Below are 72,089 nucleotides of genomic sequence, written 5' to 3'. Positions count from 1 at the left end.
CGGTTGAGGTTGCGGTGGACGACGACGTCGGGGTATCGGCTCCGGCGTGATGGAGGAGGGCGGCGGTTGATGGGTGGGATGGGGTGGCGGACGGAGGACGCCGGGGTTTCGCGGCTGGTGGAGAGGTAGTTTTGGCGCCCACGGAGTACGAATGGGGAATCGGACGGGTGGGGGGAACCATGTTTCGGTCTGGGACGCGCTTGTTTTTGGCTTTTTTGAACAGAAGATGGGACGCGCTTGTTTGAAATTTGGGGAAAGTACAAACTTTGCCCCCTCTTAAATTTCGGACCTACTGCGGGTCGGGGGTAGGATGGTAATCCCAGGTGTCCCAAATAGTGGGCGGGAGCGATTTCGGCCGCGCGCATGTGTGCTTAGGCGGCCATTGTGTATGAATGTTTTTCGGATGCGGTTGCGTGGCGTCTAGATGAAGCTACAAACCTACCCCGGTTTAGACCTTTGGACGTCGGGCCGGTAGGTTTCACGGGTCGGAGTTATTAGAAAAGTAATTTCCTTGTACTACCAAACATTGGTCTCACGCGGTTTCGGGCGAGTAGAGGCTCTTTTGGCGCTTCGTTCGAAATTTTGAAACACAAGCATTCACGTTTAGAGTACTCTTGAACTATGAGGATTGACCTAAATAGACAACGTTATATTTGACCTTGTATGTTTGAAAACCTCATTAAATTATCCGCTTCTTTTTGAAATTTTGACACTTGAAAATCCTATAACTACGATTATTTTGGAATGGAGGAGCTAAATTTGAATCTATTTTGTACACGACTACATATGCTATTATGTACAAAATCAGAGCAAAGATTGGTGCCCCCATAATTTAGGTATGGTTTACAAATGCCATGATATCAAATTCAAATAATTGAATGGACTTCATGTTGAATTCGATTTTTTTAAACCACCTTAAGTTGAATTCAAATGTATGCTAGTTCATAGGTAGCTATTTATAATGTCCATTGTGTAACTTTCGTATGTATAATGTGCTTTACACACACAACATGAACTATACTCACGTTTATATTCGATTGCTAAAGCGATGCATTGTCTGGAGTTCAAAATACTAACTATGTGGATCAATTGTGTCGAATAATAACATAGACATGCTCAAATTCGATAGAATCTAGATGTCTGATGGATCAATGACCGCTCCTTACGCGAATTGCAAATATCATGATCCCATCCTAATATTTGGATACAATTTATATCTTTAATCAATGTGTAGAGCAGTCTTTTACGTGTAGTTTCACTCTCCATCGGTGGTCTCTCACACATGCTCACACACTCTCTCCCGAGGTGTCTTTCTCGCACACATGCTCTAGATATAACCCTCCCTCCCTCTCGTAACCATTTACAACTGTTTTCACTAACCTTTATCACAAGCACTCTTCCTCTCGCAAACATACACACGCACAATCCTCATCGACCCTTTCTATATACATGGACCTGCCTACGTGTCTCATGTACGCACATTATCTTTACGCCTGTCTCTCACGCATTGTCTCACACCTCTCTTCCTAATCGACGAGTATGATTCTAGCAGAGCATTCTGTAGGATGCCCCTTAAAGTTAGGTTGGATGAATAGTAATATCAGAGATAAAGGGGTTACCTTAGTCCGAGAACCTAGGGTTACAAATCCTAGCCGGCTTTGTCAGTGGACACAGAGTCCTTCACAATTCTGCTATCTTTGTCTTGTACGACTAGTCATCCATGGGTCTTCCTAAATGCGTCACGGGCCGACCAATGTGGCGCAGGACGGAACCGAACGAAGGGCCTCACCTCGACCCACCGGACCTCACGCGGTGACACACCCTCTGCCCCCACGTCTCATTATCTTCTCACACCCACACATACCAACACAAACACCACACACACAGAAAATTTCTCCTGGTGCCTCTATTCCCTCCCCCCTTGCATATACACACTCAAGGGAATGGAATCTCTTGTCGTGACGTCATATTCGTCTCTCTCTCTCTAGACCACTCTCATTTCTCGTGCTATCTCTCCCACGCCCCCCCCCCGTCGGCCCCTCTATCCATGCCTCTCTCGAATACGTAATACACACACATACCTCTCTAGGCCCCGCCAAATGCATCAACTACACATTCACACATGTTACATCACGTACCCCATTGATCTAAAAAGCCCTCTCTTCACGTTTATTTCGCATACAACATTCCTTTGAATAAAGTGTGGCCAAAAAATTATTTTAGAGTTTCTACATATATACAACATTACAAAGTTATATGGAGGAGTACGAACGCTAATTTGCATTGCATGGTGCCCACAATGATATTTATTCCGCACTGTGAATTTGTATATTTTTATACAAAATACATAGTTAGTCATAATAAAGAGAAACGAATAGCATTTCTCTCTCCATCGCATACCCCCCTGTACGCCCCTTTCACGTATGCACACAAAACTATCTCCAGGTCCTCTAAAAGTAAGCCCCCAGAAAATTCACGCATGTTTCATCTTTCTCTCGCGATATATGCAATGACGATCATTGTATTTGAAGCGAAAGCACGATACGTACATTGGACTTCAGAATCCACTCATTACGGTCACCATTTACGTTTAGTGGTTATTATACAATCACGGGCTCATCGTACAACTCTGTATTTGCTCATGACATGACTAGTTGACCAGTTAAACGATCCACGTGGCACCTCTAGTGTTGCATCACATTATCTCACTACCATCGTGCCCACCTGTCGACTTGTATCTACTCTACATCTACACTCTTATAAAATACATAAAATACACTCTTATAAAAAAACAGAGTTGGTGATGATGGTGTGCCTGCCATCCTGCAATATAGGCCGTCTGATTTATATCTGACAGATAGGAAAGAAACTATGGCAATTTTGCAAAAAGGTACCCCCACACCTCTCCACATTTGCAAATAAGGCCTTCCCTCGTTCATCCTTTTCTCTCACAAGCTAAACAAGTCATACAGATGCATCTTGATGTTACATGCAACATGCGGGCATCTTGCTAGTAAGAATGAAAACAAACGACAAAAAAATATTTGGACGGTGGTTCGAAGTCATGACCGCGGGCACAGCGGACAAGGTGGCCTTGTATTGGTGTGCTGAGCCGTCTGTTTTAACACACAGGAGCTGGTGTGGTGATTATACACACACGCACACATGCACACGAACTGCATCCACGCAACACTCACACAAACACATGCATCCACGCACGCACGCAACACTCACAGATACACACGCAGCCACGCACGCATGCAACACTCACACGCACGCACGCAACACTCACACGCACACACGCACGCATGCATGCACACACCAGTACACCACACGACCAACACACACTCTCACGCTCAAGTGCTCAACCTACACGTGCATGCGCACACATCAGACCCTGACAGACACATACACAACCAGGTGATTCCCGCACACGGGTTGGAGCCTTGTCGCACCTGCGTAAATTTATGTTTATCTGACCTTTTGCCTATGCGAACTGACAGGTGGGACCCACAAGGAATGTGGTCAATTTAACTAGTCAACATGGCGCCACACAGACTATTTGGCCGGTCAACAGAGTGCAATCCGATGCTGAACTGTGAGCAAGTGACCGTATAATCACGGCTAAACGTATATAGTGACCGTAATCAGCTTATTCTGAAGTTCGGTGACCGTATTACGCTTTTCTCTCTGTAGGCCCTCCAAAACTACATCTCTACACGTTCTCGCATGTTACATCTAACAACTATGCAATACAGCACTACTACTACACTCTAACATAATAAATCATATGTGTTTTTAGTTTTACTAGATATCATATTGTTACTTATAATTATTCAGTTTGCATACATTAAAATTGCCTTTGAAATGTATGGCCAGTATCATCTACCGCGCGGGAAAAATCCCGCCCTTTCCTGTTTAATCGGGTTTGTATCGATGGATCGTGCGAAACAGCAAAACTATAGTACTATACAGTACAAGTGACAGTTCACTGGGCCGTCGTGTCGTCTACTCCTCCGTCGTAAGAGTGGAGCGCTCACTTTCATAAATCTTCTAGTCCCTTTCGCCGACATGTGGGACATCAAGCTACCGGGTCCACGTGCCATACCGGAATACAGTGTAGAGCAGCCGGGGTGAAGCACCCCAGTCATGGCGCCGGCGTAGTAATGAGCAATGAGGCGTCAAATCACAAAGATGCACCTTTCCCGCAGTTAAGTTGGAGGGACGAAGCAACCATCATTTCACTCGTTGTTGAATCTATTTCTCCCTCATCTTCTTCAACTTAACCACGTGTTGCTTCTGCCATTGTTCTGCCTCATGTGGGACGCGGATCGGCTTGGTAAAGCATTGACACGTGGGACCGCATGTTAGCAAACCGCCAGGACAACGTCCTCCGAAAATAAGAAGCCTAATCCTAGACTTAGAGACAAGATACCAACTATCCTATGCGACCTTGAGAAGATATATCCTCCAGCCTTCTTTGATGTGATGGTGCATTTGGCTGTTCATCTACCTGATGAGGCACTACTTAGAGGTCCAGTACAGAATGGTTGGATGTACCCTATTGAAAGGCGGCTAGGCACTTTCAAGGGCTATGTTAGGAACAGAGCTAGACCCGAGGGTTCCATTGCAGAGGCCTACATTGCTACAGAAGCGTTGACATTCTGCTCAAAATACATTGAAACAGCTGATCAGCTTAGCAAAGAGGTGGGTGAAGACAATCCCGGGCTCAATGTTTTCGATTATTCTGTTCGAGTTATAGGGAAGAGTCGACAAGAGGACAAACCTAAAGATTTGGACAAAATGGTTTGGTATGTGTTGAATAATTGTCCTGAGATACTACCTTATATCAAGTAAGTGCAGTACTGCAGCTTATACATTGTAATCTACCAAACTTGCAGCACATTCTTATATATTTAGATGTTTGACGCGATCACTATGTTGTGCAGCATCTACAAAGAGGAGTTACGGCCGCAAAATCCAAGAAACATTGACAAACTGGTTATGGCAGGATTTGCGAAATGGTTCAAGAACCATGTAAGCTTTTGAAGTGCACTGTCAGTTTTTTTAATATATTGAGTACATAAGATGATCAGCTTGTCTATTTTCTAACCATAGGTTAAGAAGATGCGGGAGGATGGGCAGGCAGTTGATGATGCCCTTTACTCACTAGCAATGGGTCCTGATACTCGGGTAAGACATTATGAATCTTGCGTTGTTGGAGATGTGCGCTACAACACCCTTGCACGAGACGAAGGCACGAAGACACAAAACAATGCCATCATGAGCACGGATACGTATGAAAAAGAGATAACTGAAATGTATGCTAACATAACAGACATTGTTCAGTTGCAGTATATCTCCAGTTTCGAGGATCATCGGTGTGTGGTTCTGTTGTGCTGTCGTTGGTATAACCTGTTTTCCAGGATCGCAAAACCCAGAGCTGATGATTATTTCAAATCCATCAATGTCAAGGCGGCGTACCAGACCAACGAGCCTTTTATTTTGGCAAATCAAGCAACACAGATATTTTTCTTGGAAGACACATTTGCACGTAGCGATGACTGGAGAGTATTGCAAAGGTTTGAGCAGAGGAATTCGTTTAATGAAGCTGCACAACAAGATGATGCTTACACTACTCCTGATGTACAAGATAACACAGATGTTCCTAATATCTTTGAGAAACATCACGTCAATGACGCCGGCGAAAAGATTGCCTGTCGTGCTGTGGACATACAAGAGTTGATCAAGAAGAAGCCAACGTTTGAGGATGTTGAGGACGAAGAAGATGATGACACCGTGAGGAATTACGATTCAGATTGATACACATGGCGAAGATGTTGACGCTGCTGCTGCGGATGATGATTACATTGCTTTTGTCGTATTTGCCTGTCAGAAGACGTTTTTTTATCTACTATGTGAAATTGTGTTTGCTATGACAACTGAAACCTGATGAACAGGTTGTTTAGTATTTTGCTGTGAGAACATCACTTGTTATGTATGCTGATTTGTGTTTGGTGATTGTATGACAACTAAAACATGATGACATTGTTTTTTAGTTGTACTCATATTTGGCTGTGAAACTTGAATTTGATAACATAGTTTGCTGTTGGACTGCAATTTGCTCGACGTCTTCGAATGAGAACAAAGCTGACCCGATAGGGCCTCTGCTATTTATTTATTTATATGAGCAAAAGGGGATACCCCTTGATTTCCGTTAATAGAAATCATTAGATGTTCACAACACTACACCCAGCCTGCTACATAGGTTTCATTCATTACTAGTTTCAGCAAAGTGCTCATGTCGTAGCCACTGAATACATCACGAGTGCTACATACACTGCAAATAAAGAGACAATCATCCTACAGAGCACATCGATTTTGCCCATTATCTTCACAAGCTCTTTCATCTCCTCATTGTTGTCAAGGTCATTGAGCAGCTGTTGCTTGGCCATGATCAGAGGAACTGCATCTTTAACCTTCTGCTCTGCATCTTCCTCTTCTCCCGTTCCTTCAGTTACTTGTCCAACACCCCAACCTGCTGGTATTGGGATTCCTCGGCTAACCAAATAATCAATGTAGTTGCATTCCCCCACATCAGCAACTTCCCAAAAATACAAATCATACGAATCTTCCCTTTTCTGCACGAATCAAATTGGAAGATCATCAACCAAACTATTAAAAAATCAGCAACTGAAAGCAGCAGAACAACACTTAAACATATTATTACCCCATGATTCGGTCATTTGTAGAAGACTCGGCCAGGGTTGTGGATTGTGGTTGAGACGCGACGGATGACTCTGCATGATTTGCAGCAGTGGCACCACACCAACGGCAGCGGGTTGCGATGAGTAATTGGCTGTGGTGCGCGTGCCGGCGGGGGTGTGATGAGACCCACAGGCGATGGTACGGGTGGCGACTTGGCGCATATCTGGTTGTTGCCTGCTGAAGAGCAGGTGGACGAGTAGCCAGCGGACATGGTTGCTTCGGCCAGAGCTTCTGATGCTAGGCAGAGTAAGTAGAGAATAGGAGAAGCGAACGTTGGATATGTCAGTTTCATTACTTGCAGAGTAGCATAGCACCATATATAGTCATAGTCTAGGTTTGGATTCGAACCAGCTACAGGAGCACGTCTTTATTTTTTCTAAAACTCGTCAACGTCTCTTTACTGGTACACTAGCTTGTTCTGTACGCCTTCCCAAGTCTTTGATTTTCTTTCCCTTTTTTGCGAGGAAGGAAGGAGGACAAAATTGAGAGTTCCTGGGACTCGAACCCAAGACCTCTCGGTTCAAAACCAAGGGTGCTAGTCAATTATGTGGCGAACGTTCCCTGTGAGGAGGACGGCAGACGAATGCATTTTCCTCGCAGTTTTCTTCCTATATATAAAAAAGTATGCTACTTGGTGTCCGCTTAGTCAAAAAACGATTGTGCCAACCTTGACCGTTGGATTGACATTCAACGTCTGTCGCGTTTCTTCAGTCTCTTCTTCCTCGAGCCGCCAAAGCCGAACCAGCGCCGGCGGGACCGCCTGCTCCCGCCTCCCACGGCTGGTTGTGATCTTCCCCGGCTCCTATTCGTTCCCATTCGAGGCCTCACCATCGTCCTCCACCTTGGTTCGCTCGCCGCGGCGCCGCCCTCCGGTGTTGTCAACATGGTCAACAACTGAGAGGAATAAGGAGATGACTGTACATGGTGAGGATGGCAGTAGGGACCCAGCAGCGCGCGCAGTAATTTTGTTTTTTCGGGACGGGGAAGGGTATCAACTGGGTTGTGCGGGACCCGTGGCCCGTCTAGCCCAGGCTTTTATTTCATATGTTTAGCACATGACTAGCCCAGTTTGTTTTTTTCCTTTCTGAAAATGGCTAGTCGGCTATTTTGTTTTTTGCAGAATAACCAACGTAGGCCTACTGGCTTTTCTACGCCCTGCTGGGCCGGAAATCTTTCAAGACGAGGAGGGATGCATTTTGCCCAGAAAATGGCTATAAGTAATAAGAAATGGGCTATAAGTAATAATAAATGGGCTGTAAAATGAAAAAATACAACAAACAGGCAATTAGTTCCAAAATACTATTTTCTTTCGGATTTTGATATTTCAAATTTCATTGTTTTTGTGCTGGTAAAATTTCATTGAATTTAAATTAAGGTATATTTAGATTTAAAATTAATTTGAATCTGGCTAGAAATTTCGGGTTGTATGCTGTTTGGGACAGATTTGGAGGCTGACTTGTGGGTCTACTAGGTTGACGTGTACTTTGGCTTTGTCAACTTAGTCCACAAACGATTCTAGCAGCAGTGACCGTTGGATGTTAATCCAACGGCCGTGCTACTTCTTCAATATCCGATCTTCTTGCTCTAGCCGCCCAAACCAGCTCCGGTGGGACTGCCTGCTCCCGCCTCCCGTGGCCGGCTGTGCTGCCGCATAGGCCGCACCGCCCCACCCTACTTCATTGCTGGCCAGGCCATTCCTCTACTCACCCACACCTCCTGTTATTTTCCGGCGACGGCAGCCGGACCAGTAAACCCTCGTACTCCCCATCGCGTGGGCAACCATTGCCGAGTCTTCCCCGGCTCCGTGTCGTTCCCTTCCTAGGCCTCGCCGTCGTCCACCGCCATGGTGCTCTCGGCGCGGCCTGGTCAACGTGGTCGACGAACGACATCCATCGGCCGTGGACTGTACGCGCCAAATAATGATTCCTCCACCTGACAGCTGGGACCCACCGGAAGGGCCTCTGTATTTCACGAAAAAAACGTTCCCCCCGCTGACATGTCGGACCCACTAGCTATATCTTTGCACGTAAGGAAGTGCCTCCTTATTACGCACAAAAAAATGAATACCCCCCTGCTAGCTGGGACCCACCATAGTGGGAGGATGACTTGTGGGCCAACTAAGTTGACGGGGACGGAGGGCTTTGTCAACTTAGTCAATATGAACGATTCTAGCTCCAGTGACCGTACGATGTCCATCCAACGGCCGTAGTGCTTCTTCAACCTCTGGTCTTCTAGCTCCCGCCGCCCAAAGCAGCGCCGGTCGTGCCGCATGCTCCTGCCTCCCGTGGCCGGTTGTGCTGCCGTGGAGGCCTCACCGCCCCCTACTATTCCTACCGCTGGCCAGGCCCTGCGGCGACGGCAGCCTCACACTGCAGCCGAACCAGTGAACCCTCGTACTCCTCTCCGCGCGGGCTTCCACTGCCGCGTCTTCCCCGGCTCCGCGTCGTCCCCTTCCTAGGCCTCGCCGTCATCCACCGCCGTGGTGCTCTCGGCGCGGCCTGGTCAACGTGGTCAAGGAACGACTTCCATCGGACACGGACTGTACGTGGAGAGGCTGACAGCTGGGTCCACGGCCGCAGCAAGGAAGTGCCTCCTTATTACGCGGAAAATAATGATTCCTCCACCTGACAGCTGGGACCCACCAGACGGGCCACTGTATTTCACGGAAAAAATGTTTCCCCCTGACTGCTGGGACCCACCAGCTTCATCTTCGCACGCAAGGAAGTGTGTCCGGGCAAAAAAAATGATTCGCCCCCCTGACTGCTGGGACCCACCAGCTACACCTTCGCACGCAAGGAAGTGCGTCCGGGCAAAAAAACGATTCGCCCCCCTGACTGATGGGACCCACCGGCTACATCTTCGCACGCAAGGAAGTGCGTCCGGGCAAAAAAAACGATTCGCCCCCTGGCTGCTGGGACCCACCAGCTACATCTTCGCAGGCAAGGAAGTGCGGGACAGTCGGGACCCACCTGGTCGAAGCGTACGTAGCGTTGTCATTCTGGTCGCGAACGTGTATGTACATACCGGTCGATGTAGAGGCGCGCACGTGTCGTAGTAGAGGCGCGCACGTAGCATGTACATGTACGTACAGCGGCCAGGGTGCAAGAAAGAAAATACGGCCACGTATGTGTACATACGGGCGGGGTCTCGAACGCCTACTCGCGCATACGTACGGCCAGGGCTCGTGTACATGGCTAGGTCAGAACGGAGAAATAGCGTCGTCGTCGTGTTCATGGGGAGGCAACGGAATGCGTCGTGTTCATGGGGAGGCAACGGAATGCGTCGTGTTCATGGGGAGGCAACGGAATGCGTCGTGTTCATCGGGAGGCAACGGAACGCGTGGGAGCCAACCGGCTGGGTCGGAACGGAATGCGTGGTCGTGTTCATCGGGAGGGCTTGGATGGAACAGGCGATGGAAAGGAGGCCTGGCGTACCGCAAAATGGAGGAAACGGACCTCCTACGTTCAGAACGGGGTCCTGTTGATCGGGAGGGGTGTGGCGTACCGCAAAACAGAGGAAACGGACCTCCTACGGTCGAAACGGGGGTCCTGTTCATCGGGAGGGGTGTGGCTTACCGCAAAACGGACGAAACGAACCTCCTACGGTCGAAACGGGGGTCCTGTTGATCGGGAGGGGTGTGGCGTACCGCAAAACGGACGAAACGGACCTCCTACGGTCGAAACGGGGGTCCTGTTGATCAGGAGGGGTGTGGCATACCGGGACGAAACGGACCTCCTACGGTCGAAACGGGGGTCCTGTTCATCGGGAGGGGTGTGGCGTACCGCAAAGAGGGACTCCACGGGATATTGTTCATCTCCACCGTCGACCTCCTCTAGCCTCCACGGGCTACTGTCGACCTCCTCCAGCCTCCACGGGCCCCTGTTCATCCAGCCTCCACCGCACGCTACTCCACCGGCTACTGTTCAACCACCCCTCCACGGGCACCCCTCCACCGTCTACTGTTCATCCAGCCCTCCACACCACGGGGTCCTGTTCAACCACCCCTCCACGGGCACCCCTCCACCATCTACTGTTCATCCAGCCCTCCACACCACGGAGTCATGTTCATCCAGAGGCAACGCCACCGCTCACTGTTCATCCACCCCCCCCCCCCCCCCGCAACGTTCACTGTTCATCCAATCGATCGGCTTCAGTTAGCAGCAGCAGCGAAGGAATCGCTCGATCGGGTTCAGTTAACAGCCATCGATCGATCGCTCAGGTTTAGTAACGCGTAGCCTGCAGTGCAATCGCTCGGGTTCAGTTAGAGCCCAACGCCTCGCTCGGGTTCAGTTAGAGCCAACGCGCGTACGTGTACGAGAGAAACGCGCATCGCTCGGCCCCCGACCTCCCACCGTAACCGGGAACTCCCCGAATTTTCCTCCCCCTCGCTTCTACCACGGTTTTTTCCATCATGGACGGCCCAAAGAATGTCATGCAGCTGCGTCTCCGGCCCGCCCAGGACGAAAGGCCCATTTTCTGTCATGATTTTTTGTCATAGAAGTAGGAGCCCACCACATCTATGATGATACTGGGTTTTGTCACAATTATCGTCATAGAAGTGTCATATGTATGACAGAAAAAAAATTCGTTCGGCCCAAAATGTCACGGATGTGTCTTTTTTTTGTAGTGTGAGGATTTTGAATGCTTTGCTAAAATGATTAGACCTATCTTTTTGCGTATGCGTTTGACTGATATGCTTAAAATGAATCCTTATGCTAAATATATGAAAGATATTGTTACAAATAAAAGAAAGATACCGGAAGCTGAAATTTGCACCATGCTTGCTAATTATACTTTTAAAGGTGGAATACCTAAGAAACATGGAGATCCAGGGGTACCAATACCATGCTCCATTAAAAGAAACTATGTTAAAATTGCTTTACGTGATCTTGGAGCCGGTGTTAGTGTTATGCCTCTCTCTTTATATCGTAGACTTGATTTGATTAACTTGACACCTACTGAAATATCTTTGCAAATGGCCGATAAATCAACAGCTATACCTGTCGGTATTTGTGAGGATGTGCCTGTTGTGGTTGCAAACGTTACTATTTTAATGGACTTTGTTATTCTTGATATTCCCGAGGACGATAGTATGTCGATTATCCTTGGTAGACCCTTTTTGAATACTGCAGGGGCTGTTATTGATTGCAACAAAGGCAATATCACTTTTCATGTTAATGGTAATGAGCATACGGTACACTTTCCGAGGAAACAACCTCAAGTCCACAGTATTAACTCTATTGGAAAAATTCCATCGATTATTATTGGAGGTTTTGAATTTCCTCTTCCTACGGTCAAGAAGAAATATGATATTCTTATTATTGGGGATGTGCATATCCCCGTTGAGGTAACTTCGTGTTATTCGAAATTTCTCCGGTTTCATGCGATTCGGAATGTGTTTGTTAACAAGACCTGATCAACCTTGTTAGTAGATTCCTTTTGATGAGCATGAGATGGATGAAGTTAGAAAGCACAACTCTCTGTACCCTCCTTCTAATTTCTGTTATTTAGATTAAATAAAGCAAAAATAGTATTTTCTGTTAGTTTTCTGAATTATCTGTGCATAAAAGTACCCCGAAAATAAAAGTTCTCTAAATGCCCCGAAATTGAAATATGATTTTTTCTGGAATATTAGAGAATATTTGGCACTGAGAACACAGTAGGGGGAGCAAGCACCTGGCCATGAGGGTCCAGGGCGCGCCCACACCCCCTGGGCGCTCCCCCCGCCTCGTGGGCCCACGGTGGCCCCCCTCCACTTATTCCAGCCACCACACGCTCCTTCTTCCTCCCCAAAAAATCACCAACCAGCTCAACCACGAGTTCTAGCTCATTTTGCTGTGATTTTCGATCTCCTAGCCCAAAGCTCCACTCACAAAACTGCTTTGCGGGATTGTTCTTCGGTATATGAATCCTCCAATGGTCTAATTAGTTTTTGCTGCCTAGGTGACCCTGTTCTTGAGCTTGCATGTCATAATTTATATGGTCCCAAGTAGTTCTAATGCATGATATAGTCTCTAGGCACTTGTGGGAGTAGTTGCTATCAATTTTGTTGAGTTTGGCTCACCTTTATTTGAAGTTACTAAAAATTTCATAAATTTTCAGAAAATGATGAAGAGATTTTTGAGGGGCTCTTCGAGCCGAAGCTCGAAGGATAAGCAAAGTGAAGAAGATAAGAGGACTAAATATAATCTCCCTCGCACCGCGGATGTTCGTCCGTGTGAATGGCCTTGTGATGAGGTCTTGAGAGCAGCTGGGATTCATGATGATTTTTATGATTTGGCTGAGAATGCAGGCCTCACCGACTTCCTCCGCAACCAACGTGAACAGTATCTCCTACTCACTAACACCATTGTGCAAAATTTTCATTTCCATGCTAGGAGGTCACCACCTTTGGTGGATTTTTATTTATATGATGAGTATAAGGAGATGCCCCTTCATGAATTTTGTAAGGTTTGCAAGTTTCCCTTTTCGGGCAGCGTAGAGGAACCATATCGTAATGATGTGGAAGGGTTTATTGATACAATTGTTGTAGGGGAAACGAGGAAGGTTTCCGATGCAAGAATTATTAGCATACACTTTCCTGTTCTACGTTATTTTTGCAATATTTGCTAGTATGCTTAATTGGTCGCGGAAACTGTGGCAACCTTAGTGCCCCTAATATTACCATTTTGTGCCATGCCTTATTCCGTGATAACACTTTTAGTACGGGCGCTATTGTTGCCAAACGGTTAAATCTGAACCGTACTAAAGGTCCTATCCTGGGAGGTATCTTCGCCTCACGCCTCGCTGCACACTTTAACATACCAATTAGGCATTATGAGGAAGAAGAAAAGTTGTTGCCTTCTATTTTCTAGACTATAAGAGTATGGTAGCACATGATTTTATTGTTAAGAACAAGAAAAAGGAGCTTAAATACAGACTATTATTTGATAAAAATCACCCTGAGACTATTACTTTGCCTGCTCCTTCTTTGTTTAACTTATCTTCAGGCAAGTATCTTGTTCAGCCAGAAGCATTACATGCCTACTAGAACCCCACATCAGTTACAGAGCCAGAGCCGGAACCACAACTTGATCCTCCACGACAGTCTGTTTACCAGTGGGATCCGGAGGAGGTTGCCAACCAGTGAAACCCCAAGGCTCCTTCTCAGTACAACCCCAACTACAACTTTGGATATCCGCCAGGCCATAGACCAACTTAGGCAAAAAGCCTAAGCTTGGGGGAGTACGTATTTCTCACCGACATTACATTTATGTTCACACACTCATGCTAGTTGTCGGTGTTCATACTTTTTCATTGTATTATCCATGCTAGTTTATTTTCCTTTTTTCTAGCTTTCTTCTTGTGTGTTTGAAAAACCTTAAGAAAAACCAAAAAAATTAGTTGTAGCTTTTAGCTAGTTTACTTTTCATGTTGTAGTGGTAGTAATTAAAACAAAACCCAAAAAAAGTTCTTGTTCTTCTTTTGCTTGTTGGGAGCTTTCCCGTGTAAATAGTTTTATTTCTTTTCTTTTCCTTGGGGGTCGAGACGGGGAGACCATAATGAAAATGTTGAAGTGGCTCTTATATGCATTATTGTTGATTTAACCAAGAGCTCATATTGCCTTGTCTTCTCCTATTTATTGAATGCTTGCAGATTTTAGCTTAGTCCAAAGCACGTGCACTATTATTATTATACACACCATTCGGTCGTGCAAGTGAAAGGCAATTATGACGATATATGATGGACTGATTGAGATGAGAGAAGCTGGTATGAACTCGACCTCTCTTGTTTTTGTAAATATGATTAGTTCATCGTTCCTGATTCAACCTATTATGAATAAACATATTTGCAATGACAATTAGAGATTATAGTTGCTTATGCCTTGCTTAATTAGCTAGGAGTTTATAATGGTTTACCTTGCATGCCAACATGCTATTAAAATGGTTGTGATGTGGTATGATAGGATGGTATCCTCCTTTGAATGATTCAAGTGGCTTGACTTGGCACAAGTTCACGCATGTAGTTGAAACAAAATCAACATAGCCTCCACGATATTTATGTTCATGGTGGATTATATCCTAGTCATGCTTGCACTCACTGTTTATTAACTTTAATGCATGTTCATGACTGTTGTCGCTCTCTAGTTGGTCGCTCCCCAGTCTTTTGCTAGCCTTCACTTATACTAAGCGGGAATACTGCTTGTACATCCACTTCCATAAACCCCAAAGTTATTCCATATGAGTCCACCATAACTTCCTATATGCGGTATCTACCCGCCGTTCCAAGTAAATTTGTATGTGCCAAACTCTAAACCTTCAAATGAAATTCTATTTTGTATGCTCGAATAGCTCATGTATCAACTAGGGTTGTTTGTATCTTCCATGCTAGGCGGGTTATTCTCAAGAGGAGTGGACTCCGCTCCTCACTCACGAGAAAATGGCTGGTCACCGGGATGCCCAGTCCCATGCTTTAAGAAAATCAAATCAAAATAACTGCAAACAAAACTCCCCCAGGGCTGTTGCTAGTTGGAGGCACTCGTTGTTTCGAGCAAGCCATGGATTGATGCTTGTTGGTGGAGGGGGAGTGTAAACATTCTGCTTGGGCACCGCCTATAATGTGTGTAGCATGGAAGATATCGAGATCTCTCGGTTGTTATGTTGACAATGAAAGTATACCTCTCAAAATATTATTTATCTCTATTTTAAAATCGAGCTCTGGCACCTCTACAAATCCCTACTTCCCTCTGTGAAGGGCCTATCTATTTACTTTTATGTTGAGTCATCATCCTCTTATTAAAAAGCACCAGTTGGAGAGCACTGCTGTCATTTGCATCCATTACTATTAATTTATATTGAGTATGACTATGACTGGATCTCTTTTACCATGAATTACAATGTTTAGTCAGTCCTTGATCATCAGAGGTGTTCTGCATTTATGTTTTGCGGTCTCAGAAAGGGCTAGCGAGATACCATCTTGTTATATCATATTATGATTGTTTTGAGAAAGTGTTGTCATCCGAGATTTATTATTATTGCTCGCTAGTTGATTATGCCATTGATATGAGTAAACATGAGACCTAAATGTTATTGTGAATATGGTTAGTTCATAATCATTGCTGAAAACTTGAATGTTGGCTTTACATATTTATGACAACAAGAGCAAACAGAGTTTGTAAAAGTTTTTCTTTATCACTTTTAGTTTATCAACTGAATTGCTTGAGGACAAGCAAAGGTTTAAGCTTGGGGGAGTTGATACGTCTCCATCGTATCTACTTTTCCAAACACTTTTGCCCTTGTTTTGGACTCTAACTTGCATGATTTGAATGGAACTAACCCGGACTGACGCTGTTTTTGGAATGACCTGAAACTTCACGGAGATTATTTTTGGAAATAATAAGAATTACTGACGAAAGAATCAAGGCCAGGGGGCCCACACCCTGTCCACGAGGGTGGGGGCGCGCCTACCCCCCTGGGCGCACCCCCTGCCTCATGGGCCCCCTGGTGCTCCACCGAACTCAACTCCAACTCTATATATTCACGTTCGGGGAGAAAAAATGTGGCACCCCGGCTCAGAGAAACCGGTACGCCCCGTATTCCAGCCCAGAGATCGAGGTGAAGTCTTCTGGAATACGGCACTGCTTAGCATAGAACAAACCAGCTCTCTATTACAACACGAATATGAATACAAGGTCTCCGATATTACAATGAATAACATCGGCACGGCGACACTACGCCAACCACGGTTGCTCTATACAAGCAGTGTAACAACTCGAAGCAGCGGAACAACTACTGGCAGCGGAATAACGAACGGCGATGATGGACTCCAATCCGCAGGGACTCTGGCTGAACGCTTATCCTAGATCGCGCACACAGGAATAACACCAAACAAGCAAGCAATCTAGGCACGACCTGCAAACTGGCATGACACGCCAGGTCGGTACATTGAATGTACTTGCAAGCTCACAATAACCAGAAGCATTTAAGACAAACAACACCATGGCAATTACAGGTTAAGCAGGAATTATCATGAGATCATCAGGATAACATAACATGAACAACATGAACATAATACTGCTAGAACAATATGATCATGGCAAGAACATATAAATCTGATGATACTAGCATGCAACATGATGACACTACATGCACCATTTATTCTGTTTTGGGTTACCTCGTAACCATCACATGCATCACTTACCAACCTCGGACATTACACGATCATCTCAGGATCAAATCAAGCTTGGTATAAACAATACCGTAGTAATCATCAAATGAACACAAGGAGCTTGATCTTTACCCACGATTATCGCACAATATCATGAATATTCAACAACTCGATATCCTCGATACCACGGTGATCATTCCGGCGATCACAACCATGACCAACACTTGGTCTCAAACGGTGATCTTTCCGGCGATCACAACCAACTTATCTCATCATCGAACCGGGGTTGTTATTAAGCACATTATTATTATTACTACTGTTGACTCATAGTGTGACCAACTACGAACTGGGCCCTTATCCGCGGGCGCATCTATCGATAGATTTAATATACACTCTGCAGAGGTTAGTACACTGTACCCACACTACGGAACCCATGGCCTCGCACTCCCATTCGGGTGGACCAACGGCGTTCCGACAAAACCGATCTACTGACATGACACTCTCCTGGCCACTCCGACCCACTCCCAACTGGGCTAGTCCTGGGTGGCCCCGTGTCTACCAAAGACACAACGACCACCGTCATGGCCAAAACGTCCCTCACGGGGACCGGATCCATAACAACAACAACGGGCACACAAGGTTATGTCTGCTTACCGGGCCAGGGTACGCACGCCCATAACCTTCCCTCGTTGGAGGCACCGGCGAGAGGCACGACAATAGACCCAGTTAGGAACTTCCCATAAAGGTAAGCGTGGTTGCACTGGTTAGTTCGATTTGGTGGCACCATGACTCAGCCAACAGTTGTTCAAGTTCAATTTAATCCGGTTAAACTTGAATGCAAATATGCTGAGCCATGATAAAATACATGATGCAATTACAATGCATGAGCATGAATATTAACATAATCATGAGAGAACCACATAACTATCCACCATATCAACAATGAATCATATCCAACTAAGCATGGCATACTGACTAGCATGAACATCAGAAGTACATACTTCTCCGAAACATAACATGACCACTATCATCAACAATAAATATCATGCAAGAACATGTCAACAATGCCATCATGCAAGCATTTAACCAACTGGAAGCAAAGAAACATGCATAACAATGGTACTCGGGATAGATGGCAGTCATGCACCGAAGACCATCACCAACATCAACATGTACTACTAGCTAGCATAAGCATATGAAAGGAATACTAGCAACTAGCAGGGCATGATAACCAGGTGCATAGCAAGAAAGTAAGCACTAACCAAGAATCATTACCGAACAACCATAACCATATTTTAAACAAGCAAACAGTTAATAAATATTCAAGTTGAAAACCATGGCTACTGCATGACTATCATGCAAGTGGGTATTGTGGCTTGCCTGGGGTGACGGAGACTTCAGGAAAAAGTGTGGTGAAGCCGCGGAACGAAACGCCGGACGGTTTTCGCTCGGAGGGGGCTGATTAGAGGCAAGGGCAAAATGGTCATTTTCACTTTGTGAACACTTAATGAAAATGGTACCAACTGAAAGAGTTCGACGAGACGAAGAAGTGATTGCTGGTTTCACCTCAATCGGAGTTACGATTGCGGACTTATGAGGTGTGGAAGAGGAAGGACCAATGTGTGAATATTTTCATCACCAACGGGTCCCTGAGTGGATAAGACAGAAGCGGATTTGAGAAAATACGCTTTCTGACCTGGAAAGCGTACTTCAGGCCGAAGTAGAAACAGAATACGCTTTCGAGAAAACGTAAGCGTACTAGAAGCAATACACCTTCAGAGAAAGGAAAGCGCACTCACCAGAAGAAGCTTCCACTTATCCACGTGGACCTGGGCCTTGGGCCACTTACAGGCGGATCCCATGCGGTCAGGGGAGGGGCTAGGCGTTGCTCGTCTTCTACCTCGCTCGGTCCCGACCGAGACAGAGGCGAGGCAGAGGCGAAGCAGAGGCGGGCTCCAGCGAAGGGGCCGGCCGGCTCCGGTGGCCTTTGGCCACGGCGCGGCCACCGGCTGGACCGCAGCGACCAACCGCACCCATCCAGAGGGAGTATGGCCACCGGGGAGGCACGTGGAGGAGGGGAGGGGCGGCGCCATAGGGAGCACAGGAAGCTTCCGGAGGCGGGGTTCTCCGGTGATGCAGGCACTCTGGCGACGAACGGAGGAGATAGGGAGGCTGGCGGAGGTGTGGGGAGTGCCATGGTGGAGACGGGAGAGGGGGAGGAGCTCCGGATGGCCGAGCTGGAGTGGTGTCCGAGAGGAGGGGGCGGCGGCCGAACGTGGAGGCCATGGCCACGGTGCACTCCGGCGAGGGTCGAGGTGGTGGGGCGGCTCAGTGGGACGAGGGGGAGTCGGTGGAACTGGTAGGAGGAGGGGAGGAGGCTCGGGTTGGTCGGAACCAAGCCGAGGCCGAGGCGGCTATGGAGGAAAACGGCGGACTCCGGAGAGATGGGGCGATCCTGGTGACCAAATAAGGCGAGGGAGAGATGGGTGAGCTGAGGGAGACTCGGGGCACGCTTATATAGCCGAGGGGAAGGCTCTGGAGCACGCTAGCGAGCTCGAGCAGTGCTCTAATGGAGGTCAGTGGCTGGGCATCACAAGGGCATGGAGCTAGAGGCTCATTTATGGCGAACCACGACGAGGCACCAATGCAGGGCGATGCAGTCGAGCACGGGCGAGCTCCAGGACATGAATGGAGGTCGAGACTAGGAGGGAGGAGACGAGAACAGTGGCCGGAACAAGCCAGAGCACGCGTTCAGCCATGACGCAAGCGTGACCACCACGCGCACTGGCGCAAGCGGCGGTCTTTGGCGTGGCCAACCATGTCCAGTAGATTGACCTTCGTGCCCTTATTCAAAATGAGGAAATAAATCTGTCCCGGGGCAAAGAAGAGATATGCACTTAGCTCCAAAAGTAAATCAGTAAGAAGGTGTTTGTAACTCTCTGTGGTTAAAGCAGCTTGGTAACGTGGTACAGGGTTTGTCTGCTGATGATCACGCACTAAGGTGATGCTGATCACCAAAAAACAGACCAATAGGAGGAGTTTAGATGAGGGTTGTTGTAGAAAGTGCAAAGCTGGCCAGAATTAGGGATTTGGATGATACACTCACATACTTGATCTCTGTGAGCTGAAGTTTGGCAGAGAGGGGTTATATGAGGGTATGAAGCTGCTGTAAAGATTTCATGCCATCTGTAAATACCAAAGTGGCACTTGCTTCACAAAGCTTCATTCTGGACAGAAACTTGGAAAACATCTAGAGGAATAATGTCTTGATGAACCATGCCCAAAATGAGTGTAGGTACATTATATGGATAATATAAGGCCTAGAAAAATTGGCAGCCAATATGGAGCAAGAAACAATATACTTGCTTCACAAACTGAAATTTTGGACAGAATCAAAGAATTGAAGATGAGCTCACATGGAGGCATGACATGAGCTATACTTTGGTGGAGGGATATGATATGATGATATGAGGGATCATGCACAATGGCAACTCATTTGGATATGCCTAGCTTGCACCTCCTTCACAAAGCTTCTTTCTGGATAGAAACTTTGGAAAATCTTAATTAAATAATTACTAGGCAAATGAGGTTGCATTTTGGCATGTGGCAATGATATGGACAGGAAAAGGTGTCCAAGGAGTTTGAGGTCAATTGGGAATATGAAAATAGCACTTGCTTCACAATGTGCCATTTAGGGCAGAATAGGAAATGAATTATTTGAGCATGATGATAAACATCAAAAATAAAATATTTTGCCATATTTGAGAAATATATGACCCAAAAAATTTATGAGAATTATTTGGGAATTTTAGGAGTGATGGAAATAAAGGTTGCTTCACAACCTAGGACAATTTGAGTTATTCCTTTAATAGAAAAGGAATATTCCCAATAAAAAGAATATTGGAATTTGGGTTAGGATGAAAAATGATAGGGTCTAGGGAAGGATTTGGGAATGACAACCCACTCTGGAAACAAAGAAGAGGGCATCTTCTTCAGTTTCCAGACCACAAAGCCACGGAAAAAAGAAAACTCAAGCAAAAACCTCAGAAAAACAAAAGAAAAAGAAAGGGCCAAAAATCAGGCTGTCACAAAAAAATAAGAGAGAAGGATTCATCGTGTTTTACGATACGGAGCCACCGCCAGCCCTAACACTACTAGGAAAAGGGCTATAGATGGAATGGCCACTAATGGCGCACTGTGCATGTGGTGCACCATTACTAAATAGTAATGGCGCACCATGTGTTGGTGCGCCATTAGTGTGCAAATACTAATGCCGCACCACATCCATGGTGCGCCATTAGTAAAAAAATTTATTTTTTCAAAACTAGTAATGGCGCACCAGGGAATAGTGCGCCATTACTAGTTAAACTAATAATGGCGCACCACTCCCACGGTGCGCCATTAGTAATTATGTTTCAAAAAAAATCAATTTTATTTTATTTTATTTTTTAAACTACTAATGGCGCACCACTCCCACGGTGCGCCATTAGTAATTTGGCCCAAACATTCCCCCGAATGCACCCCCCCGGTGGACCGCCTTTTCAGTTTCAAAAAAATAAAATAAAATGATAGAAATGTCAAAAATAAAAGAAAATAAGATTCCCATGTGATATGTGGTCTAGTTGTTAGCAAAATTTACAAACATGAATTTTCGACTTTTTTGCAAAATCTCTCGAGAATTTGTAAAAATGGGCATAACTATTGCATACGAACTCGGATGAAAAAGTTTTTTATATGAAAAATCATCTACTCGAAATGTTACATCCGGAGAGGCAAAAAGATACGGGGCTTTTAAGATCTGGAGAGGCAAAAAAATTCAAAAAAATTCAAACTTACTAATGGCGCACCTGCCCATGGTGCGCCATTACTATCTTCCCGCCTTCAAAATTCAAAATAAATCAAAAAAAGTTAGTAATGGCGCACCTGCCCACGGTGCGCCATTAGTATGCCGTATATATGGCTGGGCGTGGTCCTCTCCTCCTTACCTCTTCATTCTTCTCCTCCACTCCACCTCTCCTCCACTCCATCTCCTCCTCTCCTCCACTCCATCTCCCCTTCTCTCCTCCACCATACTACCCTCCTCCTCTCCGGCGACCTCCTCCTCCTCCTCTCCGGCAACCTCCTGCTCCTCCTCTCCGGCGACCTCCTCCTCCCCTCCCCTCACGGTTTCTCCTCCCTCCTCTCCGGTGATCTCCTCCTCCCTCCTCTCCGGTGATCTCCTCCTTCCTCCTCTCCGGTGATCTCCTCCTCCCTCCTCTCCTCCCCTCCCCTCACAGTTTCTCCTTCCTCCTCTCCGGTGCTCCGGTGAACTCCTCTCCGGCGACCTCCTCCTCCTCTCCGGCGATGTAGGCGAGCGCCTCTCCGGTGACCTCCTCCTCATCCTCTCCGGTGACCTCGGCCCTCCTCTCCGGCGAACTCCTCTCCGGCAAAAGAACACGACAAAAGAACGTACAAGATAAAAAAACGAGAACAAAATTTGAAAAAATATCATGCAAAAAAAGAGCAAAAAAACGAGGAAAAAATGGGCAAAAAAATCGCGATCCAGATCCAAATTCAAAATTCAAAAATAGCAATGGCGCACGGTAGGGGTTAGACGGTGCGCCACTACTATTTTCCCGCCTTCTAAATTCAAATATACTAATGGCGCACCGTGGCCTATACTACTGGCGCACTGCCTGGTGCGCCATTAGTATACCAGATACTAATGGCGCACCAGTTGTGCGCCATTAGTAAAAAATACTAGTGGCATGGTACTAGTGGCGCACCAGTAGTGCGCCATTAGTAGGCAAAACTGGTGGGCCACTAGTAGGCCTTTTCCTAGTAGTGTAATCTCTCTCGGGAGGGCTGATCTGGAGTCCGTTCGGGGCTCCGGAGAGGGGAATCCGTCACCATCGTCATCATCAACCATCCTCCGTCACCAATTTCATCATGCTCACCGCCGTGCGTGAGTAATTCCATCGTAGCCTTGCTGGACGGTGATGGGTTGGATGAGATTTATCATGTAATCGAGTTAGCTTTGTTAGGGTTTGATCCCTAGTATCCACTATGTTCTGAGATTGATGTTGCTGTGACTTTGCTATGCTTAATGCTTGTCACTAGGGCCCGAGTGCCATGATTTTAGATCTGAACCTATTATGTTTTCATGAATATACGTGAGTTCTTTATCCTATCTTGCAAGTCTATAGTCACCTACTATGTGTTATGATCCGGCAACCCCGAAGTGACAATAATCGGGACCACTCCTGGTGATGACCGTAGTTTGAGGAGTTCATTTATTCACTATGTGTTAATGCTTTGGTCCGGTACTCTATTAAAATGAGGCCTTAATATCCCTTAGTTTCCAATAGGACCCCGCTGCCACGGGTGGGTAGGACAAAAGATGTCATTCAAGTTCTTTTCCATAAGCACGTATGACTATATTCGGAATACGTGCCTACATTATCTTGATGAACTGGAGCTAGATCTGTGTCACCCTATGTTGTAACTGTTGCATGAATAATCGCATCCGACATAATTATCCATCACTGATCCAATGCCTACGAGCTTTTCACATATTGCTCTTTGCTTAGTTACTTTACCGTTGCCACTGTTACAATTACTACAAAACTGCTATCGTTACTTTTGCCACCGTTACCGTTACTTCCATACTTCTTTGCTACTAAACACTTTGCTGCAAATATTAAGTTATCCAGGTGTGGTTGAATTGACAACTCAGTAGGTAATACTTGAGAATATTCTTTGGCTCCCCTTGTGTCGAATCAATACATTTGGGTTGAATACTCCACCCTCGAAAACTGTTGCGACCCCCTATACTTGTGGGTTATCAAGCTCTTCCGTCCACGGAATTCGGCAAGCAAGCACTGGCAATTATCGATCTGTACTTTTGTGTGACACATCTGCAAGCTGACAACGAAAGACAAACATGAGCGGCACGTACCTGGAGTAGTGAACGTCGCTGCTGCAAAACCGCATGAGCGGGAGCGCCGCCATCACCGACATGATCTTCAGAACCACATTCTGAACGTGGCTGCCTTGATCAGTGCCGGCAGCAAGGGCTTCGAGCACGGTCGCCAATCTTTAGGCACCGCCAGAGGCATCTTGTACCAACCGAACATATGCACGGTGTACCGTCAAGCCGTCATCATATCAGACGGTGAAGTCACCGTATGAAACTAGTGGACGCAACGTACCTTTTCTCCCTCTCTTCGATCACATTCAATCCACGCATCAATGTGTCCTTGTCCCACTGTACGCGTAGCGTGAGCAGACGAGCCCGTCCGCTCTATCAGCAAACCCGAAGATTGCCAAACTTTTTTCTAGAGTTGGAGTTGATTCGATCAAAGAATCATGCTTCTTCCAAGCACAGCCTTTGTCATAAACAAATTACCCTATGCTCCAAATGGCTCTACCAAGGATCCCACAATTTTCCCGAAACCATGTTTCTCAGAAAAGGCTGGATTCCCTATTCCCATTTTTCATCCAAATTCCATTGATGTGCAAAAGCACGAGGTGATGCATACAAGTTGGCAGATGCATTGCCTTGCCTAAGAGCTTATCAGTGTCAATATCACTAGCTATCTAGATGTCTCCTCTCTTAAACCAAGGCATACTCTACCAACGAATGGAGTGAGAATGAACACCCAAATTTGGTCGGCACAGTCGTAGTGTCCCTGTCAGTTTGTGGTGCTATCCCAGAGGGCGTCAAATAAGTAGTGCATGTTGACACTGCCGTCAAGAACCATGAGCCACAGCTGGACGTGTCAAGGGCCGGAGGCGAATGATTTTGGCATGATCTATGTCTCGCGTATTGCAAGATGGTAGTTCGTCATACCTCTGGCGCGAGTGCTAGCACACTAGTAGAAAAAGGGCCATTTGTCCCGATTCGTAAGGCCCATTTGTCCCGGTTGGGGAACCGGGACTAAAGGGTCGGTACTAAAGCCCTAAACCTTTAGTCCCGGTTCTTACACCAACCGGGACAGATGGGCCTCCACGTGGCCGATGCGGCGAGCCCAGGCAGGAGGGCCTTTGGTCCTGGTTGGTAGCACCAACCGGGACCAAAAGGCATCCACGCTTTAGCAGGTGGCAAAAGCTGAGGTTTTTTTTGAAAGGGGGTGGGTTTTGTAGGGTTAATTTAGGTGTTTCATATATTGTGTTAGCTAGCTAATTAATAGAGAGAAGTGTCCTCTCTTATCTCCGTGCTTGGTCGACGCTACGTACTAGACGTATAGAGAGGACTCGACACGCTAGCTAGTAAGCAAATGAAGGAAACCATTAAGTACAGAAGATCGTCATGAGCATATGCATACAGAGAGAAGTGATATCGACCTCTCCTTCTCCGAGATTGGTCGAACAACAAGTTTTCGTATATCTATCCGACGCTACTGGCTACATATATACAATATAAGTTCTCTTACAATATAATCCCCTAATTATATATGAACTCAGGGTCCATATGGTATTCTCCATCTTTATTGATCACGTGGTCAAGAAAGAATGCCGCCAATTCCTCTTGAATTGCTCGCATGCGATCTGGTGCTAGGAGTTCATCCCGCATCTGAAACATCTAATTTGAAGAAGGGGGTCAATACATATATATGAATGAATGAAACTCAACACAAATGATGGTAATAAAATAAAATTGTGAATATTTTTGCTTACGCACTTCATATTGTTTTCTAGAGTAGCCCCGCTCACAGGTGGTGTGGCAGATGGACTCGCAAACGTAATATCCATAGTAAATATTCCCGGCTTCCTACCACAACCACTTTACAAGAAATAGAGGTCAATCAAACTGATAAGCAAGCATGCTAAATGGTATTGATGAAACTAGCGCTTGAATCACTAGGAGATGCGCAGAACTAGCTAGTAGTACTTACTTTCGGGTGTGTAAATCGCAGCTTCCCCGGCAGTCCCAGAGCTTTTGCGGTGAATTTTTTCCAAACCGTGCCAGACAAAGAAAACAATTACTTGATATCAGGAAGTGAACAAAGTTGCTGATATGCTGCGATAATGATCGATTTAACTTACTTCTCGAGCATTTCAGTCATGTCCGCGTACTCCTGGGGATCTTTTTGTCTCGAGTCTATGACGGTTACTAGTCCCTGCTCAAGCTTAATCTCTAGGAGAATATTGTGGAACCTGCGCACGCATGCATAACTCATCAATTACATTACTATAACCTCGACTAATAAGGGAAACAAAATATGCACAAGACAGTAACACTCACTTGAAGTTGTAAGGAAAGAGTATTATATCTTTGTTTTGATTTATTACCAACGATCGTAGCAAGTTGGCCTCGATATCTTTGGCATGAAATTCAACTGTAAATGCATCTATGAGATTTGTGTTAATGAACCCAATATCATCAATTTGTCTTTTCTTCAATTCGGTGATCTTCAATCTGCATAATATAGTGAGGATAATTATATATACATGCAATGAAAGAGCTGAGCTATATATAGAGACTTAATGACAGAAGTAGTACTTGCAGACTGTAGCAAGTGACCGTTAATTTATCGAGGGCCTTTTGATTGAAAAACTGGAAGAACTCCTCAAATGGAACATACAACGGATCAATTCCAACGAGTCATGCTCCTCTTTAACTTTCAGCGTCAAAGTATCCTTCCCCCCAGACTCTCTGCAGGTTTTCATGTACCAATCATGGAATCTTCGCATCATCGTTGTTAGAGATCTTTTATCTTTGACGAGAGGCTTCCCGTAATGGTATTTGTGTTCGTCCACCTCCAGTGCATCATAATGTACATCGTCGGGCAGGTAATCTCCAAGATTGGTACCGGGCAAAATCTCTGGATGATTAGCGACGATATCGCTAGACACCTTGAGCGGGGGGCACGATTGGTTAGCTTGTTAGCCGAGCTGGGCAATTTTTTTCCTAGCTCCTCATTCTGCTAAGCTTTGATCACTGATAGTACTTCCCGACTGCTCTGCTTCGATATATGACCTTTGAATAATGCGATCATAGTTGGATTGCGGCGGAGAAGGTGGTGGTCGCTTCAGGGCATCGATAGTGCGCTTCGCTTTCATCGGATCTATCTTCTCCTCCGGAGGTGGATGATTTTTGCTTTCACCGCTTCAAAGAAGTCCCTCACTTTGGCTTACACGATCTTCTTGTTTTCCTCCACGGTCCTCTCGTATGGTAACTTCTCTAGAGGCTTGAGAGATGGGCCGAATCTGTATTGCCTCCCGCCTCTGGTTGTACTGCTAGACGCCGGAGCAGACGGAGCGGCTGCGGCTGTCTTCTTTCCTTGCTTAAGAGGCGGAGGAGAAGGACTACGATGCGCCGGAGCGGCGGGTCTCTTCCGCCCTTGCTGACGAGGCGGAGAAGGAGGAGGCTGGCTACTCGGGCGCGCCGGCGCAGGCGGAGAAGGAGGCGGAGTGCCGCCATGCGCCGGAGAAGGAGGCGGAGTGCCCTAATCACTCGCCGGTGGAGGAGGCAGAGGAGGAGGCGGAGTGCCCTGACTCGCCGGAGGAGGAGGAGGCGGAGGCGTCTAGTTCATAAGGTTGATGAGCTCCTTCCACCATAGCATGGAGTCTTCAGAGCAGAACCCAGCCGAGTCTCCCCTTCACCGGTAGGGTGGTCAAGCTCGAGGTCCTCAAATCCCTTCGTTATTTTGTCCACCGTCACCCTAGCATATCCTTCTGGAATCAGACGGCAGTGAAAAGTTGCGCCGGGTTCAGGAGGTCGACCAGAGCCGACAGCCGCCTTGACTTTGAATTGCTGCCATTGCGTCATAAGGTGGCAATGTTGAGACTCCGTGATAGCATCCACGGGGTAGCTAGCAGGAGCCGTCAAGACAGGCTCCTGAAGCAGCTCGGTGGAAGCCACGCTGCTTCTCCGCTGAGATGGCGGGGTAGCTTCGGGGGTAACTTCGGCAGGTCGCTTGCTGCGAACTGCTTCTCGTTCCTCTAGCGCTTGTGCCCTTGCGTGCAGCTTGTGCAGTTGGGTCTGATCCACTATCTTCCTCCTCTCCTGGCATTTGTAACCACCTACGTCCGGAAACCCAGCCTTCCACGGAACGGAGCCGGGCGTGCCTCATGTCCATCCAGGGTGCTCAGGATTTTTGAGGGCCATTGTGAGCTCGTCGTTCTCTCTATCGGTCCTGCGCTGCGGCGATATAGTCCTGAAGCTTCGTGACGGGTATTCGCGGTTGCTCATTCGTCCAAACGCACTTCCCTGTTACAGGGTCCAAGGTTCCGCCAACCCCGAAGAACCAAGTCCGGCAACGGTCTGGCCAGTTCAATGTCTTTGGTTCGACCCCTGCGGGGCTTTGAGGTAGCCACCTGACCCCGTGCGATGGTGATGCTCCTTCTTCGTAGCATTTTTCTTGTTTGTCGCTGACATCTTCTTACTCTTGTCCGATGTCTTGTGGTCCACAAATGCGTCCCAGTGATCTCTGATCTTCTCAAACCGGCCGGTGAATTCGGGAGTCTTGTCTTTATCGACAAACTTTGTTTTCAGCTCAGTCTTCCACCTCCTGAATAGATCCGCCATCTTCTTAAGATCATGAGCCTTGACCAATGGCTCTATAAGTGGCTTCTCCGGATCCTCCTCTGGCGGTAGGGTGAAATTTGCCTTCAGCTCGTCCCAAAGATCATCTTTTTGCCTATCATTGTCATAAGACACCTCAGGGTCTTCCTCCTTAGGCTTATACCATTGGTGGATGCTGATCGGGATGATGTCCCTAAAAAGAACCCCGCACTGAGCAGAAAATGCTTCCTTGGTCCGGATGGGTGCAATCGGTTGGCCATCGGGCGCGATTTCTGTGATCGTGAACCTTTCATCCTGGCGCAACCTTTTCTTCGGGCCTCGTCACGTTAACGAAGTTTGGCTCGATCCGGAGGGCTAGAAAAGACGAAAGAAGAGTTAATATATGTACATGATATGTCTCCAACGTATCTATAATTTTTTATTGTTCCATGCTATTATATTATCTGTTTTGGATGTTTAATGGGCTTTATTATACACTTTTATATTATTTTTGGGACTAACCTATTAACCGAAGGCCCAGTGCAAATTGTTGTTTGTTTGCCTATTTCAGTGTTTCGCAGAAAAGGAATATCAAACGGAGTCCAAACGGAATGAAACCTTCGGGAGAGTTATTTTTGGAACAAACGTGATCCAGGAGACTTGGAGTGGACATCAAGAAAGAAGCGAGGAGGCCACGAGGCAGGGAGGCGCGCCTGCCCCCCTGGGCGCGCCCCCCACCCTCGTGGGCCCCTCGCAGCTCCATCGACCTACTTCTTCCTCCTATATATATCCATATACCCCGAAAACATCCAGGAGCACCACGAAACCCTATTTCCATCACCGCAACCTTTTGCACCCGTGAGATCCCATCTTGGGGCCTTCTCCGGCACTCCGCCGGAGGGGGAATCGATCACGGAGGGCTTCTACATCAACGCCATAGCCTCTTCGACGATGTGTGAGTAGTTTACCACAGACCTTCGGGTCCATAGTTATTAGCTAGATGGCTTCTTCTCTCTCTTTGGATCTCTATACAAAGTTCTCCTCGATCTTCACTCTTTTTACGGTGTGTTTGTCGAGATCCGATGAATTGTGGGTTTATCATCAAGATTATCTATGAACAATATTTGAATCTCCTCTTAATTCTTTTATGTATGATTTGTTATCTTTGCAAGTTTCTTCAAATTATCAGTTTGGTTTGGCCTACTAGATTGATCTTTCTTGCAATGGGAGAAGTGCTTAGCTTTGGGTTCAATCTTGCGTTGCTCGATCCCGGTGACAGTAGGGAAACGACACGTATTGTATTGTTGCCATCGAGGATAAAAAGATGGGGTTTATATCATATTGCTTGAGTTTATCCCTCTACATCATGTCATCTCGCCTAATGCGTTACTCTGTTCTTATGAACTTAATACTGTAGATGCTTGCTGGATAGCGGTCAATGTGTGGAGTAATAGCAGTAGATGCAGAATTGTTTCGGTCTACTTGTCGCGGATGTGATGCCTATGTACATGATCATGCCTAGATATTCTCATAATATGCACTTTTCTATCAATTGCTCGATAGTAATTTGTTCACCCACCGTAATAGTTATGCTATCTTGAGAGAAGCCACTAGTGAAACCTATGGGCCCCGGGTCTATTTTCCATCATATAAGTTTCCAATCTATTTTACTTTGCAATCTTTACTTCCAATCTTTATCATAAAAAATACCAAAAATATTTATCTTATTATCTCTATCAGATCTCACTTTTGAAAGTGGCCGTGAAGGGATTGAAAACCCCTTTATCTCATTGGTTGCAAGGTTCTTATTTGTTTGTGTAGGTACGAGGCGACTTGTGTGTAGTCTCCTACTGGATTGATACCTTGGTTCTCAAAAACTGAGGGAAATACTTACGCTACTTTGCTGCATCACCCTTTCCTCTTCAAGGGAAAAACCAACGCAGTGCTCAAGAGGTAGCAGTACATACCAAAACAACTAATGCATCAATTAGCTAGTTAGCACAGGCTTAATTAATATATATACCTCGCCGGACTTTGCAACAGCTCCCTCCACCATTCGGTCACCGGAGCTGTCGTCACGGTTTCCTTCTTCCACAGGCATTCGGTCACCGGAGCCATCATAATCATGTCCCTCCTCCTCCATTGTTCAATCACCGTAGCCTGCTTCTTCACCATATCCTTCCAGACCATCGCTATCGTTAAGATACGACATGACATCAGCTCCGGCTGCGATTATGTCCCCCAACACCTCTTCTGTTGCCTCGTCTCGTCCGTGCTCCATTGTTTCTGCAAATATTACAACATGGCAATTATTATAAAAATATGACAGCAGGTGGATATATTAGTGGCAAACGTAAACCTAGCTACCTAATCACAACAAATCATATTAGTGGCCTCGACGCTTCTCTAGGGTTTGGGGTGGCTTCGGCAACGCTTATATGGTTCGGGGTGGCCTCGACGACAACGCTCTTTTAACTTGGTAACTTTGGGTGGCCTCGGCAGCGCTTCTAGGGTTTGAGCCGGACCGCCTCTCTCATGATTGTCCGACGTCCGGACCGACAAGGGATTTAACAAAATGGCGCCATTCTGGATGTGCAGAAAATTGTCTAGTGTCAAAAGATTCAATAAAACCATGTCTTCATCATTAGGCGAAAGTAACAGGCGCATGGTGGTACGAAGTTCTCCAAAGTTGTTCTGGAACGGAGTCCCGGATAGGATAATTCATACAAAAAGACGAATTATCCTATCCAGGACTTCGTTCCAGAATAAATTTGGAGAGCTTCGTACCATCATGCCCCGGTTACTTCCGGCTAATGATGAAACCATGGATTTCTTCAATACTTTCACACTAGGCAACCTGTCGACCCCTCGGCGATCCTCGACCCTTGACCCTCGACCGCTCGGCGATCCACGACCCTCTACCCTAGTTCCCGACCCTCGACCCCCTCATGTCACGTTTGTCTAGTGTCAAAGGATTCAACAAGACCATGTCTTCATCATTAGGCGAAAGTAACAGGCGCATGATGGTACGTAGCTCTTCAAAGTTGTTCTAGAACGGAGTCCCAGATAGGATAATTCGCTTTTTGGTACAAAGTTCAGCAAGAGCCTTCCGAATATCGCTATTTGGAAGGCCTTTGCTGAAATTCGTACCAAAAGGCGGATCATCCTATCCGGGACTCCGTTCCAAAACAACTTTGCAGAACTTCGTACCAGCATGCCCCGGTTACTTCCGGCTAATGATCAAGGCATGGATTTTTTTTAATACTTTGACACTAGGCAACCTCTCGACCCCTCGGCGATCCTCGGCCCCTCGACGACCCTCGACCCTCGAACCCTTGACGACCCTCGACCCTCGAACCCTCGGCCCTCTACCCTAGCTAGTTCCCGACCCTCGCCCCCTCAAACCCTCGTCGACCCCCTCCCCTCCCCCCTCATGTCGAAGTTATCGAGGAGGGGGTATATCGACCCCCCCCCCTCATGTCGAAGTTATCAGGGAGGGGGTATATCGACAACGACATACCCGATAAAAAATAAAAAGACGAAGAAGAAGAAAAAAAGAGGAGAAGAAGAAAGGAATAGAGGAGAAGATCGAAGAAAAAAAGAAGAAAAAAAGAGGAGAAGAAGAAAGGAATAGAGGAGAAGATCGAAGAAAAAAAGAAGAAAAAAAGAGGAGAATAAGAGAGGAATAGAGCAGAAGAAGAAAAAATAGAAAACTTCTCCTCTATTCCTTTCTTCTTCTCCTCTTTTTTTCTTCTTTTTTCCTCTTCTATTTATTTCTCCTCTTCTTCCTCTCCTCTTCTTCTCCTTCTTCTTCTTCTCCTTCTTCCTATAATTATTTTCCTTTTTCCTCTCCTTCTTTTTCTTCTTCTTCCTTCTTCTTTCTTCCTCTTTTCTTCCTTTTACTTATTTTACTTTTTCCTCTCCACTAACCTAAAATCGATATCTACTAATTAACAACCTAAATAAAAAATCTTATACATATATGAAAAAAAACATCATATGCACAAAAAAAATCATATGGACATCATATGAAAAAAACAACATATCAGCATCATCACATATATAAAAAAACATCGGAAGGCCGCCGGACCGTGGGGCGGCGCGGCGACGGCGTCGGGGCAGCGGTGGCGCGGGGCGGTGATGGCGTCAGGGTGACGCGGGGCGGCGCGGGGCGGCGACGGCGTCGGGACGGCGCGGGGAGGCGACGGGGCAGGGCAAGGCGACGGGGGCGGCGACGGTGACGGTGCGGGGCGCGGGCGGCGACGATGATGGTGCGGGGCACGGTCGGCGACAGGGCAGGGTGCGGCGACGGGGGCAGCGACGGCGACGGCGTCAGGCAGCCTGGCGGCGTCGATGACTTCGGCGTCGTCGGTGGGGCAAATGGTCGATGAAACTGAAAAATTTCACAACTCCTGCTTATATACACAAAGTATTGGTCCCCGTTCGTTCCACGAACCGGTACCAATGCCCCCCTTTAGTCCCGGTTGGTGCCACCAACCGGGACCAAAGGTCTCTTTTCAGCAGCCGAAAGGGCAGGAAGCAGAGACCTTTGGTCCCGGTTGGTGGCACCAACCGGGATTAAAGGGGGGCGTTGGTACCGGTTTGCGGAACCAACCGGGACCAATGTCGTCCTTTAGTCCCGGTTGGTGCCACCAACCGGGACCAAAGGCCTTATGCTGCCCGCGTCAAAAGTTTAGACCCACCTCGCTTGCTGAGGGAGCTCGAGAGTGGTTTATAAGCGCTGCTGCGCCCACCCTCTCGAGCTCCTCTGAATTGCAGGCTTTCGGGCCTAACCTGTTACTGTGTGCATGTGGGCCTACTGGGCCTGTTGCGGGCCTGAATCCTTGCCCATGATTGGGTTTCTAGTCGTATTCAGGCCGTGTTGGCCTAGTAGGTGGCACTTTTTTTTTGCTTTATTTACTTTATTTTGTTTCTACTTACAACAAAATATTTAATGTTGCTATTTTATTTTATTTTGTTTCGTTTCTACTTATTTATTAAAGTTTATTTTGTTTCTACCTATTTATTTTATTTTGTTTCTACTTATTTATTTTATTTTGTCTACTTATTTATTTTATTTTGTTTCTACTTATTTATTTTATTTTCTTTTTGCTTATAATGTTTTGAACACAAAATACTTTGATAATTTTAGTTGCATAAATTTTATATAATTTTAGTTTAAAAAATACTAGAGGTTTATAAAAGCTTTTTAGTTGATTCCTTTTGCTATTAGAGTTTTATAAAAGTTTTTTAGTTGATTTTCTTTTTGCCATTGAAGAATATTATAGTTTTGTTTTAGTTGATCATAACAGAATATTTTAATTGATTATTTTTAGTTCATTCTTTTAGCTATTAGTTCATTTATTTTTCGCTATTAGTTCATTTCTTTTTTATATTAGTTCATTCTTTGAGCTAAATGACCCTGAAATTGAAAAGCACTACAAATGAACTCTGAAAAGGTTGAAAGTTGGTATGGTATCATCATTTCACCCACATAGCATGTGCTAGAAAGTTGAGAAGGTTACGGGAAAAACTGGATGCACTTCGTGTACAAAATGGACAATCTCTTTCGAAGTATCAAGGTTTCGGACGAAAACTCATCTGTTACAAAGGGATTTCATTTATTTGAACTCCAGACTTTTTGTGTGTTCAAAATGCACCATTCAAAGCAACATCATCAATTTTCAACCGTTTCTGACTTCATTTGTTATTTTTCATGCATTTACTGATTTTTTTGAGCTAAATGACCCTGAAATTGAAAAGCACTACAAATGAACTCTGAAAAGGTTGAAAGTTGGCATGGTATCATCATTTCACCCAAATAGCATTTGCTAAAAAGTTGAGAGGGTTACAGCAAAAACTGGATGCACTTCGTGTACAAAACGGACAATCTCTTTCGAAGTATCAGGGTTTCATACGGAAACTCGTCTGTTACATGGATATTCTAGATCAAAGGCATCATCATAATAGTCGTGGAGAGAAATTTTTCATTTTTTCTTCGCTTCTGTCCTTTGCTTATTGTGCCGTAACCATGGATAATCTTCATCGTTTAATAGGGTGCTTGGGTCAGCCTTGACTTTGAAGGGAGGAATTTCATGAAACTTTTCATAATCTTCGGACATGTCTGTCTTGCCCTCCACTCCCGCTATGTCTCTTTTTCCTGAAAGAACTATGTGGCGCTTTGGCTCATCGTATGATGTGTTCGCTTCCTTATCTTTTCTTTTTCTCGGTTTGGTAGACATGTCCTTCACATAGAAAACCTGCGCCACATCATTGGCTAGGACGAACGGTTCGTCTGTGTACCCAACATTGTTCAGATCCACTGTTGTCAATCCGTACTGTCGGGGATATACCCCGCGGTATGACCCAGCCGGAGATATGACCCGGGTGGGCTTGGTGTTTCATTGGTAAACCGGCAGACAGTTAAGACAGATGATAACCCGGCAGACAGTTAAGAAAGATGATAACCCGGCAGACAGTTAAGACGGATGATAACCCGGCAGATGTTAAGTCAGATCATAACCCGGCAGCTGTTAAGTCAGATCATAACCCGGCAGATGTTAAGTCAGATCATAACCCGGCAGATGTTAAGTCAGATGGTAAACCGGCAGACAGTCATAACCCAGCAGACAGAGTCGCCTGGGGTTAATAAGCCCGAGATGTTAAAAAGCCCAAGATGGTTAAGAAGCCCATGAAGAGAAGTCAGAATAGTTTAAGTCTTAGTCCAAGATGGACACTACATGTAACCCGCCCCTTCAACTTATATAAGGAGGGGCGGGGCACCCCAAGAGGGACAAGTAAGGAGGAATAATCTTAAGGCTAGACATAACTAGGAGAGCCGGTTTACGGCGACTCCCTCGTGATGATAATGAGACCTAGCCACAAATAGCATGTAGGGTTGTTACCGGATGATGTTTCCCGGGGCCCGAAGCTGCCTAAACCCTTGTCTTGCGTTGCGTCTCTCGATTCCCATCAACCCCTCTCAAGCTACCACATAGATGCGTTGGCCTCACGACTAAGTCCTCACACTAGGACATTTGCCGTGACAATTCCACGACACGTACTGTGGGTCTACCTGTACCCCGCCTCCTGACAGATTGACCCATTTGCACTTAAACAAAGGGACCTTAAAATCATATCCGTAGTCAAGTTCCGATATGTCCACTATGTTATGTGTCCTTTCCCCTCTTGGTTACTACATCAAAGCGGACACCGCTGTTTTGGTTGGTGCTCTTTTGATCTTGGGCGATCGTGTAAAATGTATTCCCATTTATCTCGTATCCTTTGTAAGTCAATACAGTCGAAGATGGTCTCCTGGACAACGAGTACAGCTCATCACAGACAGTGTTGTCACCTCTGAGACATGTTTCCAACCAACTACCGAAAGTCCTGATGTGTTCACAAGTAATCCAGTCGTCACACTGCTCCGGGTGTTTGGAGCGCAGATTGTTCTTGTGGTCATCGACATACGGGGTCACCAAGGTAGAGTTCTGTAGAACTGTGTAGTGTCCTTGAGACCAAGAATGCATGTCCCTGCATATTATTGAGTCCCCTCCAAGCGTGCCTTTTCCAATCACTCTCCCCTCATACCGCGATTTAGGGAGACCAATCTTATTAAGGCCAGGAATGAAGTCCACACAAAATCCAATGACATCCTCTGTTTGATGGCCCATGGCGACGCTTCCTTCTGGCCTAGCGCGGTTACGGACATATTTCTTTAGGACTCCCATGAACCTCTCAAAGGGGAACATATTGTGTGGAAATACGGGGCCCAGAATGACAATCTCGTCGACTAGATGAACTAGGACATGCATCATGATATTGAAGAAGGATGGTGGGAACACCAGCTCGAAACTGACAAGACATTGCGCCACATCACTCCTTAGCCTTGGTATGATTTCTGGATCGATCACCTTCTGAGAGATTGCATTGAGGAATGCACATAGCTTCATAATGGCTAATCGGACGTTTTCCGATAGAAGCCCCCTCAATGCAACCAGAAGCAGTTGCGTCATAATCATGTGGCAGTCATGAGACTTTAGGTTCTGGAACTTTTTCTCTGGCATATTTATTATTCCCTTTATATTCGACGAGAAGCCGGACGGGACCTTCATACTAAGCAGGCATTCAAAGAAGATTTCCTTCTCTTCTTTGGTAAGAGCGTAGCTGGCAGGACCTTCATACTGCTTTGGAGGCATGCCGTATTTTTCGTGCAAACGTTGCAGGTCCTCCCGTGCCTCTGGTGTATCTTTTGACTTCCCATACACGCCCAAGAAGCCTAGCAGGTTCACGCAAAGGTTCTTCGTCACGTGCATCACGTCGATTGAAGAGCGGACCTCTAGGTCTTTCCAGTAGGGTAGGTCCCAAAATATAGATTTCTTCTTCCACATGGGTGCACGTCCCTCAGCGTCATTCGGAACAGATAGTCTGCCGGGACCCTTTCCAAAGGTTATTTGTAAATCATTGACCATAGCAAGTACGTGATCACCGGTACGCATGGAGGGCTTCTTCCGGTGATCTACCCCGCCTTTGAAATGCTTGCCTTTCTTTCGACATTGATGGTTGGTCGGAAGAAATCGACGATGGCCCAGGTACACATTCTTCCTGCATTTGTCCAGGTATATACTTTCGGTGTCAGCTAAACAGTGCGTGCATGCGTGGTATCCCATGTTTGTCTGTCCTGAAAGGTTACTGAGAGCAGGCCAATCGTTGATGGTTACAAACAGCAATGCATGCAGGTCAAATTCCTCATGTTTGTGCCCATCCCACACACATACACCTTTTCCAATCCACAGCTGTAAAAGTTCTTCAACTAATGGCCTTAGGTACACATCAATGTCGTTGCCGGGTTGCTTAGGGCCTTGGATGAGAACTGGCATCATAATGAACTTCCGCTTCATGCACATCCAAGGAGGAAGGTTGTACATACATAGAGTCACGGGCCAGGTGCTGTGATTGCTGCTCTACTCCCCGAAAGGATTAATGCCATCCGCGCTTAAACCAAACCATACGTCCCTTGGGTCACCTGCAAACTCAACCCGGTACTTTCTCTCGATTTTTCTCCACTGCGACCCGTCAGCGGGTCCTCTCAACTTCCCGTCTTTCTTACGGTCCTCACTGTGCCATCGCATCAACTTGGCATGCTCTTTGTTTCTGAACAGTCGTTTCAACCGTGGTATTATAGGAGCATACCACATCACCTTTGCAGGAACCCTCTTCCTGGGGGGCTCGCCGTCAACATCACCAGGGTCATCTCCTCTGATCTTATACCGCAATGCACCGCATACAGGGCATGCGTTCAAATCCTCGTACGGACCGCGGTAGAGGATGCAGTCATTAGGGCATGCATGTATCTTCTGCACCTTCATTCCTAGAGGGCATACGACCTTCTTTGTTGCGTACGTACTGTCGGGCAATTCGTTATCCTTTGGAAGCTACTTCTTCAATATTTTCAGTAGCTTCTCAAATCCTTTGTCAGGCACAACATTCTCTGTCTTCCACTGCAGCAATTCTAGTACGGTATCGAGCTTTGTGTTGCCATCTTCGCAATTGGGGTACAACCCTTTTTTGTAATCATCTAACATGCGATCGAACTTCAGCTTCTCCTTTTCACTTTCCCACTGTGTCCTTGCATCAACAATGACCCGGTGGAGATCATCATCGGGCACAATATCGTCTGGTTACTCTTGATCTTCAGCAGCTTCCCCCGTTGCAGCATCACCGTATTCCGGGGGAGCATAGTTTTCATCATCCTCTTCTTCTTCGCTGTCTTCCATCATAACCCCTATTTCTCCGTGCCTGGTCCAAACATTATAGTGTGGCATGAAACCCTTATAAAGCAGGATGGTGTGAAGGATTTTCCGGTCAGAGTAAGACTTCGTATTCCCACATATAGGGCATGGATAGCACATAAAACCATTCTGCTTGTTTGCCTCAGCCACTTCAAGAAATTATGCACGCTCTTAACGTACTCGGAGGTGTGTCTGTCACCGTACATCCATTGCCGGTTCATCTGCGTGCATTACATATAATTATGTGTGTCAAAAACCATTACAGATTCACATGGATAGATAAGTGACCAAATTAATAGAAGTTCATCATCACATTAAAGCCAAAGTACATCCATAGTTCTCATTGAACAACATATAGCTCTCCAGAGCATCTAATTAAACCATACATTGAAACTATGTAAAACCTTTCAATGCAACAACAAATGCGATCATAATCACAACCAAGATAACAATTGATCCAACGGCATAATGATACCAAGCCTCGGTATGAATGGCATATTTTCTAATCTTTCTAATCTTCAACCGCATTGCGTCCATCTTGATCTTGTGATCATCGACGACATCCGCAACATGCAACTCCAATATCATCTTCTCCTCCTCAATTTTTTTTATTTTTTCCTTCAAATAATTGTTTTCTTCTTCAACTAAATTTAACCTCTCTATAATAGGGTCGGTTGGAATTTCCAGTTCAACTACCTCCTAGATAAATAAAATCTATGTCAACTTGATGGGCATAATTGTCATAAACAATAAATGAACCAAATAGTTATGAAAGATAAAGATAATATATACCACATCCGAATCATGGCCAGGACGAGGGCCGACGGGGGCGGATACCAAAACCATCGCACTATATAATAACAATCAATAATAAAAGTAAGAAAATTAGACAAGTATCTATTTAAAGTAAGAATTTTTTTCTTTCAGAAGAAGATAAGAACAAGAGGCTCACCACGGTGGTGCCGGCGACGAGATCGGCGCGGGTGATCGACGGCGGTGAAGACGGGGACGGGACGTGACGGACCGCTAAACCTAGACAAATATCGGGGAAAATGGAGCTTGGAGGTCGAGCTTCGAGAGGAGAAGGCTTAACTAGTGTGGCTCGCGCATTTCATCGAACACCTCATGTGCATAGGAGGTGAGCTAGAGCACCACAAAGCTCTCCCCTCGCCGGCCAGAAAAAACAGAGCACTGTGTAGTGCTCTGCTTGCGGGCGAGGGTATATATAGGCAACTCATTGGTCCCGGTTCGTGGCTGGAACCGGGACTAAAGGCCCCCCTTCTGTCCCGGTTCTAGGCACGAATCGGGACCAATGACTGTGGGCCAGGAGCGAGGTCCATTGGTCCCGGTTCGTGCCTAGAACCAGGACAAATGGGTCCACACGAACCGGGACAAATGCCTCCCGAGGCCCGGGCGGCCCCATGGGCGCACGAACCGGGACGTATGCCCCCATGGGTCCCGGTTCGTGACAGAACCGGGACTAATGGGCTGGCCAGGCCCCAACCAAAGCCCTATTTTCTACTGGTGGCAGATCAACCGATAACATTTGTTCCTTTAATTAGCTTCTCAGAGCAGTTTCGGGAAGCTCTATGGACCTGTTTTAGAAGCTTCCACGCGCCTTTTTAATTGTTTCGTAAAACCACGGGAACAAAATTTAACACACCTCAAACATTTTCATAATACGCCGGTGAAAAGTTTTTAAAATTAAACAAAGTAATTTTCCATATATATCTATATATATTATAGCATTATCAAAATTTAAATATAAGTAATGAAGAGATTTAAAAAATCCTCACACTGGAAAAAGAAAACAAAAAGCATGTAGAGTGGGTTGACCTACTAAAGGCTGCCATTGACGCGAGCGGCACGCCCGTCTCGCAAGAGTAGTGACATACATCCATAGGCTCGTCAACACGTACGTCCGGTCATCCCATTGAACTATCCTATTGTCTATCTTGAAATTGTTGGCTAACCTCAGAAGACATTTTGACATACTTGGGTGGAAACTACGATCGAAAGGATAATGAGGATAATGGGACATCTTGACGAGACTACAATGCACTGCTTACCAACCTTTCTGTATGGGAGGGGGGTTTTATAAGTCAAGAAGAGAAATATGGCTAGAAAGAAGATGGCGGGAACATGAGGGTTGGCGGGAAAGAAGATGGCGGGAACAGAAGGGTGGCAGGAAAGAAGTTGGCGGGAACATAAGGGTTGGCGGGAAAGACGATGGCAGGAAAGAAGATGACGGGAAAGGCAGGTTTGGCGGGAAAGGGTTCCCCAGAACATGGTTATGTTCCAATCATTTTCAGAGAGGATGACTGGAGCTAATCATCTTCAGGGAGGGCGACTGGAAGCCCTTGTTCAGCCAACAGCCCAGTCATCTTCAGGGAGGACGACTCGACACTAATCATCTATCAGTAAGACGATTAGTTCCAGTCGTCTTGCCCAAAGATGACGCCGTATTATTTGTGGAATATATCTAAACCGTGTATTATTTTTGTAAATTAATAAAAAAATGTAGTATTTTAGAAAAATTAGCTAATATACTATGTTCCCTAATCTTAGACCTCTCCCATTCAAATGGGGTATTCAATTTGGAATTTGTTTCACCATTTTGACAGGATCAATGAATTATTAAATCAATCGACAACAACCAGCCTATAAAAACATACAGTCCGTGCATCCTCTCACCACCTAGAAAAAAACACCAATATGCGATATTGTAACACCAATATAATACATGCAACCACCAACCTAAAAAATGTCCCCACATAAATATGGATTGATTAGCACATAACACTGAATCACCTCGCGGAAGGGAAAGAAATACAACAATATAAATAAAAAGAAAACACACTTCATCATATCCCCCACTCACCAAACCAAATACTCCTCATTTTCAAAATATAAGGCGTGTTAGTTTCTTAAAATAGTCAAATTTATTTAACACTAACCAAGTTCAGAGCCGAAAACATCAACATCCGCAATATTAAATAAATAACATACGAAAAATAATTTCACGACGAATCTAACAATCCCGATTGGTATTATGAATATTGATACATTTATCTACAAAATTGGTCAAACTAAAACAGGTTTGACTTTTCAAAGACTAATACACCTTATATTCTGAAACACATGGAGTAGAAAATTTATGAAACTCCAACAACATCAATGACGCAGCAAAGCTTGCCCAATCCTTCTAGATGAAGATGATGCCCAAGTGCATGCCAAATTTGGCGGCCCTGTCTCTTGGAGGTCCTCACAGGTATAGGGTGTGCATGTGCATGTCCATGTGGATGAGTGTACGTGTGTGTATGTAAGCGCCTGCATTTATACTGTATTTCTAAAAAAATTATGAAGGTTTTCTCACACAAACACATGGTGCAACTGCAAGTGCGAACAAGTGTCTAGCAACACAACAAACTAACTAGAAAAATGTTGCTTTGAAAATACTAAATCGATGCAATCATGAAATTTGGACCTTTTTCGCAACATCACAACTCGAGGACTAACCTAAGTCGACAAATTTCTCTCGTTTGACAACCAAATGACGTAAGAAACATACGATAACTATTTCATAAGTAATAGTCCATGAAACGTTGATAGCACAAGTTAAATATGATGGAATTTGGTCTAGAATATGACGCCCAACAAAAATTCCAATCTGGTGAGCTTTATACAAAGAAAGCATTACTCCCTTCATTCAATTTTGTAAGAGTATATGGTAGTAAAACTAGATACAAAGCCTCGTATATCAGATGACCAGAGCAACTGGATTTTGTCTTCTGAAGACGTTGGTGAGCTCTCCAATACTTGGACACATTGTTGTATGTTGGTTCTTTCAGACCACCATTCGTTTTGACCCTAGATATTTGCCACTACAAGAAGCCAAGCATGGGTTGGCTTGTTAGGAGCCGCTGTGGATGTGGAATACAGAAGCCAACCAAGGCCAGCGCCAGGACGCAAACCGAGGGCAAAACCGCATGGCGTACTCGCGAGGCACGTCGCTTCATGTTGCGTGATATAGGAGTCCTGCCTCGCTGCATCCATACGACCTGCTTGCGAACCTGACAAGTATCAAGATATGTGATATTGTAAATTGTAAAAAGAATGGTCTAAACTTCAAAGCACAATAAGGCCAGATTGAGCTATTTTAACATGGTCCAAAATAGATATGGGTCATCTAACGTCTAATATTACTCTTACCTCTTGGAGGTAAAACGATTTCTATGATGGTGTAGGGCTAATATGAACATCCTACATTGCAAACCAGGAAACAAACTATATATCACTAATAAAATCTAGCATCAAATAAGGGAAGATATAGCAATATCAATTAATGCTCTCTCTATCTTCCATATTTGGTTGCGTATAACAATTTTCAATGTTGGCATGTAAAATATATACCAGTACGAACAAAGATTGTTGGTATAAAATACTTAAGAAATATATGTTGTAGAAACACTTGAGTAATTTAGAACAAGAGAATGGCATTAATACACATATAAGAGTAGGTGTGTTTTTGTAAGTAAATAAATATATTATCAATCTATTACCAAAATTTTTAGATAGGCATACTAATTCTAAAAATATAGCCATAAAATATTTATATTTGAATAATTCTGTAGTACACGGAATAAGTACAAGAATATAAATATAAGATATTCAACTTGAAGTGTCTCTATGATGCACATATATTTTCCTTCTAAAACTGTAGGACGTGATAAGGAGCATTGGAATCATATTTCAACTTATAATATATATGCACACATAGAATAATATTTTATTTTCAAGCATGTAGTAGCATATATATCTCAATTTATCTTGACAGTTGAGATCAAATTGCATCTTAAAATTTCTCGGATGAGATTAAATTGTTCCCACTGGCACTGCATATGCCTGGTCTGATCACACGCCCTTGGGTGCCAGTATCAGCGCATAAAAACAGTTATATACATCTCTAAAATGCAAACACAAAACAGAGAAAGTAGTAATAACAGAGCACAAATGGTATGTTGATTCATCTCAAAGTCCAAACCATGTGGTGCAGATTGAAAAACTAGGCGAAAGATGATGGATACGGATGTTTGTAGAATTCATAGTGCAAACCATCATGAGGGAATATTGGTCAAAATAATGAGAAACATTGGCCGACTGCGATTATGTTCCAATAAGTTCTAACATAAATTTATTTAAAGACAATTCTACCATAAATTACACGTACCCCTATTGACGACGGCAGATTCTGTTTCAAAATATCCACCATCACCCCCGGATAGCGTGTCATGAGGTGCTTGAATCCATTGGTCTCCTTCATGGCGTCGAGCACATCCTGCGACGACACAAATGCGATGCAAGCATTTTTGAGATGGACGCGGTCATACCACTCTGCCAAAGTTAGGGCGGTTGCCACTGTTTGCTCGTTTATGTTTTGGCATAGTTTCCCTTCGCACATCGTCGCTAGCCTGTCCAGGCCATATCGAACTCCGACAATGAACAAATGTTGCAGCGTCACGCTTTTCTCAAGATCACAACCATGTGGGAGCGTATCCGTGTACATGAAATAAAGAAGCGCCTCGAAGATGACGGGGTCCATGTCATCAACCTTGACGGGTTTTGTAGGGTCGTCCTTCGTCGGGTCCAAAAGCTCTGCCCTGAAGGCCGGTGATCGTGCCGCCAGCACATGTCTATGAGCACGGAATGATTTGTCACCCACGATGAACGTTACATCCGCGCCTTCCTCGTCCTTCAACATCCTTGCAAAATCCTCTTGCAGATTCGACGGCGGGGCCGGGATGGCCAAAGTGTCATGCTTCCTCATGACAGTCAAAACACACCTGATCGTTACACAGTCCTCGTTGTCGGATAGCAGCCGTCGCAGCTTGGACTTCTGGACAAAGTGCTCGAAGCCCCAAAAAATACCTGCGGACTGGAAGGTATGTTCTATGCTCCCTTGCACAAACACTTGGCCATCCTTGCCCAATAAACTCAGGGTGTAGTTGGTCTGCAACCCTAGTTCTCCATTGCATAGACGCAGATAAGCGGAGGCGTGGGCGCCACCGCCCGCCTTCCACCCGTCGGGGTAGAACGTGATGTCCCACTCGCAGCCGCCGACGAAGAATGTGCTCGACGAGACGAAGTTGCCGGCGCCCATGCCGTCTAGCAGCGAGAAGCCCGTCACCTCAAAATTGTGCGCCGCGGTGTCGCCCTCCGTAAAACTCGTCGACCACGTCTCGGGCACATCCTGCTTCACCGGAGAAGAAGAAGAACCGATGGTGTTTCCCATCGGAATAGGTAGGAGATCGGGCGAAGGGCGAAGGGCGACGGGCTGGTGCTCAGGTTCGTGACATACGCGTCGCTTATGTATATATTATGCCAAAAGTGTTCAGAGTTCACGTCGCGTACGCACGGACACATAGACGGATATTTACCCTGGTGCAATTCTGTAAGGACAGAGTTCACGTACCGTACGAGAGCGGCTGGTGTTGGAAGGCACCGGCAGGCGGCAGTGCCGTCAGCAACCGGGTCTCGCAATGAATTTTTTTTTTTTTTGCGAAATCTCGCAATGAAATTTTTGCCACGGATCAGGCCCTCGATTGCGTTTGCTTAGCCCTGGATTAGATGGGCCAGGCGTCCAGCAATTTTGTTTCGAAAAGAGAACTTGGCAAAAAAAAATTCTCTCTTTTTTTTGTATACAAGGGTCGAATTGCCCTTGCTTAATACATGTACCTGGCGTTCTACAAAAATATTTTCCTAAGAAAAGACACCCAAAGCATCTTAATAAATCTGATAATATCAAGGAACACAGAGTACGACGGCAAAGCATCTTAATAAATCTGATAATATCAAGGAACACAGAGTACGACGGAGAGAGAAAAGACAAACAATCAACAGCAACAAAAAGGAGCTACAACAATAAACCATGCTGACCGTATTATTCCTACGGCTATACGTTTTCCTCCAGAGTTTGGAAATTGCATTGAACTGGCAATAGACTAAACTGACACGTGAAAACGCCATCGCCATACCCTGCCCGTCTTTGCATGCTCAGGTATAGAACCATTTGATTTATTACAACAGTTTTGCTACGTCTCAGTCGACTTAGACTTCGTTATGTCTCAGTCGATGTTATATTCCATTGATCTTGAATTAAGATTCGTATAAAAAAATTCAGTTTTTTCTTTTTCTTCTCATATACTATATCACTTGATTGAGACTTGGTTAAGTCTCAGTCGACTGAGACCTAGACACACCCTTATTACAAAGATATTCCACCTGTTTCTTTTTACCCTGTATGTAAGATTTGCCTTAAGTCAAACTTTGCAAAATTTGATCAAATTTACACTAAAAATATCATCATCTACAATACTAAAGATCTACAATATGAATTCCACGAGGCACCTAATGATTTTAATTCGAGTGTCGAGGCACCCTTCCAGCTCAGTCATACTCATCATACATCGGAGCTGAGCAAGTACAAATTTTGTACAAGATCGTATGAGCGGAGCCCGAGGAGCCAAGCACGGCTTGCCTCGTTCCCATCCTTTGTAAAACAGCGGCCGTTGTGCATGTAAAAAGAGAGGCCAACAGAGGAGGTCAGCGCCAGGACGCAGACGGAGGGCAAAACTGCGCCGGGAACTCGCGAGGACCACAGCTTCATGTTGCGTGATCTGGGGGTCCTACCCGGCTGGCTCCGTGTGACCTGATTGCAAACCCAAAGACGGGAAACAAGGTATGTAATGTTGTACTAATAAACTGTGAAAGGAAGTTGAAAATTGTAAAGCACAATAAGTCAGTAATGTCAGGTTGAGAAAACCATCTGCTATGTTCGGGCTGATTCTTCAGGGTGAAAACTTTGACTCTGACCTTTGTGGTTGGATCCGGCAACGATTGCGTTTGAGTCGCTTCCTTCCTGAAGGCGTTGCCGTTGAAGATCCTCTTAATCCATGTGGTGTCAATGGTTGGTGCGGATATGGTCTGAGTTGTAGTTTGTCGATCGCTGATCTGATTGCTTTGGGGCTTTTTTTTCCTTTTCTTTTTTTCACGCCTACGCATAGCTTTTGGTCTTAGGACTTTGCTAGTTGCTGGCGTGTTTTCATGCGTGTGTCTGTTAAGTTGGCTGTGTGCATCCTAGTTATGCAGAGGCCGGGTGTGTGCTCATTATATTGTATCCTCTTGATGCTTTTTTGAGTCAATAAAATCCACCCTTTGTCGAAAAAATGATCATACGCCCTTGGGTACGAGTATCAGCGCATGAAAACAGTTATATGCATGCAAAATCTAAAAACAAAAAACCTAAAATTCAAACAGAACAGAGGAAATACTAAAAACAGAGCAGATATGGTATTCAACTAAAAGTTCAAACCATGTTGTCCAGATGAAACTAACTAGGCAAACGATGATGTATATGGATGTTTTTAGAATGCATAGTGCAAACCATCTTGGGAGATGCTCAGAACATAAAAAAGGATACTGAATGCGATAATTTTTTGTTATGTTCAACTTAGTAATGAAATATATTTATTCAGAGAAAATTCTAGCATAAATTAGTCATACACTTGTTGAAGACAGCTTGTGTTTTAAGATATCCACCAGGGCCCACGGACAGCTTCTCATGAGGTGCTTGAATCCATCGGTTTCCTTGACGATGACCAGCACATCCTGTGACGACACAAATGTGATGCAAGCATTTTTTAGTCCCACGCGATCATACTGCTCTGCTAAAGTTGGGTGGTCGCGACTGTTTGCTCATTTATGTTTTGGCATAGCATCCCTTCGCACATCGTCACTAGCCTGTCCAGTTCATATCGATCTCCAATAGCCAACAAACGCCACAATACCGCGTTCTTTTCAAGATCGCTACCATGTGGGAGTGCATCAATGTACATGAAATGAAGAAGTGCCTCGAAGATGTCGGACGTCATGTCATGAACATTGACGGGTTTTGTAGGGTCCTCCTTTGTCGTCGGGTCCAAAAGCTCTACCCTGAAGGCCGGCGACCGTGCCGCCAGAACGTGTCTATGAGTACGGAACGATTTGTCACCCACGATGAAGGTGACATCCACGCCTTCCTCGTCCTTCAACATCCTTTCAAAATCTTTGTGCAGATTTGACGGTGGGGTTGGGATGATGAAGGCACGCACCTCTTCCGTGCGATGATTCCTCATGACAGTCAAAACACACCTGATCGTCACACAGTCGTCGTTGCGGGAGACCAACCGTTGCAGCTTGGACTTCTTGACAAAGCGCTCATACCCCCAAAAGGTACCTGTGGATTTGAAGATATGCTCTAGGTTCACTTGCTCAAACACTTGGCCGTCCTTGCCCAATAAACTCAGGGTGTAGTTGGTCTGCACCCCTGGTTCTCCTTTGCAGAGACGCAAGAAGGCCGAGGCGTGGGCACCTCCGTCCACCTTCCACCCATCCGGGTAGAACGTGATGTCCCAGTCGCAATCACCGACTCTGGACGTGCTCGACGAGACCAAGTTGCCGGCGCCCATGCCGTCCAGCAGAGAGAAGCCCGTGACCTGGAAACTGTGCGCCGCGGTGTCGCCCTCTGTAAAACTCGTCGACCACGTCTCCAGCACGCACTGCTTAGCCGGAGAAGAGCCGAAGGTGTTTCCCATGGCAAAACGTGGGAGATCGAGCCAAGGGCAACGGGCTGGCGCTGCAGGTTCGTGACATACGCCTCGCTTATGTATTCAGCAGGAACAGGGTACCTATGCCAAAATTGTTAAGAGTTCAGTTGGCGTACGCATGGAGAGGATGGAATATAATCCTTCAAAGATGGTTTCCTGATATATTCTGTGGTGCAATTCTGTAAAGACAGAGTTCACGTAGGGGTAGGGTACGGGAGCGGCTGGGATTGGAAGGCAACGACAGTGCCGTCAGAACCAGGAGCCATCGCCCGGCGCCTTGGTCGAACGTGCCGAGAGGGTCGTGCCATGAAAATTCTTGCCACGGACCAGGCCATCGATTGTGTGTCCTTAGTCTCCCTGCATTCCAGATGGGCCAGCAATTTTGTCTCCCAAAGAAAACATGGCCAGAAATTTTCTCTATACAAGAGGGTCGAATTGCTTTTGCCTAATGCATTACCTGGTGTTCTACAAAACTAGTATTTCTTTTCTAAGAAAAGACAACCAAAGCATATTAATAATGTGATAAATATCAAGGAACATGGAGTACGGCGGAGAGAGAAAAGACACACAATCAACAACAAAAACATCAATATATTGCAAAGCATAGTTCATGTATGTTGTACTAATGTATGCTATGTCGACCAAAATCACGCGAGAGCTAACATTGGCACAAACTCGGGTCATTTTCAACCTGAGCTACAAAATAGACTCATGCTCTGCTAATTTATTTTGGAATCAATCCCGGTGTAGCTAAAAGACGATTCGCTGTGAGAAGGCGCATACAACGGGTGTGGCACAGGCGGCGCTCTTGGCCGGTGTGACGCTTCAATGTCGGCTCCAATGAGAGGTCGTGTCCGCTCTGTGCCGGCATGAATGCGACGATGGTGCCCTCGAGCAGCATGAATGCGTGGCAACCGTTTCACACGGAAAAGGGCACGAGTGAGGGAGAGGGTTTTGGTTGGGACCAACAGGTTGTTGACGTCCGGACTAATCCACGAACGGATGGGATACCGCATTGGATGCCATAATACGTTTGGACCACGTGGTTCGAACAGATGCGGACGGTTTGAAAGTCGAGATGCCTTAAACTATAGGGATACAAAGTGGCGATCCGGGGAAACATAGAAAGCTTGAATGCATAAGATTATAATAGTCCATAAAGCCATGTTCTACAAGCAAATTGAAAAGCAACTAACTAGACCATCACTCCAATCGACTCGGTCTGCTGCTGGGTACATCATTTATGCAACCCTGTTTTTCAAGACGGTCAGATCACACCTGATGGTGAAGCAGTCGTCGTCCTGCAACTTGCACTTCTCAATAGTCAGCGGATCTTCCCAACCACGAAAAGTCCCAGCACCATCCTTGAACAGAATAGCTCGTGTTGCCGCCACAGGCTCCGTGCCTTTGTACGCCTTGCCATCGTTCCCCAGAAAACTAAGCGTGAACTTCACCTTGACGCCCGGTTGCTCCACCCTTCCTTTGAGAGACAGTTGGGCAAAAGCGTGGCCAGCGTACGTGTCAGGGTAGAAATCGATGCACCAGTTATAGCCACCGACGCTGAACGTCTTTGAGCTTACATGGTTGAGGGCGCCCATGCCGTCGACCTACGAGTAGTTTGTCACCTTGAAATTGTGTGCACCGGTGGCGGCCTCCGTCAGGCACGTCGACCACCCCTCTCCCCAGAAAGAGATGATGTTTCCCATGGCAGAGTCGGCGGACGACAAGGGCAACGGGTGAGCGGGTCTCGTTTACGTATACGTATATACTTGAAATCTTGAAAAGAAACCTCGCCATATTTGTAAGCTACTTTCTCAAGGAGAACTAGGATACCAAGTCGGAGTAGGAGAATCGTCCTGCAAGCTACGTACGTACGTACGTGCTGCCTTCGGGCTTCCGGTGTCACGTGTAAACACCAGTTAGGGCCTCGGGGTGCAAAACGGTCAAGTCCGGGCGATCTAGGCTAAGCTGGTGTTATCAAACAAGCAAGTTCTGTTTGACTCGAATAAGAGGTCGGGCTTTAGAGTTGGCTCGCATTTAACCGTAATGGTTGTGAGTGGATTTTGGGCCAATAAAAAATAGCATGTTCACTTTGGGAAATGGCTTGACCTACTCATGCTCAAGTTAAAAGGCTATAATTTATGTAAACAGAATAGGGTGTGTGTTGTGTTATAGACATATATAAGCTTGATAGAATAATTAAAATTATGGGAATGATAGTTGCATCAACATATTGCAATTCGCAATGGAAAAATCAGTATATTGCAAAGCATAGGTCTTATATGTTCCGCTACTTCAATTATGCTATGTCGACCAAAATCAAGCGAGAGCTAACATTGGTGCAAACTCGGCTCATTTTCAACCTGAGCTACAAATTAAATAGACTCATGTTCTACTAATTTATTTTGGAGTCAATCGCCTGTGTAGCTAGAAGACGAGTCGCTGTGAGTGGCTTCGACTCGAGCTCTTTTGGCAGCCCTACCACCACTAGCGACGGCGATGTTGTTTATGATATTGCCTACAACCGAAGGGCAGCTGGATATGAGATGCTTGAATCCATCGGTCTCCTGGATGTCACTGAGCACACCATGAGAGGACAGGAATCCAAGGCATGCTTGCTTGAGTTGCACACATTGGTGCTGCTCCGCTAAGGCAAGTGTGGTAGCAACTGTGTGCAGATCGATGCCGTCGCATAGCCTTTGTTCACACATTGCCGCGAGCCTATCGAGCCCATACCGATCCGCGACAACGAACAAGTATTGCAATGGCACATTCTTGTCTACACAATTGTTATGTGGGAAGGCATCGATGTAGATGAAGTGGAGGAGGGTCTGGAACATGGCAGGCTCCATGTCATCGACCTTGATGTGTCGAGTAGCATTCTCCTCCATTCCGCTGAAGAGCCCCGCCTTGAACACCGGTGATCGTGCAGCCAGCATGCATCTAAGAAAAAGCGTGGAACAACTGGTCGTCCACGTTGAACGTCATGTCCGTGCCTTCCCCGCCCTCCAACATGTCTACCAGGTGGTCGTGGAGGTCCGACCGGGGGATGACGACGACGCTTCGGTCCTCCGTGTGTTGCGTGATGACGGTCAAGACGCACCTGATTGTGAAGCAGTCATCGTCGATATGCTTCTTGGAGAAGAACCTAGTATAGCCATAATAACAACCCGACGACGCAAAGATATGCCTTAAGGCGCTTCTTTGTATGGTTGCATTCCCCTCTCTATCCAATAAACTAAAAGTGTATTTGGCTCTCACGCCCGGCCATGGATCTCCTCTACATAGACACAAGAAGGCTGAGGTGTAGAAGGCATCCTCCTATGTATGTCCGTCAGGGTAGAACCTGATACACCATTCGTAACCACCGGCGGTGAACCTTCTCGAGCAAATGTAGTCGCCGGGACAAAGGCCGTCGAGCAGCGAGTAACCGGTGATCTCAAAGTTGTGCGCCACGGTGACGGTGCTCGCCAGGGATCTCGACGAGGACGTCTCCACTAGGTACTCATCGTAGTTAGCCGACGAGGCCGAGCTAGTAGACATGTCAAATCAAGGGAACCCGCACAGACAAAGGTGGAGAATCAAGGGCGACGCCTTACGATCGAACTCAGGGTTGTTGGCCTCGTATCGTATGTGTGAGATTTGGACATTGTGTGCACGCCTTGCTGTCTTTATATACACACGTCGGTTGTACCCGAACTAAGGAATCAGATAGCTGCTGGTATACCGAACAAGAATCAAAACGGAACGGTAGAAGATCACAGGGCTGTTTTTTTGTTCGACGGACGGATACGGGCGCTGCGTCCGAGCGGGGTGGACATGGGTGCTCACATGGATGAGGGGATTACAGGGTGTTGTGGCAGTTATTAATTGGTTATTAGTAAAGGCACGGGCACACCTCCATGAAAATCAGGGGGTGTTTGTTAGAAAGTTTGGAAGGAGCCTGTAAGAGCCTGTAAAAGCCTGTACGTCTAGCTTTTATGGGCCGGGCACAGTGGCAAAACTTCTGTTTTTCGTTTCCTTTTCTCTGTTTAAAACTTTAATGTATTTTTGTTAAAACAAGCTAATATTTTTCATGTACTTTTTTCCAAAACAATGGTGTTAACGTCCACATAACACATGTGGTAAGCAATCCAAACAATTCAAAAACAAAAACAACAACAATGGTGTTAACGTATTTTCAAAGAGCTCTTTTACGCTGATTGATACCACGGGTACTTTCCATTAATCATTCCAGCCGTTCATTTAAATTGTACTCTAGGCTTCCGAACATGACGACTTGGTTTGGGGCGATGTTCTCGACGCGGCCCAGGTGGCTGGTCGGATCGGCATGTCGCACGATGTTGCCGAAGGCGAAAAGCTGGCCGGGGACGAAGATGCCCCCGCAGCCGATACTGCTATGTATCAATCTGCAAGCGAGTCATCGATCCTTGGCGATCAAATAGCGGGCTCTCAGTGAAAGCATCAATGTCGGTGTCAAACCGACAGACCTCGGGCAGGGGTCCCGAGTTATGAGATCGGATCGATGGGTAACAAGAGACAAGGGACACAGTGTTCTATCCAGGTTCGGGCCCTTTTGAGGAGGTAAGACCCTACGTCCTGCTCTTGCTTATATTATGGGTGTATCAAAGTACAGAGTTGATCCATCTCGAGATCGTAAATTATGGACCGGACCCTAAGGCTGATGATGATAATAGATGTCCCTCTACAGGCTAAACCCTCGGGCCTATATAGGCACCAGGGGTATCTAGGGTTACACATGGTTGGTTGCCTTCTAGGGGTTACATGCTGAATCTAGTGAATATCCTTGGAGTACACGTCAAGTCTTCGGCGATGTCCGATATGATCACACCACGGATTCGAGGCCTCCGGAGTCTCTTTACACCAACGGGCCATCGGTCCGGCCATGGTCTAGACTAGCTAGGCCGGGACCCCCTAGTCCAGGACACCGTCATCGTGGTTAGTGAGTAAGTCCAACACACACGATTTCCCTTACCGTGAGCGATCGACCCCCCCCCCCCCCCCCCATATCCCAACCCACTCGAGCACACGGTTTCGGAAACTGTCTGCGATTGGGGAGTAAAAACCGTGTGAATAACGTCCAGGTGTACTAGTGTACCCTTTTTAGAATAGATGATGCTTTGGCTTGAGCCCATCCAATTTGATCACTGATAATAAAACCTATGTTAGAATAAACCATCTCACCTAAAGATACAAGAAAAATTAGGACAAAACATTGTGAACCAAACAATTAAAAAAAATAAAAGGAAAATGGTGGTTACGTTTGGTAGCTAGACTGGGAGAATTCCCACAAATCTAGCGCAACATACGGTGCTATAAGAACCAGTCTTGTTAAATCCCTGTCAACTGAGACTTGGTTATGTCTCAGTCGTTGTTATATTCGTGAGATCTTACATTGAGATCCATGATGTTATGTCACTTGACTACAACTTGTTTAAGTCTCAGTCAACTAAGACCTAACCACACCGTATAAGAATTACCCCAATGGCATCTCTGAATGTAATGTCACACCTTGGGGCCAGTAATCACCCACTCCATACTAAATGAGTAGATGGGATACCCGAGCGTTGTTGCGGAAATTAGATGCAATAATTATAATAAGATTTGATAGTATGAAACATGAATGTTTAAATTATTAATATATTAGTTGAAACTGATGATTCATATTATATATTGTATTTGATTATTTTGCAGTTAATTTTTTTATTGGATATAAGTTGCATAATATAATGGAAAACGTGTTCACATAAATGTTGTGGTGGACCTTATATGAGGTGACATGGGATGCGTGCATGTTGAGATAAATAGAAATAATGGGAAGTAATAATCACCATGCATATTGAGGTGGGCTTTTGTTGAGGTGACGTGTTTGCTAAGATGACATGTGTACATGCAAGTAATGGGAACTAATAATGACCATGCATATTGAGCAGGCTTTCGATGAGGTGGTATGTTTGCTAAGATGACATGTTGAGATAAATAAAAGTAGTGAGAACCAACTACTAAGTTATACACATATTTGCTCTACTCATCATGTCACTGGCTATTAGGCACCTTGCCAACATGGTCCGTGGGTGATGACACAACCAGAATCGTTCTTCTTGCCGAGTTTGGAAAAAATCGGCACAGCCCATAATAAACTCGGCGAGCCTCCAATAGCCGAAACTCGGCAAAGATGTGACCCCTGCAATTTTGATTTTAAAAAATGTAAAAGAGAGGGAATAGTATATACATGCTCCTGAAAACTAAATCCAACCTTGCTAAAACTTGGAGACATAAAAGAGTCTAGTTCTTTTCGGCTTTATGCAGTATCAAGGTTACAAGATTCAACCAAGTCTACAGACAAAAAAAAAGTTCTTTCTATTTGCAACTGTAGGATGAAAGTGCGATCAACGTAAACTAGGGATACAAAAGTGGCCATCCTGCGGAACATACACAGCTTTGATTGCATATAAAGATAATACCATGAATTTATTACGTATAAAAGTCTACAAAAGCCATGTTTTATTACAAGCAAATCGAAAAGCAACGACCATAATTAATTCCAATCGACTAGGTCTGTTGATGGCCGCATCTTCTATGCGACGGTGTTTCTCATGACGGTCAGATCACACCTGATGGTGCAGCAGCCGTCAGCCTGCAGCTTAGACTTCTCAACAATCACCCGATCTTCCCAACCACTGAAAATCTCGATACCTACATGTGAGAAGGGAAGAGTTCGTGTGGCGGTCACCGGTTCCGTGCCTTTATACGGCTTGCCGTCGCTCCCCAGAAAGCTCAGCGTGGACTTCACCATCACGCCCGGCTCCTTGGCCGTTCCTTGGAGACATAGGCAGGCGAACGCGCAGCCACTGTACGCGTCAGGGAAGAAATTGATGCACCAGTCGTAGCCGCCGACGCTGAACGTGTTGGAGCTTACACAGTTGCCGGCGCCCATGCCGTCGAGCAGCGAGTAGTTTGTCACCTCGAATTTGTGCGCGCCCGTCGCGGTCTTGGTAACGCATCTCGACGACGTCTCCCCTCCGCACCACGAGCTGAAGTTTCCCATGGCAAATCAAGTAGCGGGCGGACCAAGGGCAAACGCACGGGTGAGCTCCAAGGAAACCTGGTCATCTATATTTGTAAGCTGTTTTCTCGAAAGGAGAACGGACTACAGTACTATACTAGGAGGATACCAAGTCGGAGTAGGAGCATCGTCCAAGATAACTCGTACTACGTACATGCCGGTGACACGTGTACAAGCACACACTATCGTATCCATGTAAAAAAAGAAAAGAAAAAGGGCACGCACACAACCCAGCACTGCTTCCCTTTTAAACTCACGTCGCCGGACCAGCTAGACACGCGCGTATGCTTTTTTACCGACTTCTTTTTTCGGAAACGTTATAGGTCTGATTGCAGTATTGTACAATTTCGTGTGAACAACTCGAAGGCCCTTATAGCAACTCTAACCAACCCCCTATAATCGGTTAGTAGAGGGAAATACGTGGCTAACCGGACCTAACCGAACTCGCAAACCGTGAGCGGAGTAAAGTTTGTCCTCCTCCGGCCAAAAATTTCCAACAGCACTCGTAAATATACTCGACCTCGGCTGCGCTAAGTAAAAATTTCAGCTGCCCTCTCTCCCTCCCGAGCGACCAGCCCTTCCCGTCGCCGCCACCCATATTCCCACTTTTTAGGGATTTTTTTTGAAACATTGGTACACATTTGTACATTCGCATGGCAAAAAAATTAGGACATTTTTTGCGTCCCAAATGGCGGAAATTTTTATATAATTGTTGCCATGTTCGCATGGCAAATGTAGGTTTTCTGTTTTTGAATTGGACCATGGCTAAATTTTTTTATTTAGCATAGAATTATTATTGTTCTTCTTAATTACATACACTTCCGACATCCAGTTCTTCCATGGATTTTGGGTCGTGTCATTTCTTTTCCTTTTCACAACGCGTTGTGAACTTAGGGTAATGCTACACCTAAGAAGGGGTTAACGTAACTTTTACGTAATTAGCCAGATGAAAAGTTATGATCAGTAGTTATGATTGGGGTTAAGCGGAAGGAGGGCCCCACCCCACTTAAATTCAAGAGGGGAGAGAATTGTTTGATGGGAACTTACGTTAGTTTTTACGTTAGTCTTGGTAGGTGTAGGATTATTCGTGAACTTATGATCTGTATATCAGACCTTGTAGCTATTTGGGCCAGAAGCGTGGGGTGGGGCTGTGCGAAATTTACTTTGGCAGCCAAGTTTGTTTCAAATACAAAAATAACTTAACAGACAAATCACAAACACCACGTGGGATACCCAGAAAAAAGAAGAAAACAAAAGCAGAAATAGTATAGCACAGAGGAGTAATGCAGTGGCATCCCAAAATTTCACGGCCATGACCCTTTTTCATCATTGTCTCTAGGCTGTCTTATTTGCTGAGACACATATAGTTCGTTATTTCATATAAAGGAAAACATCAGTCCATGGAGATGAACTCAACGAGCAATGAAACTAACACAAAAATTAAGCAATAAATTGCTTAATTTGTTTCGTAAACACCGAGCGGCTCCGTGGTCTCCACATAGGCGAACGCCTCATAACTTCTGTGGGAGCTATCTTCACACGTCGCCATGTTTGCAATGAGTGTCCCCTTATCCCAATGGCCAACACACACCGCCTCATTGCTCGTTGGTGTCCGGCCTAAAGACGACATGTGCTTATAATACAAGAGTCGTTCATATGTTAGGACGTACTCTCTCCGTCCCATAATATAAGAACGTTTTTGATACTAGTGTAGTGCCAAAAACGTTCTTATATTATGGGACAGAGAGAGTACTTGCCATACACAAAGTGCCGTCGTGGGATATCTTGCTTAAAGTTGTACCGGTGGCTCCACCGTTGTCCTTCCTCCAGAACCCATACATTAGGCCCGGCGATAAATCCCAGCCTTCCATGCACCTCCGCCAGGCGGTAGTGATCACGTCGGACTGGCAACGGTATGGTGGTGGAGACGACACGCTCGTCGTTGAGGTCAAATGACATGATCTTTGCCGCGCCACCACCGGTGACCCTAACCCAGTATGTCATGCCATCGACGCTTACGATACCAGCGGCAAGCCTGCTAATCACGTCGCCAGGGTCGACCGGCACCTCCCGCCACGTGGGCTCCCCCAGCGTGAGCACATGAACGGCGTTGAACTCACAGACCCGGTCGTGGCTGGACGGGACGTGCACGACCTTGTACTGCCCCGTGGTCGGGTGGTACGCGTAGCCCCACCCGATCGAGCGATGGGTCCCGATGATGAACGATTCTGCGCACGGGAGCGGCCGGACTGGAAGCTCCTCGCCGGTGGCTGGGTTGAGCAGGGTGATGGTGCCACCCACACCCTTGGTGTTGTCGCACAGGCAGAGCAGCCCGTTGCAAGTGCCGACCAGCTGCAGAGCGTAGAGGGGGTGGGGGGGGGGGGGGGGGGGGGGGCCCAGGCTCGGAGTACCTCCACAGCTCGGTGCAGCTCCCTGTCGGCGACGGCGACGACAGGTCGCTGGAGACATAGGCGATGGCCTTGTCGGCCCTCCAGAGGAGGAGCTTGGGACGGCTCTGCGCCTCCGTGGTGCGCTCGTTTACGACGTCGCGCCAGAGCCGGCAGACTAGGCGTGCCCGGCGCCTGGAGCTCGGCGGGAGACGCAGCAGGATCTCCGCCATCACGTCCCTGGTGAAGTCATGATCCATGGCCATAGCTCTGCGCTTCTTTCTTCTTCTTCTTTTTTGACTTCCACCACGGCGGCTCGTGCGTTGATATCGCGTGTGCGTAACAGAACTCTTTTGCTTCCCAGGTTGTTTTGTTTTTTTCCTTTTTAGCTGGTGGAACTTAACGTAGCTGTCAAGTTTATTGGAACGGGAGACCGTGGCGGATACAGAACAGTCTATTTAATCCGAAGAGATAGCATTACAATTTACAAATGTTCCACCAAAATAAACGACCATTTGCAATTACAAGAGTTTTTTAAGAGAAAAAAGGCGCCAGCCAAGCCCAAGAAAAACTCAAACCTAGCCCGACTTTAGATTAACAAAGCGATCAATTGGTTTAGTTTTTAAGCTCATAATCTAGCTAAGTGCTCTTGTAATCTAGGAGCAGGCCGCCATTTGTGGTTGGGGATTCCTCACGACCAAAATCTTATACCCATGAACATCCCTGAATCCTAACAAAGTGGGACGACATTTTAAAAAGAAAATTAAAAAAATCTACCAGTCAGGATTAAAAGGGCATCACAATACAGAGGAAATAAAACACAAAACGGAAAGCAAGAATACAAAGTGCTAAGGATGACAACTCAAAGGCAACAACAACACAGTGAGCCACAGTACATAGCACCATTGCCGGCGACCAATGTTGCACCAACGCCAACTAACAAACTAAGGTCTCGGGATGAAGGCACCACTGTGAGCATCATGCACCGACTGCATTTGGAGGGCCAAACATGAGCAGCACACGATCTGCCTCCGTCGCCTTAAAGGGCCACAACCCTTTCACCCAAGCTCAACGGGTGCCGCCGTAGAGTGGTTCCCAAAGAACCCACATTCAAGGTGCCCAAGCTGCCAAAGGAGAAGCAATAGGCCAGACCCACAGGCATGAATGACTGACCATACGAGCACTGTCGCTGACAAGGGCAAGGCAGAGCGTTGGACGATAGCTATCGAACGAGGGCGCATATCCATGAAGAAGGCCGAAGAGGGCATCACCATGCATCGATCAAGGATAGCACCAGGAGCGAGGATTGTCGCAAAAGTAGCATCAACATATAATTGTTTTTTCTGGTAATCAAAACCTACATTATGCTAGTGTGACTTGCCGATATATTCAATATATTGACCCTTGTGGTGCAATGTATCATCTTGCAGGACTTACATAGGAGATGTAATAACTTTTAGATGAAAGATCTTGGAGCAGCTGATAGTATCTTGAACATCAAGCTTTTGAGAGCGACGATGGTGAAATCACTTGGTTGCAGTCTCGCTACGAGGATGGACGGATCGGCCTCGACGCTGCGGCACGCGTGGTTCGACATCGACCCACCACTGGGATGGCATCAGCAGTACCGCAGCATGGTGTACCTCAAGGACGTCATGGAAACAGAAGGATGGGACAATCGCACCGATTGCGTCGACACGATGGTCCTGTTCACCGGCATGGAAGTGGTGCTAGAAGGATCCAGGCTTCGAATGATCAAGCACAAATCCAAACGTCTTGACACCTACATAGACTCTATCCTCTAGAATGCAGTATATTTCTTGGTGGCATCATATGCGTGCGTTTTAATTCAGAGTACTAGCACCTCTTTTATCTATTTTTTTGGTGCAATAATTATCTGTCTGTTCCAAATGAGGGGACTAATAATAAATGTATGATTTATGAACACCTCCTCGATATAAATTTATCATTGTATCTCCAACTTGGCTATTTTAGCAATTCTTGTATCTGTGCTATCAACACATTCCTCCAATATTTCAATGGCCCAAGGAGCAGAGATATAACTAGAAAAACAATAATTGAAGCAGACCACAATTAGGCGGATACCATGAAGAAAGAGATATTCTCAAATTGGAGAATGATGAGATTTCGATTCAATTATATTGCAACTCTGTTTACAAAAATGCCCAGGCAGAAGATCTGATACTATATGCTGCAAGCAGCACCACAACCTAAAATTATCTCTATGGCTGCCCAAAACAATGTGATTTTACCAATTGAAGTAAAATTACAGTATAATCATCAAAGGAAGTCAATATTCAATCAACGAAGCAATGCGCCAAGTACCTCTCCAAGGCCAAAGCTACAGTTCTAACTTCTGGCTGCCCAACTGGCTGAGCATGATCGCCATGTCCATACCCTGAGTCATCGTCGCCATAGCCAATTCATACGGGCATTTCTTGGAGAAGCCGACCTTGCCAGCCTTCTTCACTTTCCTCATGCAGTTTTTGAACTTCTCATGGCATTTGATACTCATCAGGCCTGATCAATTTACATTTATGCAAAGAAAAAGAACCATGAGATTGAGGATTCAGAGTACAGATCTTCAGATAAACAGCTCGAGCGCAAACTTTCTTTCGCATCACAAGCATCATATATCCGTTGTGTTTCATGCATGCATACATGTCCCAGCGAAACTGGTTACTCATGGTGTAAGATAAACAAAGCAATATAATTATAGGAATGCGGGGAATGCACTGATTGATCTGGCGGGTGTCATCTGTCATTTGAAGGTAAAAAGAGGTTCCACCCATATGAAGTCCTCGATGCAATTTGTTCAACAATTGCCCCCCTTGTACACAAACACCCATGCGACTCTTTAGCTGTACAATACTCAATGACACATGAAATTTAACAGGGAACTACAAAGCTGTGAAGACACAGCCGCAATTGACAAATACGGATTATAATATAAAATTATTGACCAAAAACTGTGACTTGTCCCAATGCAGTATAACTATAGGATTGTGGAGATGTCATTAATCGATCTGGCGGGTGCCATATGTCGTTTGGAGGTAAAAAACTGTGACCCATGTCAACCTGATGCAATGTTGAACACCCCTTTGAATCCAAACCGCCTGTCATCTGTCGTTTGGAGGTAAAAAACTGTGAACCATGTCAACCTGATGCAATGTTGAACACCCCCCTTGAACCCAAACCGCCAACACATATCGCCCAATCCATGCGGCTGCACGACTTACTGTACATAACATGTGGAATTTACAAGGGAATTGGTGCAGAGCATAGCTGTATACTGACAGGAAACGGTTAACCAGACATGTAAGTTGTCCGGTTGCCCCGATGCATTCTGGTGTGCATACTACAAAGCTGTGTAGTTTATCTAGTAAATTAACCACACACAATTTATCACTGAGCGACAGATGAGCGAAAACATCAGTTCATAGAGGCAATTGTGAACCAAATTGCCGCTGCATTGCCAATACTAAATGACAGAGCAGGGCAGAGCAAACAGCAACTGAAAGTCTGAATTCTGAAACTGTCTAGCCAATGCTCATCTTATCAATTGTCAGTACCATTCGAATTCACATGCCCAAACAATACATTGCAGCGTATGGTTGTTCATGGCGGGCTGGGCTGACCAATCCAGACGCCATTGTTTCTTTCTGAAGCTAGAAAGGGGATGATGTACCTTTCTTGTCGACGCAGTGGTCGTGGTCGCGGCAGCAGGCGTCGAGGTCGTCGCAGGGCTCCTCGCCCTCGCACCCGCTCCACCCCACGCCGCAGAACTTTCCGTACCGGATCCCCACCGCTGCCACCCATCCCATCCCAGCCATGGTCAGAGCATGCTCAGATCAGAAAGAAATCGTCACGCTCGATTGACCGGATCAGGGGAGGAAGAGGAGGCTTACAGTCGCAGTTGAGCGTCGCGCACGACCGGCTGCACGGCGGCGGCGGCGGCGACGCGGCCGCGGAGCCCCCGGCCAGGAGGAGGAGGACGACGAGCAGGGCGGCCATCGCCATCGCCGGTGCGTGGTGGAGATTGTTCTTGGAGCCGCGGTGGTGGCGGGCCGCGGCTGCCAGTAACTCTTCAGACTTCTGGTTGTTCCCAAAGGCAAAGCCCAAGCCCAAATCTTTTCCCCAAACCCCACCCTCCCACGCGCGCACCGGCCACCCCCCGCAATGGCGGCGGCGGCGTCTCCGGCCACCGCGCCGTCCTCCTTCCCCTCCACCCGCAAGGCACCGCTGCTCTCCTTTCGCGCCTCGAGGAAGCTCAGAGTCTCCGCCGCGGCGGCATCGGCCGACCCGCCCCCGGCCTTCAGGTCCGTCACGGCGTTCGCTCCGGCCACGGTGGCAAACCTGGGCCCGGGCTTCGATTTCCTGGGCTGCGCCGTCGCCGACGCCTCGCTCTCCCTCGGCGACACCGTGACCGCCACGCTCGACCCCACGCTGCCCGCCGGCACGGTCGCCATCTCGGGCATCACCTCCCCGTCCCACCCGCGCCTGGCCGAACGCCTCTCCCGCGACCCTCTCCGCAACTGCGCGGGCATCGCCGCCGTCGCCGCGCTCCGCGCCCTCGGCGTCCGCTCGCACGGCGTCTCGCTCAGCCTCGCCAAGGGCCTGCCGCTCGGCTCGGGGCTTGGCTCCTCGGCCGCCTCCGCAGCCGCCGCCGCCAAGGCCGTGGACGCGCTCTTCGGCTCGCTGCTCCCCCGCGACGGCCTCGTGCTCGCGGGGCTCGAGTCCGAGAAGGCCGTCAGCGGCTTCCACGCCGACAATATCTCCCCGGCCATCCTCGGGGGCTTCGTCCTCGTGCGGAGCTATGAGCCTTTCCGCCTCGTCCAGCTCCCCTGCCCTCCCGCACTCCGCCTCTGCTTCGTCCTCGTCACCCCTGAGTTCGAGGCGCCCACCAGCAAGATGCGCGCCGCCCTGCCCAAGAACGTCGCCCTCAGCCACCACACCCGCAATTCCAGCCAGGCTGCTGCGCTCGTCGCTGCCGTCCTGCAGGGTGACGCCGCCCTCATCGGTTCGGCAATGTCGTCTGACTTCATCGTCGAGCCCACCAGGGCCCCGCTGATTCCCGGCATGGCCGCGGTGAAGGCCGCTGCCCTGGAAGCCGGAGCGCTGGGATCCACCATCAGTGGAGCGGGCCCGACCGCTGTGGCTGTCATTGAGGGAGAGGAGAAGGGGGAGGAGGTCGCCCGGAGGATGGTTGACGCCTTCCTTTCAGTGGGGAAGCTGAAAGCCACCGCCACCATCGCGCAGCTTGATAGAGATGGCGCCAGGGTTATCTCCACCTCAAGGTTGGAGTAGGAAGGTACATTGTCTTGTTTGTCTGGTTTGTGTATGTGTATTACACTGATTGAACATGTTGTCGGTGATTTGGTGCGGTAGGTGTTTGGAAGTTCTCCCAAATTAGTTTATTATTAGTCGGTTGTCAGTTCTAATTGTTTGTTAAAAATTCTGAATGAGTGGATCGATTTACCATTTAATGTGAAATTGTAATCGTATTATCAATCCCTGACCGAGTGGCACAACTTGTTGGACAGCAGCCTCAAAGCAACATGGCGATGTATCATTCCCTCTGTTAACATTTTTTTTTCTTTCCTGTTTCATGGATAGTTTAAACATTTATGAATCTACTAAACCCGTGCATTTTTCTAGCCGTCCTTGTGTCTACTGTAACCATTTCAACATATTTATTAGTGATATTTTAGATTTCTGTTGCTAGCTGTGGTCAGTACAATGAGGCAGTAACTAAGGATGCACTAGTTAGGTGATAGGTTATGTATGAACCACAAGCATCAGGGGGTACTGGTAATGAAGAGGGGCAGAAGGCTGGATGTTTTCGCTGTGCTCAACCCAGGCACGTAGATGCAGTGAAAGAGTGTAAAACTGTCCTGTTTTGTATTCACTGTGGAAGAAAGGAGGACAAAAAATGTTACAAAACAAAAAATATGCTGGGACAGCAGCAGGTAACTGAAGTCGAGGAAATAAATAAACAATCTGCAAAAGATACCAGAATGTTGGATGGTGTGGAATGCTCAGATACTGAGGAAGAAGTGTCTCTAGTGCTAATAACCAGGGGCTCTCTCAGGATATGCAGGATGATCCTGACAGCTTTGCAAGAGGACTGGGGCTTAGTACACAAGTGATTGCAGAGGTAAACAGAGGACTTGATGAGGAGCAGGAGGCTATAGGTTAGCAACTGGTTGGAGGTGATTTTGGGGAGGAAAATTCAAATAGAGACCAGTCCTTACAAGCAAAAAAAGTGGAGCCTGGAGCTGTGTTGAGAAATGTCAGCAAGGAAAAGGATAATATAGTGGATGAGAATAGGAGGAGGACTAGCAGGAATGTCACAAATAAGCATGTAATGGAGAAAGCAATGGACAGGGCTAAAGTGAAGAATTTGGAATTTCCAATTGGTGAGTCTACTTCCTTAATATTTCCTACAGTTTTAAATGCTGCACATGAAAAAGTATTAAGTTTAGCTGCTACTGTGGGTGTTAAATTCGGTGGAAATGAGAAGGAAATTAAGCAACCTGTAGAAGTTTTAAAGAAACTAGAAGAACCTAGATGCAATCTATTTGAGGCTAGTCCTGGTAAGAGCAGTAAAGATTTGCTTTGTAGTGGCTCTAAGAAAAATAGTTTTAATGTAGCTAGAGGTATGGGGGAGGCTAATAAAGTAAAGTTTCTTAAAGAAACTATTGTAGAACATAATATTTTATTTGTAGGTGTGCAGGAAACAAAGAAGACTAGTTATGGTGCTGATTGGTTAAATAATATTAGTGGTAGAAAGAATTTTTCCTGGGTATGTGTTCCATCAGTAGAACTGAGTGGTGGTATTATGTTAGGAGTGGATAGTGGTTGCTTTGAAGTAATGGAAGCTGAATCAGGTGATTTTCATGCTAGAATGATAGTTTGAGAGAAAAGCTCTAATAACAAATGGAATTTAGCTACTGTGTATGGGGCTGCTCATGGAAGAGACAAGGAAGCCTGTTTGGTTGAGCTAGTGCATATTTTTTATTGTAATGAGCTCCCTCTGTTAGTTGGATGAGACATTAATTTGATTAGGAAAATTAGTGATAGCAGTCGGGCTAGGAGATTAAATAAATGGTCTAATCTTTTAGTACTATTATTGAGCATTGTGAGTGTAAAGAGGTGGAGATTGCAGGTGGTTGTTTTACTTGGTGTAATAACCATAGCTCTGCTTTATTTAACAAATTGGACAAGATTATAATGGTAAATGGGTAGGAGCAAATGTTTCCTAAAATCTTGCCTTGAACTATCTCTGATCATTTGCCTTTAGTTGTTAATTTGGCATTAAATATCCCTAAAATTGTAAAGCCTTTTAAGTTTGAGTTATGCTGGTTTCTTAGAGAGCATCTAAGTGAGGTGGCCAGCAAAGTTTGGAATGCATTTCATTTTGATACAACTAAGTTAGATAAGTGGCAGAATAGAGCTAGAGTAGTGACAAAAAAGTTGAAAGAATGGAACATTAACTATGAAAGTTTTTATAGAAAACAGAAGAAAATTTTGGAAACTGCTATCGATGATATAGACAAAGAGAGTGAAATTATGCTTTATCTGTAGACAAGTATAAGACTAGAAAAATTCTAGATGTGCAGTAACAACATATTAGAAAGGAGGAGCTGGTGAAGTGGTATCAGAGGTCAAATGACACTGACCTGCTCCAGGGAAATTCTCTTACTAAATATTTTATGGCTAAAGCTAGTGGTAGAAAACGGAAGAAACATAAGATTTTATTATCTCTACAACAAGAGGAGGGTTTGATTGTAGGGGATGATAACATACTACTTAAGTATGCCATTAAATACCCTAGAGAGCTCTTTGGTCCAGAGGCTAGTGTTATTAATGTCTCTTTAGATGTTCCTTCACAATGTGTGCTTGATGATATAGATAAGCAGTTGCTGATCAAACCTTTTACAGTTGAGGAAGTAAAACATGATGTTTTCCAGATGAAACATAATAAATCCCCAGGTCCTGATGGGTTTCCCAGACTTTTTCCAGCATTTCTGGGACTTGAGTTGTGATGATTTGATGCCTCTGTTTCATGATTTTTTTAATGGAAAGTTGGATGTAGGAAGACTTAACTATGGCATTATTACTTTGTTGCCTAAAGGGAATGATGATCCAAAGATATAGGCCTATATGTTTGCTAAATGTTCTTTTTACGACTTTTACTGTGGTCAAAGCAGAGCCGTTGTTGTAGCTGATAAGATTATATCCCCTGCGCAGACGGCTTTTGTGAGAAATATGTTTATTTTAGATGGTGTGCTATTGTTGCGTGAGATAATTCATGAGATTAGAGTTAAGAAAAGAAGTGCTGTTAATTTCAAGCTTGATTTTAAGAAAGGACAAAATTAACTAGGATTTTTAGAAAAGGTGATGGTTATGAAAGGGTTCCCAATTAAATTTGTAAAGTGGGTTATGACTTATGAGTACTGTTAACGATGGTAAGGTGGCTATTATGGTCAGTGAGAATATTCATACCTATTTTCCCACTAGAAAAGGTTTGAGGCAAGGGGACCCTCTGTTCCCCATATTGTTTAACACTGTAGTGGATGTCTTCTCGGTACTTATTAATAGAGTTGTAGAATATGGTCTCATTGCTCCTTTGGTCGGGTAAAGCTAAGGATAGAGTTTTGGAGTATAGATCTATATTTACTTGTGTAGAAAGTTAAGAAATAGTGATTGGAAAGATTCAGAGGAAAAAGTAGAGAACAAAGCTGGAACTGGGAAAGGGAAACTGATGTGTTCTGGCGATAGATTATTATTACTTAGTCCCTCCGTCCCACAATATAAGATGTTTCTGCAAGCTGTTTTAGCTTGCAAAAACAAAAACGTCTTATATTATGTGACGGAGGGAGTAGATCTTGTGTTAGTAATGTGCGTTTATACATTTTATATATGTATGATCTGCCCATTGGTCCTGGGAAGAGAATGAGAAAATAATGATTTGGCAGGAAGATGAGAATATTAAGAAGTACCATCTACTCCCTCTGTTCCTAAATATTTGTCTTTCTAGAGATTTCAACAAGTGACTACATACGGAGCAAAATGAGTGAATCTACACTCTAAAATATGTCTATATACATCCGTATGTGGTAGTCCATTTGAAATCTCTAAAAAGATAAATATTTAGGAACGGAGGGGGTAGTTAATTGGCAGGAGATTTGTCAACCTAGAAAGCAGGGGTGTTAGACTTATCTACTTAGTACTCCCTCCGTAAAGAAATATAAGAGCGTTTAGATCAGTACTTTAGTGATCTAAACGCTTTTATATTTCCTTAAAGAGGGGGTAGATTACCGTGGAAGCTCGAAAACGAGGAGGGTTTATGGTAGGAATTAATTAGGATTAAATACCTTAGTAATGTTACTTTATCTCGGTGTAAATTGAAACCTGTGCACTCCCACTTCTGGTTTGGATTAATGAAAGTAAAAGATGTCCTTTTAAAGTTTTGTAGGAAAAAAAGTTCTTCAATGGTGAGAGAACCAGGTTTTGGTAAGATCTCTGGATCGGGGATGTTTGCTTACCTATCCCAGATTGTATAATCTTTGTAGCGATAAGAATTGTAGAGTGAATATCCATTTCTGAGCCCATGCTCATCTGCAACCGGTTAAGAGAAAAAAAAAACAATTACAAAATCCAAAAAAAATATTATTTTTTTGCATGGAAGATGATTTGGTGCGTTAGGTCCGCTCCAAATTTCAGATCATTTGACATATGAGGAACTCTCAGCAAAAAAGACAAATTGGATCAGAACAGTAGATGCACAGTAAACTGTTTCACAAACCCAATTTTGTCTTTTTGCCGAGAGCTACTTAGATGTCAAAAAGAGCTGAAATTTGGAGCAGACCTCACACACCTTGAGCATCTTCCATGTAAAAAGTTTTCGATTTTTTTAATTTTTCTAGTATTGTTTCTGAATTTACTGTTCACTGCGGGAGCAGATGAGCTCGGGAGCCAAATAGCTGCACTCGCTAAAGTATCTCTTGACAAGATGAGTAATTACTCATGTATGTTTTGTGCGGAATAGATAAGGGCAAGTTGTGTGATGCCAATCTTGAACATGTGCATGTCGTGGTTAAGGAGAGAGGGGTGGAGTGCATGTATACATGGTGGCCTTCGGTTGGCTAGGTGGATGTCCGGACTCCCTAAAGCCCACAGGTTTGCTATCACTTTGTTGGAATTCGGACGTCCAAACGTGTCCACGAACTAATAATATTGAGTGACAAAACATATCCGAATTATCACAAAAGACGCGAAGGATTTGAGGGTCAGCATTGAAGATGCCATAACACCCTATCAGCTTTAAATTTTAAAGGCGCCGCCAGAGGAGGAACCCACGGTTGTCGGCTGCAACTTGAACAGATAAGGGATGAGGAAAAAGAGCCTCCCAAATCCGGAAAACAACAAACTAGTTGTATCCTATGAATCAAAGGTAATCATACAATTTTTTTGACTTTTTCTTTAGACGCCGATAACTGCCACACGTGTGGTACAATGGACACCTGCCCACACGGCCCTGTGTGGCATATCCAGCAGGCAGCCCACACGGCCCTGTGTGGGCGGATATTAGAACTGCCCACACGTGTGGCAGGAGGAGCACCCTACCACACGACTCGTTCAGTACGAGGGGATTGATTCCCTGCACGAATTCGTTCGTCAAGGTGAACCCACAGCCCCACACGCCTCGATCACACCAGGCCCTTTTCCATGTGAAAAAAAGGAACAAAAGGCCCACTGACAACGAATTAAATGAAAAGGCCCAGATTTTGGTTTTCTTTGTGACAAAAAAAAGCCCAGATTTTGCTCAGCTACTGAAAAAAGCAAAAAAATTGCCATTCAAGTTTGACCAAACTATTTGCCATTGTATTGTTTTTAACAATGGCAAAAGGTATATAAACACATATTTAATCCCCTCAAATGAAATATGGCAAATCTGCCATGACAAAAAATCAACATTGCCATGTGAAAAAAAACACAAATAGTTGAAAAATTCATGTGAAAAAAACACAAAAAATTGATAGGACAAAAAAAAGATAAAAATACAATGGCAATTAAAATTGCAGTGTTTTCAAGGAGATTTTTTGCCGTGCGTGAGAAAAAACACAAAAGGTTAAAAAATCAAGTATGAACAAAAAGAGATTTGCCATGGCAGATTGGTATCAAAGAATTGCCATGTTTTGTAAGATGAATTTATCATGTGTGAAAAACATAAAAATTGGAGATTCAAGTATGAAACAAGAAACTTGACATGGCAAATTCGTATCAAGAATTGCCGTGTGTTTGTATGATGAATTTGCCATGTGTGAAAAAAAATAAAAATTTGAAAATCAAGTATGAACAAGAAAAATGCCATGACAGATTCATATCAAAACTCGCCACGAGAAATTCACGTAAGCTAAATTGGCCATGAACAAGAAAATTGGCATGGCAGATTCATATTGAAACTTGCCACGCCAAAAAAAATCATGTAAACTAAATTGCCATGATTTGAAAACTAAATTTGCCATGATCAATAAACTAAATTTGCCATGAACCAACGAACTAAAATTTGCCATGATCAATAAACCAAATTTGTATCAAAACTTGGCATGGCAGATTTGTATCAAGAAATTGTTGTGTTCATGTATGATGAATTTGCCGTGTGTGTAAAAAACAAAAAAAAGTTGAAAATCAAAAAAATGAACAAGAAAATTGCCACGGCAGATTCGTACAAAAACTTGCCATGGCAAAATTCGTATCAAGAATTGTCATGTGTTTGAATGATGAATTTGCCGTGTGTGAAAAAAGCACAAAAAAATTGAAAATCAAGTATGAACAAGAAAAAAATGTCGTGGCAGATTCGTATCAAAACTTGCCACGGCGAAATTCACTAAATTTGTCACGAACAAGAAAAATTGCCATGGCAGATTCATATTGGAAATTGCCATGGCAGATTCATATGTAAACTAGATTGCCATGATTTGAAAACTAAATTTGCCATGATCAATAAACTGAATTTGCCATGATTTGTAAACAAATTTGCCATGAACCAATGAACTAAAATTTGCCATGATCAATAAACCAAAATTGCATCAAAACTTGGCATGGCAGATTTGTATCAAGAATTGCCATGTTTTGGTATGATGAATTTGCCGTTTGTGTAAAAAACACAAAAAGTTGAAAATCAAAAAAATATGAAGAAGAAATTCGTAAACTAAATTTGCCACGTCAGATTCGTACCAAAACATGCAATGGCAAATTCGTATCAAGAATTGCCGTGTGTTTGAATGATGAATTTGTCGTGTGTGAAAAAAAGTTGAAAATCAAGTATGAACAAGAAAAAGTGCCATGGCAGATTCGTTTCAAAACTTGCCATGGCAAAAATCACATAAATTAAAATTTGCCATGATTTGAAAACAAAAATTGCCATGACTAGTAAACTAAATTGACCATGGACCAAATAAACTAAATTTGACATGCCGTGATCAATAAACTAAATTTGCCATGTCAATGAACTAAATTTACCATTATCAACAAACTAAATTTTCCGTGGTTAAGTAAGAAACAAAAGCATAAAAGATTGTCGTGGGCATGTTAAAAAAAACCTAAATTTGCCATGGCAGATAAACATGACATTTCTGCCATGGCAAACTTTGAAAAAATGGGTCACAGGAACAATTTCTAAACTTGCTATGTGATCAAGTGCAGAAATTGGCATGCTATGTACACATAGCGCGACAACTTTGAAAAAACAAGCATGGCAAGAACATGAGAAAAGAATTGCCATGAATAGTTTACAGCTAACAGGAAAACTTACTTGCAATTGCAATAACAGAAAACATAGCTAAAAGAAGTTTGTACTAATTGAAGACGAAATTAAGTAATCGATTCAAATTTGCCATGGTCAGTACTACTCACACGGCAATTAGAAAAGCTAATAAAGTTCACCATGGTCAATGTAATAAAAATGCCATGTTCCATAAGGTAATTTGCCGTGCTAAATCCAATAAAATTGCAATGTCAAAGCATATTGCACAATGTATAGCATTTCAGTTTTCACTGAAAAAAGAGGCACTAAAAAACTACAAATGAATTTGGCATGGTCATATTGCCGTCTGGCCATTTGTGAATTTCGCATGGTCGGTGAGAAAATAATTTGCCATTGTCAGTACAAATAAAAGTGCCAAAAAATACCAGTAGAGATAGACATCATCTGAGCTTAACGATTGTAGCCATGGAAATTGATGAACAACATCTGAGCTTAATCATGGTTGCCATTTTCATACAATTTTAATGTTGTGGGAGTAATTTCAAAAGGATAGTTGTGATGAAACATGGCAAAAATGACATAAAAGGTAACCATGGCTCAGTGGATGTAAGTTGCCACACACATATGATAGAATTTGCCATGTTTGTGTGTGAGAGGACCTAGACATCTAGAAAGTGTGATTTATCAGAAAAATGTCATGCTACTGCTCTACCACACACCCAGGGATTGGCTAACACGAACAGTCCGCTACCCACGCTCTCCCCAGAGCCAGAACCGTCGCCTCTGCCAGTCGCCGGAAACAAATGACGGATGGAGTTATGGAACTCACTCACCTAGCAGCCCGCCGCTGATACGCTGCCGTGGGGCTGCACTAGATCTGTGTCTTTGGGCTGGTTGGAGCATGAAAGGCATCGAGCGCGCAGGCGGGAGCACCGACCCGCTACCACGACGCTCGCGCCAGGCGTGTTGCAGGCCTCCATCGACAGGCTGCCGCGCCTAACGCTGGCGAGCCAGGATCCCCGCTCCTCACGCCGATGATGCGAGCGACCAACAACAGGATTGCCGATTGGTGAGTAAGAATCCAAGGATGGAGGGGTGAGGGTGGCGTTGCTTCAGAGCGGGCGAGCATAAGATGAGCAGAGGTCGGCGAGTACCTAGAGACAGAGGCGGAGGCACGCGAGCTGTCGTTCCATGGCCATCAGATCCGGCGCGTGATGCAGATCGGCGGAGCTGCAAATGAGAGGTTGCCATGGGCAGCAGGCCAGGGCACCACGAATATGCCCGTCGTTAACGACGGCCAGCTGGTCCCCAGCCTCCCCCTCCAACCTCGGCGATGTGGAGGCGGACGGCGAGGTGTTGACTCCCGGCCTGTCGCTGCGCGCGCCCAACCAGCTCTCCAACTAGGCGGTTGGAGACCTCGAGGTGCAGCCTCTGCTCCCTGCCGCCGTCGTCTCTCGAAACGGCAACGGGAACAGGCCTCCCCCACCAACCTCGGCGAAGCGGAGGCGGTCGGCGAGGTCCCGCGCGGTGATGGAGATTGCGGTGGGGAGTGGCGAGAGTGACGAGGAGAGAAGGCGGTGGGGAGGGGAATGGGTTGGAAAAGCGGTGGAGCTGCGAATGGATAACTCGTCCGGGCGAAAGCGTCAAGTGCCACACGTTCGGGGGAACGCTCTACCACCCGCATGCCTCACTATGCCTACGTGGCACGGGAGATGCCGGCTGATTCCTATAAGATTCGCGCTAATCAACAGTGATTAGCGCGTGTGGATGAAGTGCAAAACTGCCACACGTGTGGGCGTTAGTATTTTCGTTTTCTTTTGTGAGGAGCAAGACAATTCATTAATCAAGCGGCGGCCAAGTTTATATTACAAAGAGTAAGAGAATTTATTAATCAAGCGGCGGCCAAGTTTGCATTACAAAGGTTAGGAACTTCATGCAGTCCTTTGTAATATAGACTTACACACGCATAGCCACCGCCTCTT

The 72,089-nt window shown here is 45.6% G+C and overlaps 4 protein-coding genes and 1 pseudogene across 4 annotated transcripts; 1 reads left to right on the top strand and 4 right to left on the bottom strand.

Annotated features, from left to right (window-relative positions):
- Positions 1-41,840: 41,840 nt before the first annotated feature.
- On the bottom strand, positions 41,841-44,580 carry LOC123050104 (BTB/POZ and MATH domain-containing protein 2-like). The gene is made up of 2 exons (XM_044472945.1): positions 43,424-44,580; positions 41,841-42,266 (listed from the first exon to the last, which is right to left on the bottom strand). The coding sequence occupies exons 1-2, from the start codon at positions 44,483-44,485 to the stop codon at positions 42,078-42,080; spliced, it is 1,251 nt and encodes a 416-aa protein (XP_044328880.1). The 5' UTR covers positions 44,486-44,580; the 3' UTR covers positions 41,841-42,077.
- A 2,325-nt stretch (positions 44,581-46,905) lies between these two features.
- On the bottom strand, positions 46,906-47,825 carry LOC123050103 (BTB/POZ and MATH domain-containing protein 2-like). Its single transcript, XM_044472943.1, has one exon. It carries the CDS (start codon positions 47,823-47,825, stop codon positions 46,920-46,922), a length of 906 nt encoding a protein of 301 aa, XP_044328878.1. The 3' UTR covers positions 46,906-46,919.
- A 2,423-nt stretch (positions 47,826-50,248) lies between these two features.
- Positions 50,249-51,380, bottom strand: LOC123055960 (BTB/POZ and MATH domain-containing protein 2-like; annotated as a pseudogene).
- An 8,061-nt stretch (positions 51,381-59,441) lies between these two features.
- Positions 59,442-61,424, bottom strand: LOC123054652 (probable phospholipase A2 homolog 1). The gene is made up of 3 exons (XM_044478461.1): positions 61,241-61,424; positions 61,021-61,140; positions 59,442-59,852 (listed from the first exon to the last, which is right to left on the bottom strand). Exons 1-3 carry the CDS (start codon positions 61,350-61,352, stop codon positions 59,674-59,676), a joined length of 411 nt encoding a protein of 136 aa, XP_044334396.1. The 5' UTR covers positions 61,353-61,424; the 3' UTR covers positions 59,442-59,673.
- Positions 61,404-62,843, top strand: LOC123054651 (homoserine kinase-like). The gene has a single exon (XM_044478460.1). The coding sequence runs from the start codon at positions 61,512-61,514 to the stop codon at positions 62,637-62,639; it is 1,128 nt and encodes a 375-aa protein (XP_044334395.1). The 5' UTR covers positions 61,404-61,511; the 3' UTR covers positions 62,640-62,843.
- Positions 62,844-72,089: the final 9,246 nt, after the last annotated feature.

Source organism: Triticum aestivum, chromosome 2D (genome assembly GCF_018294505.1).
Source record: "Triticum aestivum cultivar Chinese Spring chromosome 2D, IWGSC CS RefSeq v2.1, whole genome shotgun sequence".
NCBI lineage: Eukaryota > Viridiplantae > Streptophyta > Magnoliopsida > Poales > Poaceae > Triticum > Triticum aestivum.
The sequence above is the reverse complement of the archived record's forward strand: the minus strand, read 5'-3'. Positions and strand labels throughout refer to the sequence as shown.

Excerpts from the sequence above, each read along its gene's own strand:
- LOC123050103 (XM_044472943.1), bottom strand. The coding sequence starts at position 47,825 with ATGGGAAACACCTTCGGCTCTTCTCCGGCTAAGCAGTGCGTGCTGGAG.
- LOC123054651 (XM_044478460.1), top strand. The coding sequence starts at position 61,512 with ATGGCGGCGGCGGCGTCTCCGGCCACCGCGCCGTCCTCCTTCCCCTCC.
- LOC123054652 (XM_044478461.1), bottom strand. The coding sequence starts at position 61,352 with ATGGCGATGGCCGCCCTGCTCGTCGTCCTCCTCCTCCTGGCCGGGGGC. Across the intron at positions 61,141-61,240 it reads CGCGACGCTCAACTGCGACT|CGGTGGGGATCCGGTACGGA; the intron begins GTAAGCCTCCTC and ends GATGGGTGGCAG. Across the intron at positions 59,853-61,020 it reads CCACTGCGTCGACAAGAAAG|GCCTGATGAGTATCAAATGC; the intron begins GTACATCATCCC and ends TAAATTGATCAG.
- LOC123050104 (XM_044472945.1), bottom strand. The coding sequence starts at position 44,485 with ATGGGAAACACCATCGGTTCTTCTTCTTCTCCGGTGAAGCAGGATGTG. Across the intron at positions 42,267-43,423 it reads ATCTGCCGTCGTCAATAGGG|GTTCGCAAGCAGGTCGTATG; the intron begins GTACGTGTAATT and ends GATACTTGTCAG.